The sequence below is a fragment of the Pristiophorus japonicus genome, chromosome 4, assembly GCF_044704955.1.
Source record: "Pristiophorus japonicus isolate sPriJap1 chromosome 4, sPriJap1.hap1, whole genome shotgun sequence".
In the NCBI taxonomy this organism is placed as follows: Eukaryota; Metazoa; Chordata; class Chondrichthyes; family Pristiophoridae; genus Pristiophorus; species Pristiophorus japonicus.
The window spans coordinates 249,393,634-249,465,722 of record NC_091980.1 but is presented as its reverse complement, the minus strand read 5'-3'; the positions used below and the strand labels follow the sequence as shown (position 1 = coordinate 249,465,722).

Genomic DNA, 72,089 nt, shown 5'->3' with positions numbered 1-72,089 from the left:
TTTGCCAGGATACCGGGGATAACTCCCCTACTCTTCTTCGAAATAGTTACATAATATCTTTTACGTCCACCTGAGAGAGCAGACGGGGCCTCATCTTAATGTCTCATCTGAAAAACAGCACCTCCGACAGTGCAACGCTCCCTCAGCACTGCACTGAAGTGTCAGCCTAGATTTATGTACTCAGATCTCTGGAGTGGGACTTGAAACCCACAATGTTCTGACTCAGAGGCGAAGGTGCAGCCCACTGAGCCACGGCTGGCATTGGAAGCAGGGTACACGCTCCCAATTCGTCAGTGCTGATACACATTCTGTGGTATCATAGAGTCATAGAATGATACAGCACAGAAGGAGGCCAATCGGCCCATCATGCCTGTGCCAGCTCTTTGAAAGCCAATTACTTCTATTCCGCTGCACTTTCCCCATAGCCCTGCAATTTTTTTCACTTCAAGTATTTATCTAATTCCCTTTTGAAAGTTATTATTGAATCTGATTCCACTGCCCTTTCAGGCAGTGCATTCCAGATCATAACAATGATGTTATGGTGTTGCCTTAAAATGGACATTCCAAGACTGGCCTTCATTGTGTTTATCGTTGGTCAAAGTGGAACACCTTCTTACAGTTGTGGATGGTTTTACAGTGGCACAGAAAAACATTACCGACAGTGGTTTGCAAACTACCTCTCTACTCCCAGAACATGGAAAAAATCTTTTAAAAATTTGTTCTTGGGATATGGGTGACATTGGTAAAGCCACATATATTGGTCATCCCTACTTGACCTTAGAAGATGGCAATGCACCTTTCTTTGAATCGCTAGTGCTGGTGCTGCCATAATGTAAGGAATTCAAGGATTTTGACCCAGCATCAATGAAGTAATAGAGATATATGTCCTAATCACGATGGTGTGTAGCTTAGAGTGAAATTTAGAGCTGATGGTGTTTCTGTGATCCTGCTGCTCTTGTCCTTCTTGATATTTGAAATAACTTTGGTGAATAGCTACGAGTATCCTATGGATCGTATATAGGGCAGCCACAGTGTGCTGTTGGGGTGGATATTAAGTACAGTGGCAGGGATACCTATAAAACAGACTGCTTGTATGGTGTTGAGCTTCTTGAGTGTTGTTGAGGCTACATCCATCCAGACGAGTGGTGATTATTCCCATCACACTCCCGACCTGAGCTTTGAAGATGGTGGGAAGACATTGAGGCATCAGGAGGTGACTATTCATCACAGAGTGCCCAGCCTCATCTGCTCTTGTAGCCATGGCATTGATCTGGCTGGTCCAGTTAAGCTTGTGCTCAATGGTAACCCCCAGAATGTTGAAGGTGAGGGAATCGGCAATGTTTGTGTCATTGAAGGTCAGGGTGAAGTGGTTTTGCATTTCCTGTTGCCGATGAACTTATGTGACATCATTGTTACCTGCCATTTGTTGGCCCAAGCCTGGATGTTCTCCAGGTCATGCTGTAGACTGGCAATGGCTGCTTCATTATTGAAGGATTTGTGAATGGAGCTGAACACTCGAATCATCAGTGAGCATCCGGATTCCTGACCTTATGAGGAAAGGGAAGGTCATTGATGAAGAGGTTAAAGATGGTTGTGACAAAGATGGTTTGCCGAGGACTTCCTATAACACTGACCTGAGGCTGGAATGATTGACAACAGGCATGTTCCTGTGTGTCAGGTATAAATCTAGCCGTTGGAGGTTTTTTTTCCTTGACCCCTTTCTCGGGATCTCTTGGTCCTTTTGATATGATGGGCAATTACTTTCATCTCTACTCTTGTATTTAGCTCTTGTATCCATGTTTGGATCAAGGCTTTGATGAGGTCTGGAGCCAAGTGGAACATCAGTCAGCAGGTTATTGGTGAGTACATGTTGCTTGATGGCACTATTGATCATTCCTTCCATCATTTCACTGGTCATTGGGGAATGCTGATAGAGTATTCATCAGCTGATTTAAAGATTTTACAGCCAGGAGTTATCCCAGTTGCTCTTTCATGTACCAATATTTTGAAAATACTAGACCAAAATTTGATTAAAAAAGTAGTTTAAGTGTGGCTGAAGCAATATATCATAAAAAACGAATTACCTAACTTCACTCACACTTGATAGATACATCAATTTGGGAACGGTAGCATAATGGTTATACTGTATTACTGGATTAGTAATCTAGAAGCCTGGACCAATAATCTGGAGGCATGAGTTCAAATCCCACTATGGCAACTGTGGAATTTAAATTCATGTAATTCAATAAATCTAGAATATAAAAGCTAATATCAGTAATGGTGACCATGAAACTACTGGATTGTTGTAAAATTCCATCTAGTTCACTAATGTCCTTTAGGGAAGGAAATCTGCCGACCTTACCCGGTCTAGCCTATATATGACTCCAGACCTACAGCAAAGTGGTTGACTCTTAACTGCCCACTGAAATGGCCTAGCAAGCCACTCAGTTGTACCAAAACCGCTACAACAAAGTCACTGTGGGAGTACCTTCACCACACGGACTGCAATGATTCATGAAGGTGGCTCAGCACCTTCTCAAGGGCAATTAGAGATGGGCAATAAATGCTGGCCTTGCCAGCAACGTCCAGATCCCGTGAAAGAATTTAAATATATATATTTTATTTGTACAGAGTTGTCTTCCTCAAACAGTAATCTCAACTTTGGATGAAACATAGCAATGTATATTGTTCAAATAAACTGCTCTTTCTACATTATTATCTAATTTTATAAATAAGATCAATTTCAGCAATATTTGAGTTAATACTGAGTAAAGGGCAGTTACTTTCAATTTAGGAATTAGCAAGCCAATTTCTCAGAGGAGCTTTATGCAAATCATCATTTAGTAAAATGAATTACTTATTTCTTACTTTCATGCATGAGAAATTCATCTGGTGATTATAACAGGATAATCAGTAGCTTAAAAACTAACTCTAGCATCTCTAGATTAAAGAAATGTAAATTCTACATCGTCATGCTCTTCAATTTTATTATCTACGAGCCACGAGTTGTTGAATAGCAGTTGAAACTAAAATTTCTGATATCTGATTGCAAAAGAAGAAGTTGTGATAATCGTCAGAAAATTGTGTGTAGCGCATGCCTGACTTTCCGACATGCAGTCCCAGTGGGAAAGGTTCCGCACTGGCAGTGTAAGTCAGAAAATTACCCCTCACACATTGAAAAAAATAATCTTTCATCTCAGAATTTGAAAACAATTAAACTGAAAGCAAGGTGAATTTCTGAGCACATTATAGACAACCTTGTTGTAATCTTTCTCCTTATCCATAAATCTGTATCTGGGAATGCTTGATTGGTTTGGCCAAGAAAAGAGTAAAAAGGAGAAGGTGGATGTCAAGATACAAATATAAGAACTTCAACAACAACTTGCATTTATATAGCGTCTTTCACGTAATAAAACATCCCAAGGTGCTTCACAGGAATGATTATCAAAGCAAATTTGACATCGAGCTACACAAATAGATATTAGGACAGGTGCCCAGAAGTTTGTTCAAAGAGGTAAGTTTTAAGGAGAATCTTAAAGGAGGAGAGAGGTAGAGAGGTAGAGAGGCGGAGAGGTTTCAGGAGGGAATTCCAGAGCTCAGGGCCTAGGCAGCTGAAGGCCAGAGGAAGTTATGTTACAGCTGTACAGAGCTATTGTTAGACCTCATCTGAAGTACCACATTCACTTCTGGGCATTGCACCTCAGGAAGGATATATTGGCCTTGCAGGGGTTGACCAGGTGCCAATGAAGGTCAGTGAGCACAGGGATGATGGGTGAATGGGCCTTATTGTGAGTTAGGATATGGGCAGCAGAGTTTTGGGTGAGCTCAACTTTACAGTGGGTGCATTGGAATAGTCGAGTCTCGCAGCAAGAAAGGCACGGATAAGGATTTCAGCAGCAGATTATATCAATTACAAATTATATCAGTATGAACAAATTCTATCGATATGGACAAATTATATCAATATCAGGGAATCTAATATCTCAAAATCTAACAAATGGAGGACAACAGAAAATGGAAATCCAACAACAACACAAACTAGGCAAAAACGGAGCAGAGAAAGAAGAAAATCATTGATTTGCTAAAGGCTCCTCAGAGAAAACTGGTTTGTTTCTTTCTTGTACCAAAGTCTAAGATGCATGATAATTTTTTTAACTCACGAAGCCTAGATGAGGGGCCAAGGCCTATTGTGCAAAACATAATAAAGGTTGAAAAGAGTGGATAGAGAAGGTGAGCTCAGTAAGGATGTAGTGAATAAATGACACTAAACGTGGGTTTTAAAAGCCTGTAGATTATAAAATGAAGGGAAAACTCAGAACGGTGATGAGTTCTACAGCTTTAGGGGCCAAAATTTCCTCTTCCAATAAGGCCCCATGACCGCTGGAAAGTGGCGGCTAAGGGGCGCCGCAGAATGGCCGGCAAGTCTCCGTGGCGGAGCCGCCGTTTTGTAACTTGCCCTTCCTCAGAAGCAGAGTGGTGTCCGGGACCACTCCGCCCGTTTTCCTGTCGTGGCGTGCACGCACCGACCCCTTACCGACTCGCAAAATTTCATTACCAAAATTGCCCCGTTGGAGTGGCCCCACCACCAGCTGGTAACCTCGACAACTTTTTCTGTTAGTACACTCTGTGAAATGGCGGCATGGCTGCTCTTAATGGGGAGGGCACACTGCCACGGCCGCCATGTTATTTTTTTTTATCGGCTGACTACTAGGTCGGCCCGACAATTATGCTCACGGGTTCGACTGGGCCACCAACAGGCAGCCTGGCACCCCCTCTTGGGTGCCAGGACTCTGGCCCAGCAAAAACCCTCTCTGGTGGCCCAGTGGAGTAACTCCCAACCCTGTGAACTTTTATCTTGTGCAGTATCCTTTTATGTGGCACCTTGTCAAATGCCTTCTGGAAGTCCAAATACACCACATCCACTGGTTCCCCTTTATCCACCCTGTTCATTACATCCTTGAAGAACTCCAGCAAATTTGTCAAACATGACTTCCCCTTCATAAATCCATGGTGACTCTGCCTGACCGAATTTTGCTTTTCCAAATGTCCTGCTACTGTTTCTTTAATAATGGACTCCAACATTTCCCAACTACAGATGTTAGGCTAACTGGTCTACAATTTCCTGCTTTTTGTCTGCCTCCTTTTTTAAATAGGGGTGTTACATTTGCAGTTTTCCAATCTGTTGGGACCTCCCCGGAATTCAGGGAATTTTGGTAAATTACAACCAATGCATCCACTATCCCTGCCGTTACTTCTCTTAAGACTCTCTTAAGATTGCAGTAGACGGTGAATTTGGTAACTTTTCTGCCAACTTTATGCTGAATTTCTGCCCAAATTTAGTTTCCCAGCTTTAGTTCTTAGCACATAGGAAAAAATCATCCATAATTTGGCATAAACTTGTATTAGTAATCTCAGTCAAACAGCCCATAAGGATGGTTATATCTCACATTGAAGCAGTAGAGGGTCCTCTCCTGAGATTGGGATTAAGGCACACTGTTGGGACAGAGTGAGGGAGTTTTACCGTCCCCTTTTGCCCTGCACCATCATCCCTTTGTCCTTCAATCTCTCCTGTCTTCCACCCTATCACAGACCTTCCCTTTTATTCTTTCCTCTCATTCCTCCTTTCTCTGCCTCTGTGGCATCAGTGACATTAAAAAAAACATGAGCTGTTGGGAGATGGGTCAGTAACTCCCTGTTTCATTCTGATTTCCTTATTCTGCACTTTCAATGGTGACGCCTTGATACAAGTGGCTTGTCAGAGCAGATGGAATCTCCACCGAAGTACTAAAGCATGGCGAAGAAATACTCTTGACGTGAATCCATGACCTCATCTCTCTTATCTGGAAGGAGGAGAGCATGCCAGGGGAATTCAGAGACGCGTAATCATGACCATCTTCAAGAACGGAGACAAGTCCGATTGCGGTAATTACAGAGGCGTTTCCCTGTTGGCTGCCACAGAGAAGAATCCTTCTCAATTGTCTCCTTCCAGTGGCTGAAGAGTTCCCCCCAGAGTCGCAACACAGATTCTGCCCACTACGAGGCACAACGGATATGATTTTCACTGAGCGACAAATTCAAGAAAAATGTAGGGAGCAGCATCAACCTCTGTACATGCCCATTTTTGACCTCACAAAGGCCTTCAATTTTCAACTGAGAGGGTTTATGGATTGTGCTTCTCAAATTCGGCTGTTCTCAAAAATTTGTCATCATCCTCTGACTGCTTCTCCATGACATGCACGCCGTGACCTTTACCAACGGATCCACCACAGATCCAATGCAAGTGCAGAATGGGGTCAAGCAAGGCTGTGTCATCGCACCAACACTCTTCTCAATCTTTCTCGCTGCAATACTTCATCTCACCTTAAACAATCTCCCTGCCAGCATGGAGCTAATCTACAGGACGAACGGGAAATTGTTCCAACCTGTGTCATTGAATTACAGTATGTAGACGACACTTGCATTTGTGCACACTCGGAGACCGAACTCCAAACCATCACCTTCACTGAAGTGTACGAGAGTCTGGGCATTACATTGAACATCTGTAAGACAAAGATTCTCTACCAACCTGTTCCCAACGCACAGTACTGTCCCCCTCCCCGATTAAGAAGATGCATGATGTGACCTTGGACAGCATGGACCACTTTCCATACCTTGGGAGCCTTCTGTCAGCGAGGGCAGGCATCAATGACGAAATCCAACACCGCCTTCAGTGTGCTAGTGCAGCCTTCGAGGAAAAGTGTGTTTGAAGACCAAGATCTCAAACTCGACACCAAGCTTATGGTCTACAGAGCAGTAGTGATACTCGCCCTCCTATATGCTTCAGAGACATGAACAACATACAGTAGGTACCTCAAAGCACTGGAGAAGTACCACCAACACAGCCTCTGCAAAATCCTGCAAATCAAGGTCAATGTTCTCTCTCAGGCCAACATCTCCAGTATCGCGGCATTGACCACGCTCAATCAGCTCCGATGGATGAGCCACATTGGCCGCATGCCCGATACTAGACTCCCGAAACAAGCACTCTACTCCGAGCTCCATCACGGCAAGCGAAACCCAGGTGGATAGAGAAAATGTTTCAAGGACGCTCTCAACATCTCCGCCGACTCTTGGGAATCCATGGCCCAAAACGCTCAAAGTGGAAGAGAAGCCTTCGGGAAGGCGCCGAACATGGAGTCTCTTTGCCAGGAGTACGCGGAAGCCAAGTACAAACAACGGAAGGAGTGTACGACAAACCAAGCACCCCACCCACCCGTCCCTTCAACCACCACCTGCCCCACCTCTAACAGAGCCTGTCGATCTCGTATGGGATTCATTAGTCACCTTAGAACTCACATTAGTGTGGAAGCAAGTCACCCTCGACTCCGGGGGACTACCTAAGAAGAAGATTGGTTTATTTGTCTATGGCTGTTACTTCCAAGTAAACGGCTCTAAAACAAGCAATATATTTATTGTTGGAAGAGCATATAACCCTTTATGTTGCAGTGATTTTTATTCTGTGTTTTGCAACAAACTAAAAAGGATACTCATAGGGTTAGTTCTTAAATCCTTCTCTATAGAAGGATTGAAAGCTGTTTCCTTGGGTTAGATCAAAATTATATTTCAATACAATTTTTCTTAAGGGAATACAACTCTATTTATGTACAATAAAGTTTCCATTGTGCTCTTCTTACAATTGGAACCTCAGTGCATTTCTTGTTAGACCAAGATTCTTTCTTGTTCAAACAAGACACTGTGTAGTGTAAATGAGGCAGACTGGAAAGCTCAATACTCTGCAAGCTTTTTGATGTTTTGGTTCCTTTCACCTCCTCTAAGCAGTTGAAACCAGCTTTATGTCACTTGTCAATCAGACAACACATTATGGATCTGGAGATTGTTTATTACCTGAGGGAACTGTAATCACTTTCGCAAGAGATGGAAATATCCATGCATGGCTAGGATACAAAATGCTTTTGTAAAGCTTTTGAAACTCCAGGTAACTGAAGCAGCACGATTTTAGGAGTCAGTCAACTAAAAGGGGAAAGCAACAGTTTTATCTCGGAGAATCAGTGCATTTTTGCAAGAAAGGCATTTGTGCTGAAAGTGTAGGATTATGCAAAGCTCAGTTAAAACAAGTGAGAGTTTACCTTGTTCAAAAGAGCCATGTAATTAATTTTTGAAGAGTGGAATTGAAAGTTCAAAGAAGCATGTAATGATGATCTTATAGTATGAGGCGAGTATGTTTATTGCTAATTGAACTTTTTTGCAAGATTGAAATTCGAAAGTAATTTTGAAAACTATTATCATCCAACAATAATTTGTATCAAGTCATGCCGTCTGCTACCTAAAACATGGAAATCACATCCCTTCTGCCGTGTGCAAATGCTTAACTCACAATAATCTGTGAGCATCCCTAGTAGACACCTCTGTTAAATAAACATCAGTCTATTTAGACACAGTAAACAGCAGCACAGTAAACAAAATTATTGAAATATTTATTTGTAATCGTTATACTTAATCGATAAATAATAGTGGAATTTACGAGCACTGTAGACATCTCATTCTTTCATGTTATGTAATCTAACAGGGAAAGCAAACATTGACAAATACTATTGGAAGCAGGAATTATATGGAATAACAGATGGTCAGAACAGATTATGCAGTTGCATGGTCTCTGATTGGTCTCACAGGATACACCTCCCTGCCTTTCCATAGTTCAGCATGACCATCTGTTATTTTATATAATGTATACACACAGCTTACTTCTTCAACTTACCAATTCCTTAAAAGGTGGCACCGATCATGTTCTGTTGAACAGACAACACAACATTAGCAGAAGGATTATAAATGATTACTTATGGACATAAGGGTGGAGGGTGCAGCAGGGTGGAGAATCACAATGAATATGTAATATTTCAAGCGCAAAAATATTGGAAAATAGTGTTCTCATTGTTAAAGCATTCAATATATTGGGATTTTGAGAGAGGCTTTTTGAAAATGCAGTGAGGTTTGGCGCTTGATACATAGGCGAAGATGAAACAAGCATTCTATTTTCCACGCATCACTTCAGTTCATCATGGGAGCAATTTTATAACTTTAAAATCTACAGTTGAAATATCATGGGGAGTAAGCACCTAAATTTTTGATTTATGCTGCAGATTCGTAACATAAACCCCAACCATGTTTCATTGTTATTTTAAGACTACATCACACGTACATAAGAACATAAGAAATAGGAGCAGGAGTAGGCCACCTGGCCCCTCGAACCTACTCCGTCATTTAATAAGATCATGGCTGATCTGATCATGGACTCAGCTCCACTTCCCCGCCTGCTCCCCATAACCTACATGTTTTGTACCATTCTCTTTCTTGGTAATTTGACACAGCCTCAGAGTATGACAATAATAACTTGCTTTTATATAATGCCTTCAACATAGCAAAACATCCCAAGATGCTTCACAGTTGGCGGGGGTTAGACCTACGCAGCAGTAGTAGTGGGACTGCTAAAGGTGCTGAATGTACTCTACTAGATATAATTTTGAAGGTGGGCAGGGATGTTGCTAGACAAAAGCGTTTAAGCAAGATGAAGCCACCGAGAGTCGAGGCCATGGAAGGACACAAAGGCGAAGGTTTGAAGTTGATGGGCTGGCGGTCAGGGAGCCACTGGGGGAACGAGTATTAAGCGAGTGGGACTTTGTGCGGGATTCGATGGAGCAGTGACGGTCTGGAAGAGTTGGAGTTTATGTAGGTTGAGCTCAGTAGCCAGCAGGAAAGGCTTTGGAACAGTTGAGTCCGGAGGTGACAGAAGGGCAAATGACAATTTCTGCAGCAGTGGACATGAGGTAGGCGTAGAGATGGGTGATGTTTTGGAATTGGAAGTAGGCAGATAGAGTGATAGAGTTATAAAAAATCATCTTAAAAGGGATTGCAGTATCATGTAACACAGAAATTGATAGCTTTCATCAAGCAGCAAAGTTCAAGGGTATCCAATCTTGCAGTAATTATGGAGTTATTTGTAATTTCCCATTACCCCCTCCCCCAAATGTTTTGCCACTACCTCTCTCCACTGTCCCCCTCCCCCCACCCCCCCAAACCCCCCACCCAAAGTGACTGACTTACACTGAAGTAAAGCTCAACAGATGCAGGAGCTTGTCAGTACCATACCCAGCTGGTCATTCTTCATGTGTGACCCGAAGCATTGAAATGTCAGCAGGCTTTTCAATCAAGAGAGTCATCAGATCCAAGCTCGAAGCTGTTCCCATTTTCACATCCACATCCTGGGTCTCCATCTCTTTTCCTTTACATGGGGATATCATAAGAACATAAGAAATAGGAACAGGAGTAGGCTATATGGCACCTCAAGCCTGCTCCGCCATTCAATAAGATCATGGCTGATCTGATCCTGGCCTCAACTCCACTTTCCCGCCTGCTCCCCTTAATCCTTGACTCCCTGATCTTTCAAAAATCTGCCTATCTCCACCTTAAATACATTCAAAGACCCAGCCTCCACAGCTCACTGGGGCAGAGAATTCCAAAGATTCACGACCCTCTGAGAGACGAAATTCCCCCTCATTTCCATTTTAAATGGGTGACCCCTTATTCTAAAACTGTGTCTCCTAGTTCTAGATTCCCCCACGAGGGGAAACATCCTCTCTGCATCCACCCTGTTAAGCCCCTTCAGAATCCTGGAGATCCTCCAAGGGTTTGGAGCAGTGATGCGCTGAGTAGGCTTAGTCATACAAGTAAGGTGAAAGAGAATGGAACTCTCTGTTCTGCCTTATTTTCCTCCCCTGTGGGTGGGTGCCCATTGGGAGGGCCATCTAGAATAAAATTGGAAGACGTGAGAGGAACAGGTGAGGGTCAGAACAGAGGCGCTGAAGGGTTTGCAGCCACGAGCGCCGGCATTTGTGCCAATCGGCAATTTCAGTGTGCCAGTACCGGCGACACAGAGGAGTACCACCCAGGAGCGCACGCCAGTGTACAATGCCCCCGGTATCAACTCGAATGCGAAAGTTGTTCTGTGCTGCACCCATAGCACCCCGTAGTGACCCCGCCCAGAGAAAGCTGGCGTGCAGAGCTATCCTAGTAGTGGTGAGGGAAGGAATAGAAACATAGAAACATAGAAAATAGGTGCAGGAGTAGGCCATTCGGCCCTTCTAGCCTGCACCGCCATTCAATGAGTTCATGGCTGAACATGCAACTTCAGTACTCTATTCCTGCTTTCTCGTCATACCCCTTGATCCCCCTAGTAGTAAGGACTACATCTAACTCCTTTTTGAATATATTTAGTGAATTGGCCTCAACAACTTTCTGTGGTAGAGAATTCCACAGGTTCACCACTCTCTGGGTGAAGAAGTTTCTCCTCATCTCGGTCCTAAATGGCTTACCCCTTATCCTTAGACTGTGGCCCCTGGTTCTGGACTTCCCCAACATTGGGACTGCATGAGGTAAGTGTGATTGATTTTATTTTATAATTTTTTTGCGATTTACCTTTATTTGGGATGAGTTATTTATAGGGAATGTTTTTTGTTCCGATTTTTTTTTTCCCAGGGAGGCCTCTCTTGGGGCGCTACGAAGCCGGCTCTTTAGCTCCAGATATCCAGTTGCTCACCTGGCCTAGTGCCCTAAGATAAGTGTGGAATGCTTCCCTTAGCGCTCCACTCCACTGTTAGGGCACCACCACTGAATCTTTTGGCTGCCGACGCAACCCATTTCTTGGCGCTAAATTTATCCACTGCCCGACATTAACGCCTTGAAAACCTGCAATCTAATTTCCAGCCCAATACCTTTTCTTCGCCACCTCCATCTCTGTAACATCGCCCATTTCTGCCCTTGCCTCAGCTCATCCACAGCTGAAGCCCTCATCCATGCCTTTGTTACCTCTAGACTTGATTATTCCAACACACTCCTGGCTAACCTCCCACATTCTACCCTATGTAAACTGAAGATGATACAAAACTTGGCTACCTGTGTCCTAACTCGCATCAAGTCCCGCTCACCCATCACCCCTGTGCTCGCTTACCTACATTGGTCCCCGTTTAAGCAATGCCTTGATTCCAAAATTCTTTCATTGTTTTCAAATCACTCCATGGACTTGCCCTTCCCTATCCCTGTAATCTCCTCCAGCCCTACAACCCCCTGAGATGTCTGCGCTCCTCTAATTCTGCCCTCTTGAGCATCCCTGATTATAATCATTCAACCATTGGTGGCCATGCCTTCTGTTGCCTGCGCCCTAAGCTCTGGAATTCCCTGCCTAAACCTCTCCGCTTCTCTACCTCTCTTTCCTCGTTGAAGATGCTACTTAAAACCTACCTCTTTAACCAAGATTTTGGTCACCTGCCCTAATTTCTCCTTATGTGGCTCAGTGTCCAAATTTTGTCTCATAATACTCCTTTGAAGCTCCTTGGGATGTTTCACAATGTCAAAGGCACTATATAAATACAAGTTGTTGTTGTTCATCACTAGTAAGCAACATTTTGGTGTTGTAGGACTTCTGGCTGTGTTTTTTTGACAACACCCAGAAGATCCCCCTCCTATTTGGTAACTCTCCATAATTCAAATAGTTTGATTCAACTATGCTGGTATCTGCTGAAAAATAGCCTAGTAAAGGAACTACTTTACTCACTTTTAGTTAGTAATCAGAAGCTACTGCAGAACTGGCCTATCCACCAAATGTGTGAAATAGGTGATATGTATTGATGCTTGGGGTCACCAGACATCAGGGGGCGCCACTATCGGAGGTCATCGGGCTGTACACGTGTGTGCGTGGTCACTGGTATATAAGCGCGGGTACTATGTCACACAGGTACTTTGAGCGTGAATAAAGTTGGATCAGGTTTACACCTGAGACCGTTTACAGTAACAAGACTCTTGAACCACTACATTTGGCGATGAGGTAATTTAAGAACCTTCACATGTACAATGGGCACTATTGGAATTCTGGAGAGATTTGCAGAGGGCAAGGATTGGGCGGATTTTATTGACCACCTGGATCAGTATTTTGTGGCCAACAAAATGGAGGGAGAGGCTGACACAGTTAAGCGCAGGGCGATTTTCCTCACCATTTGTGGTCCGAAAATTTACGGCCTTATGAAGAACCTTCTCTCACCTTTACATCCAACGGACAAAGTGTACGAGGATTTATGTGCTTAGGTGCGTGACCATTTCAAGCCAAAAGAGGGGATCATCATCTCACGCTATCGCTTCTATACACATGTTCGTGCTGAGGGCCAGGATGTGTTGGGATTCGTCACCGACCTACGACTTCTTGCTGAGCCGTGTAAGTTCGGGAACGTGTTGGAAGACATGTTGCGAGATTTCTTCGTGATTGGCATCAACCGTGATGTGATTCTTTGGAAGTTATTGGCCGAAGAGAAGCTGGATTTGAGCAAGGCCATCGCAACTGCCCAGGCATACATGACGACTGATGATAATTTGAGGCAGATATCATCGAAGAGTCGGAGCTCCACGGCAGGTACTGTAAACAAGATTGTGTCATCTTCTGGCAGAGCTGCTTATGGCAGGGCCTACTCGACTGCTTATGTGAAACCTGTAGCTGCTCAGAGTCCACCAGCTAGTACGAATCTGATTTCACCCTGTTGGCGTTGTGGGGGCAATCATCGGCCTCATCAGTGTCAGTTTAAACAATATGCCTGTAATGACTGTTCGAAAGTGGAGCATCTTCAGCGAATGTGCCCATGACTGAGCAAGCGTGCTGCTGCTCATCACATTGTTGATGATGACCAGTCCAGTGCTGGCCCGATACAAAACCCGGGGAGGAACTGTATGGTCTGTATTCATTCTTGGGAAAGAGCCAACCGATAATCGTTAATGTGAAGCTAAATGGCGTGCCTGTATCAATGGAGCTGGACACGGGTGTGAGTCAGTTGATAATGAGCCAAAGAACATTTGACAAGGTGTGGGACGCTGAGGCTGTGAAGCCTAAGCTGAGTCCAGTCAATGCCAAGTTGCGTACTTACACTAAGGAACTCATACCGGTGATTGGCAGTGCAGTAGTCAAGGTGTCATATGATGATGTGGTTCATGATCATCCCAGGTAATGGTCCAACGCTGTTCAGCAGGAATTGGCTCAAGAAAATCAAGTGGAACTGGAATGATGTCAAAGTGTTGTCCTCGGTGGATGACACTTTGTGTGCTCAAGTGTTGAAGAAGTTTCCTTCTTTGTTTGAACCGGGCATTGGTAATTTTACCAGAGCCAATGTGCAGATTCACCTGGATTCTGATGCAACGCCTGTCTATCATAAAGCGCGGTCTGTTCCTTACATGATGAGGGAGAAGGTTGAAATTGAGCTTGACAGACTCCAACGTGAAGGGAACATATGACCGGTCGAGTTTAATGAGTGGGCCAGTCCCATTGTTCCTGTATTGAAGAATGCTGGCACTGTCAGGATTTGTGGAGACTACAAGGTTACAATTAACCTATTTTGGAAACAGGATTAGTATCCATTACCGAAGGCTGATGACCTGTTCGCCATGCTAGCTTGTGGAAAATCATTCATTAAACTAGATCTGACATCAGCCTATATGACACAGGAGCTTGTCAGCACTTCGAAGAAACTCACCAGCATCAACACCCATAAAGGACTGTTTATCTACAACAGTATCCTTTTGGAATTCGTTCGGCTGCGGCCATATTTCAGAGGAATATGGAAAGTCTACTGAAGTTCGTTCCTAGAACTGTTGTGTTTCAAGATGACATTCTGGTCACAGGTCGTGACACTGCTGAACATCTGAACAATCTTGAAGAAGTCCTACATCGTCTGGACAAAGTTGGACTCAGGCTGAAACATTCGAAGTGTGTTTTCATGGCACCTGAAGTTGAATTCCTGGGGAGGAAGATTGCTGCTGATGGCATCAGGCCTACTGTTTCAAAAACCAAGGCCATCAAAAATGCACCCAGGCCTCAGAATGTGACGGAGCTGCGTTCATTCCTTGGGCTACTCAACTATTTCGGTAATTTCTTACCCAGATTGAGCACTTTATTAGAGCCACTGCACATGCTACTCAGAAAAGGCGACAACTGGGTCTGGGCTGTGTCTCAAGATAGAACCTTTGAGAAGGCTAAGAATCTGCTCAGTTCAAACAAGTTGCTTGTTCATTATGATCCGTGTAAGCGTCTTATATTGGCCTGTGATGCTTCATCATATGTGGTTGGCTGTGTACTCCAACAAGCAATTGAATCGGGTAAGCTACAACTTGTTGCGTATGCTTCGAGAAGTTTGTCAAAGGTGGAAAGAGCTTACAGCATGGTAGAAAAAGAAGCTTTCCTGTGTGAATGGGGTCAACAAGATGCATCAGGACCTGTTTGGTCTTGGCCTTGAGCTCGAAATGGATCACAAACACTCATTTCATTATTTTCGGAAAACAAAGGTATTAATACCAATGCATCGTCCCATATCGAGAGGTGGGCGTTGACAATGTCTGCCTATGATTATGTTATTCATCATAGACCGGGCACTGAGAATTGTGCCGATGCACTGAATCATTCGCCTTTGCCCACACCTGATATGGAGACGCCTCAACCTGCAGATCTACTGTTAGTAATGGATGCTTTTGAGAGTGAAGGAATTCCTGTCACTGCTCAACAAGTTAGGATCTGGACCAGCCATAACCTATTTTATCGGTTGTGAAACGTTGTGTCCTCAGTGGTGATTGGTCCACAATACCTATGGAGATGTGTGATGAGACCAAACCTTACAACCGTCGCAAAGATAAGCTGTCCATTCAGTCAGATTGTTTACTGTGAGGTAATTGTGACATTATGCTTAAGAAAGGTAGAGACAAATTTGTATGTGAACTACATAGCACTCATCCCAGTATTGTCATGATGAAAGCCATTGCTCGGTCTCATGTATGGCGGCCTGGAATTGACTCTCATCTGGAATCATGTGTGCATCAGTGCAATACTTGCATGCAGCTAAGTAAAGTACCAGCAGAATCTCCGCTGAGTCTTTGATCATGGCCATCTAAACCATGGTCGAGGATCTACATCGATTTTGCAGGCCCTTTCATGGCCAAGATGTTTTTGTTGTGATGGATGCATATTCAAAGTGGATAGAGTGTATTATTATGTCGTCCAGTACATCTACAGCTACTATTGAAAGCCTTCGTGTCATGTTTGTTATTCATGGTTTGCCTGACATTGCTGTGAGCGACAACGGACCTTGCTTCAGCTCCATTCAAACCTGCTTCTAATGGTCAAGCAGAGCGTGCTGTTCAAACGATCAAGCAGAGTATGAACCGTGTAACCCAGGGTTCACCACAGACTCGTCTGTCACGTATATTGCTCAGTTACAGGACAAGACCTCATACGCTTACTGGGGTTTCCCCTGCTGAAGTACTGATGAAGCGAAATCTCAAGACCAAGCTTTCTCTTGCTCATCCTGATCTGAATGATTGTGTTGAAAGTCAGCAATGGTATCATGATCATGCTGCTGTGTCATGTGACATCTCTGTCAACGATTTGGTTTATGTTCTGAACTATGGTCAAGGTCCAAAGTGGATCGCTGGTACTGTTACAGCCAAGGAGGGCAACAGAGTGTTTATTGTCGTGCTCAAGAATGGGCAAACATGCAGGAAACATGTTGATCAGGTAAAACTGCAGCACACAGATGAACTGGAACCGTTTGAGGAAGATGCAATCAGTGACCAACCAATCAATGTTCATTCATCAGAGAACTTTGCTGTCATTACTGAACCTGGACCTTCAGTCTCTGATGGGGTCATTACCACTCCCATCAGATCGGTTACTCAGCCTCCAGTCACAACGGACTCAGAACGCTCGCCTAGATCTAAAGTTGAACTGAGACGATCAACTCGTGAGAGGAAAGTCCCAGACCATCTTAATTTGTAAAGAGACTGATATTAAGATCTTGAAAGGGGATGTTGTTATCTATTGATGCTTGGGGTCACCAGACACCAGGGGGCGCCAATGTCGGAGGTCATCGGGCTGTACGTGCGGGTGCGCGGTCACTGGTGTATAAGCACGGATACTATGTCACACAGGTACTTTGAGCGCGAATAATGTTGGATCAGGTTTACACCTGAGGCCGTTTACAGTAACAAGACTCTTGAGTCATTACAATAGGCTTCACAGAGGAATATGTATATCTGACAGAACATTTACCAAGAGATTTACCGCTGTGCCAGCCTTGACTCAGTTTGAGCAATCTTGCCTCAGAGTTCGAAAGCCATTGGTTAAATTCCTACTCCAGAGACGTGAGTACATATTTAGACTGACACATCAGTGTGATTGAACCATTAAATCAAGGCCCAGTCTGCCCTCTCAGGTGGATGTAAAAGGTCCCATGGCATTATTCAAAGAGTGGTGCCCTAGCCAACATTCAACCCCTAAGCAACATTACTAAAATAGATTTCCTGTTTCTGATTTCATAGCTGTTTGTGGGTCCTTACTGTGTGCAAACTGGCTGGCTGTTGTATTTTCCTACATTGCAATAGTGACTTTAAAAGTATTCCATTGGTTGTGAAGCACTTTGGGATGGCCTGAGGGCCTGAAAATGGATATATAAATGTAAATTCTTTCTTTTGTGTAGCCAGGATGTGCAGCATCAAGTGAAGTAAATGTGGCCATGGTGAGGCCATCCCTGGCATCCCGGGCAGCAATGTGCTCGGGTGCTGATGCCCTCTGTCCTGTGCAGCATCAGTTGATTGTGGAGAATGTTGGTGGTGTTGTCGGTGCTGCTGGTGTGCCTGGTGATGCTTGTGTTGGGGTTCATCCTGGCCAGATTCTGAGGGCCAAGGTGACAGATTGTAAATGGTTCCCATCCTAATGGAGTAGATACCAGTTGAAGGTGTGTTGACAGAAGCACTCTATCCAAGGTGAGAGAGGTTGAGGTGAGCCTGGCTGGAGAGTTTGCTACAAAGACTTGCAGCCTGCAGAAAGCACGATCTGTCTTCCAAGGGGAGAACCCAAAGCGTCTCTGGGCTTGGAAAGTTTTAACGCTGTCAAGAATCATCTGCTTCAATGGCCACTCAACCTCTGCTTTAGATGAACAATGAGGTCCAGGAGCATATAAGAACATAAGAACATAAGAATTAGGAACAGGAGTAGGCCATCTAGCCCCTCGAGCCTGCTCTGCCATTCAACAAGATCATGGCTGATCTGGCCGTGGACTCAGCTCCACTTACCCGCCCGCTCCCCATAACCCTTAATTCCCTTATTGGTTAAAAATCTATCTATCTGTGATTTGAATACACTCAATGAGCTAGCCTCAACTGCTTCCTTGGGCAGAGAATTCCACAGAATCACAACCCTCTGGGAGAAGAAATTCCTTCTCAACTTGGTTTGAAATTGGCTCCCTCGTATTTTGAGGCTGTGCCCCCTAGTTCTAGTCTCCCCGACCAGTGGAAACAACCTCTCTGCCTCTATCTTGTCTATCCCTTTCATTATTTTAAATGTTTCTATAAGATCACCCCTCATCCTTCTGAACTCCAACGAGTAAAGACCCAGTCTACTCAATCTATCATCATAAGGTAACCCCCTCATCTCAGAATCAGCCGAGTGAATCGTCTCTGTACCCCCTCCAAGGCTAGTATATCCTTCCTTAAGTAAGGTGACCAAAACTGCACGCAGTACTCCAGGTGTGGACTCACCAATACCCTGTATAGTTGCAGCAGGACCTCCCTGCTTTTGTACTCCATCCCACTCGCAATGAAGGCCAACATTCCATTCGCCTTCCTGATTACCTGCTGCACCTGCAAACTAACTTTTTGGGATTCATGCACAAGGACCCCCAGGTCCCTCTGCACCACAGCATGTTGTAATTTCTCCCCATTTAAATAATATTCCCTTTTACTGTTTTTTTTTTCCAAGGTGGATGACCTCACATTTTCCGACATTGTTTTCCATCTGCAAAACCTTAGCCCATTCGCTTAACCTATCTAAATCTCTTTTCAGCCTCTGTGTCCTCTACACAACCCACAATCCATCGGTACACCTCTATCCACCATGCTCGTTGTATCCTCAAAGAATTCCAGTAAATTAGTTAAACATGATTTCCCCTTCATGAATCCATGTTGCGTCTGCTTGATTGCACTATTCCTATCTAGATGTCCCACTATTTCTTCCTTAATGATAGCTTCAAGCATTTTCCCCACTACAGATGTTAAACTAACCGGCCTATAGTTACCTGCCTTTTGTCTGCCCCCTTTTTTAAACAGAGGTGTTACATTAGCTGCTTTCCAATCCACTGGTACCTCCCCAGAGTCCAGAGAATTTTGGTAGATTATAACAAATGCATCTGCTATAACTTCCGCCATCTCTTTTCATAGCCTGGGATGCATTTCATCAGGACCAGGGGACTTGTCTACCTTGAGCCCCATTAGCCTGTCCAGCACTACCCTCCTCGTGATAATGATTATCTCAAGGTCCTCCCTTCCCACATTCCCATGACCAGCAATTTTTGGCATGGTTTTTGTGTCTTCCACTGTGAAGACGGAAGCAAAATAATTGTTTAAGGTCTCAGCCATTTCCACATTTCCCATTATTAAATCCCCCTTCTCATCTTCTAAGGGACCAACATTTACTTTAGTCAATCTCTTCCGTTTTATATATCGGTAAAAGCTTTTACTATCTGTTTTTATGTTTTGCGCAAGTTTACTTTCGTAATCTATCTTTCCTTTCCATTCTTTATTGCTTTCTTTGCTGTCATTCTTTGCTGTCGTTTAAAATTTTCCCAATCTTCTAGTTTTCCACTAACCTTGGCCACCTTATACGCATTGGTTTTTAATTTGATACTCTCCTTTATTTCCTTGGTTATCCACAGCTGGTTATCCCGTCTCTTACCGCCCTTCTTTTTCACTGGAATATATTTTTGTTGAGCAGTATGAAAGAACTCCTTAAAAGTCCTCCACTGTTCCTCAATTGTGCCACCGTTTAGTTTGTGTTCCCAGTCTACTTTAGCCAACTCTGCCCTCATCCCACTGTAGTCCCCTTTGTTTAAGCATAGTACGCTCGTTTGAGACTCTACTTCCTCACCCTCAATCTGTATTACAAATTCAACCATACTGTGATCACTCATTCCGAGAGGATCTTTTACTATGAGACCGTTTATTATTCCTGTCTCATTACACAGGACCAGATCTAAGATAGCTTGCTCCCTTGTAGGTTCTGTAACATTCTGTTCTAAGAAACAATCCCGTATGCATTCTATGGATTCCTCCTCAAGGCTACCCCGTGCGATTTGATTTGACCAATCGATATGTCGGTTAAAATCCCCCATGATTACTGCCGTTCCTTTTTCACATGCCTCCATTATTCCCTTGATTATTGCCCACTCCACCGTGAAGTTATTATTTGGGGGCCTATAAACTACGCCCACCAGTGACTTTTTCCCCTTACTATCTCTAATCTCCACCGACAATGATTCAACATTTTGTTAATTAGTGCCAATATCGTCTCTCTCAACTGCCCTGATATCATCCTTTATTAACAGAGCTACCCCACCTCCTTTCCCTTCTTGTCTATCTTTCAGAATTGTCAGATACCCCTGTATGTTTAATTCCCTGTCTTGGCCCCCCTGCAACCACGTTTCTGTAATGGCCACCAAATCATATCCATTTGTAATGATTTGTGTCGTCAACTCATTTACTTTATTTTGAATGCTGCGTGCGTTTAGGTAGAGTGTTTTAATACTAGTTTTTAAACCATGATTTTTAGTTTTGACCCCTCCTGCAGCCCCTTTATATTCATACATATTGTCCCTTCCTATCACCTTGTGGTTTACACTTACCCCAGTGCTACTCTGCTCTGTTGCCTCCTGCCTTTTGCATTCTTTCTTGGGGTCCTGTTCATCTGAGCTCTCACCCACTCTAACTAGTTCAGAGCGCTCTCCTGGCTTCCGAATACTCATTGCATTGAGGCACCGAGCTTTCATGCTTGCCTTTTTATTACACTTTGACCCTTTAGAATTTTGCTGTACAGTGGCCCTTTTTGTTTTTTGCCTTGGGTTTCTCTGCCCTCCACTTTTACTCATCTCCTTTCTGTCTTTTGCTTTTGTCTCCATTTTGTTTCCCTCTGTCTCCCTGCATTGGTTCCCATCCCCCTGCCATATTAGTTTAACTCCTCCCCAACAGCACTAGCAAACACTCCCCCTAGGACATTGGTTCCGATCCTGCCTAGGTGCAGACCGTCCGGTTCCAATGCCCCAGGAATTTGAATCCCTCCCTGCTGCACCACTGCTCAAGCCACGTATTCATCTGAGCTATCCTGTGATTCCTACTCTGACTATCTCATGGCACTGGTAGCAATCCCGAGATTACTACTTTTGAGGTCCTACGTTTTAATTTAGCTCCTAGCTCCTTAAATTCGTCTCGTAGGACCTCATCCCTTTTTTTACCTATATCGTTGGTACCAATGTGCACCACGACAACTGGCTGTTCACCCTCCCTTTTCAGAATGTCCTGCACCCGCTCCGAGACATCCTTGACCCTTGCACCAGGCAGGCAACATACCATCCTGGAGTCTCGGTTACGACCGCAGAAACGCCTATCTATTCCCCTTACCATTGAACCCCTATCACTATCGCTCTCCCACTCTTTTTCCTGCCCTCCTGTGCAGCAGAGCCAGCCATGGTGCCATGAACTTGGCTGCTGCTGCCCTCCCCTGATGAGTCATCCCCCTCAACAGTACTCAAAATGGTGTATCCTTTTTGCAGGGGGATGACCGCAGGGGACCCCTGCACTACCTTCCTTGCATTGCTCTTCCTGCTGGTCTTCCATTCCCTATCTGGCTGTGGACCCTTCACCTGCGGTAAGACCAACTCGCTACATGTGCTACTCACGTCATTCTCAGCATCGTGGATGCTCCAGAGTAAATCCACCCTCAGCTCCAATTCTGCAACGCGGACCGTCAGGAGCTGGAGGCAGATAAACTTCCCATACACGTAGTCATCAGGGACACCGGAAGTGTCCCTGAGTTCCCACATGGTACAGGAGGAGCATATCACGTGACCAAGCTCTCCTGCCATGACTTAACCTTAGATACACTTAAATTGGCAACAAAAATGCTAAAGTTTACTCACTGTTATAGAAGAGAAAAAAGAAAAACGACTCACCAATCACCAGCCAATCACTTACCCCCTTGGCTGTGACGTCACCTTTCTGTTTCTTTCTACTTCTTTTTTGCCTTCTCCCTGTAGCTGCACAAGCTGGGCCTTTATAGGCCTCTCGCCGACCCCGGACTCATGCCTCAGCGACGCACCTCCCGACTGCTGATCTCGCGGCCTTTATGGGCCTCTCGCCGACCCCGGACTCACGCCTCAGCGACGCACCTCCCGACTGCTGATTTTGCGGCCTTTATAGGCCTCTCGCCGACCCCGGACTCACGTCTCAGCGACGCACCTCCCGACTGCTGATCTTGCGGCCTTTATGGGCCTCTCGCCGACCCCGGACTCATGCCTCAGCGACGCACCTCCCGACTGCTGATCTTGCGGCCTTTATGGGCCTCTCGCCGACCCCGGACTCATGCCTCAGCGACGCACCTCCCGACTGCTGATTTTGCGGCCTTTATAGGCCTCTCGCCGACCCCGGACTCATGCCTCAGCGACGCACCTCCCGACTGCTGATCTTGCGGCCTTTATAGGCCTCTCGCCGACCCCGGACTCATGCCTCAGCGACGCCTCAGCGAGCAGTGTGAAATCCGTGGGTAACCTGGTAAAGTCAAAAGGTCAGTAATATATCACTGTTAAGGACTTCTAAATAAACCAATAATTGGCTCAATTGCCTCCCCCACCGCTGCCAGTCGGATCTGCTCAGCGCAGGCAGACCCGACATTTGGGAAAGACATGTGGCAGTGGGTTGACAGCGGGGCCCTGACCCGCTGTCAATCTTTGTCAATTTCCCAGGCGACACGCCCCCAGTCCTGCCCACTGAGCACTGGCGAAATCGCAGCCGTTAACTCTGTTTCTCTCTCCACAGATATTGCCTGACCTGCTGAGTATTTCCAGCATTTTCTGTTTTGATTTGGGATTTCCAGCATCCACAGTATTTTGCTTTTGTATTGCTTGAGCTGATAACTTTCTTTTGACAATTTCAAAGCATCGGACAGTAGAAGAAGATTGTATAGTGCTGCATGTGTTACCAAGATTGTCTGTTTGTTCAGATAAGACTTATGGTTGTAACTTTATTATACTTATTCAATGAACTCATTTAAAATTATAATACAGAACGTACGTATCACCCACCGTTGATTAAAAATTGCAGTTACATTTTCAGTTTGGTTCTATGTGGCGTCAACAAAATCCACATCAGCCTGTTTGAAGCCTTTCACTTCTCTTGTAGTACTCATATAAATTATTGCAGTTTTATAGCGAATAACATTTGTAAATATTCCCTTGCTAAAGAACATTGTGAAGCTAATTAATACATATACTGACAGACATCACAAAGAACAGAAGGTGATGTTTTCTTTAAGTGCTTGAATGACTGTTACTAAGTTATTTTTCAATCAACCTGTCCACCCAAATTGCTAGTCCACAGGTGCATGTAATTCATCCAGGTACTAGAAGCATCAATCACGTGACTGGTGGACTGTGCGACCACAAAATCTGGAAATGGTATGCAATACAAGACTGATGACCTAGCAAAACCAATGTTTTCTTTCTGCAGTAAATACATATGTAATATGCCATCCATACAGCAGCATTGTTCTTTGAGTAATGATTACCTGACATACTTTCTTTTTTGCCAATATTAAAACCATTTATTTGCCTCCTCTGCATGTGGCCATTTAGCTAGAATTAAATGGGACCTGGACCTCCCATGTCAATACTAAAGTAGCTCCATGCTCTGCCCATAGAGGCTGTGGTTGTTTGGGAAAAGTAACAGGCTTACTCAGTATGCCAAGGAATCCCATGGACACAGGTAACTTGTACTTCTGTGCAGCTGGTTAGATTGAGACTTAAAATTATATGTAAAGTGAGTGGCGTGTTCTAGCCAAGCAATAATACTGCACCTATGTTAGCCTTACACACTTACATTTTACATTTTATTCCATAGCAAAATGTTTAAGATCAGTTCATAGTAACGAGAGGAAAACGTTGATATTGAGCAGGATTTGATAGACAAAACGGGGTTGAGTTTCCGCTTGCTATTAGTGCAATCCAGGCGGAATCCACCAAACCAGTGCAAAAGACGGGGAATTTTAAACGTAAGTGAGTTATGCCGAAACCACTTACACTCGTGTTTTCTGCTTTATTTTACACTGGTTCAAAAGTCAATTCATCTGGAACAGGCCCTGCCCACAAAACTGGCTACGTTCCCTGCTCGAAATTGCGAGATGCCTCCATTGCACTAGTTCGCGAAGGCTCTATAAAATGCATTCATTTTATTAGGTGCATAGGCACTAGTAGGCATGTTTTAAAAATGTTATCATATCAAAAATTATTTAATTTATAAGTAAACTGACTAATGTACACCAATGAAACTATTAGATGGTGCATTATTGTAAACCATTATTATTAACAACATGCATTTAGATAGCACCTTTAGTGTTGAAAAAAATCCCAAATATCACAGGCATAACTAAAAAGTGGATGCTGAGGCAAAGAAGGAACTATTAAGAGGTGGGATTTAAGGGGGAGCCTTCATGGAGCAGAGAGAGCTGGAGGTGGAGAGGCAGAGGGGTTTAGGGAGGGAATAGTTCTTTGCAGTGGAACCTCGGACTGCTCCAACAAGGATAGCTTTTTGATGGCCGGCACGGACATGATGGGCCAAATGGCATCCTTCTGTGCTGTAAGTTTCTATGATTCTATGATAGCAACATAAGAGTAGCCAGAGTTGCGACTCCCAGGGTGAGAGATTCCTTGTCCCTGGCTTGACAGAAGAAAGCCAGAACGTCAAATGAGCGCAAGTGTACTAGCTGCTGCCCAGCAGAAGTAGGGCGCACTTCAAGGAGAGAGGCAAGTAACCAATGTGTTACTGTCAAAATGAAAAAGTGCACATTTCCCTATCAGTTTAATACATAATGCGCTAGCTATATTTTGCATAAGAAAATTATAAAAAGGAATGGAAAAAGGGTCTACCAAAGCAAGGTCTGGCCTCCTCTATTTACAGATGGTCGCAGCAGGTAGACACAGAGCATCTCTCAGTGCAGTGCCGCCTAACCTGCATGGTATCCCTCTGCAGGTCTTCTTCTACATCTTCCAACACCTCAGATAGTAGGATTCCCATTGGGAAATTCATTGCTACCAGTAATGGTACTGAGGACAACAAAAAATTAAATAAGTGGGACAAAGGCTCTTAAGAAATTAAGTGCCAGTGCACTTAAAAAAAAGCATAAATAATCAAAAACTGACTCAAATACTGCGGATTGAAATGCCCTTTAAATCAGATACCAGCACAGCTGATTCACAGCAATGCTCGATGCCCATTTCAGTGTCATTTTAGAAATAACATGCTCTATCTCAGGAATTGGCATAAAGGATGTCCTGGCCTCATGTTAATAAATAGATGAAGCACACACCATTTGAGGCAGGGATTTTGCACACCGCTCCCCCACCCCACACCCCCAATAGAAAGTACAATGGGGAACAAAGAGTTTGGACTTCTAGCGGGACGGAACTCTGCTCATTTCTTGCTACTAGCCACATTGGCCAATCTAAGCTACACTGTTTATAAATACCTATAGGTGACACTGAGGTGCTTGTTAAAGACAGGGTTAATCTCGAAAGATCATTCCAGGACTATGTTTAGAGACAGATTTAAACTGCTGCAGCAGGTGTTTTTGACTGGCTCTGCGACAGTCTATGAGAATGGATATTTGGATAAGTGTGTGAGTGACAAGGTGAGTGTGCAAATTAAACCTGTGTTAGGAAGTCATCTCATTATAGAAACTGCCGGAAGGCATGAAAGACAGATTTTTGTAAATAGTCCACATTGTAATGTAGGAAGGTTGGTGAACTCTTTTTGGAATTATTAGAAGTGCTCTCTACTATTAATATTAATTTTAAAGAAGCTACAAAAATAGTTTGGAATAATTGAAATATTTTTAAATAAATGGCAGTCACAATTTTATTTTTATGGCTATAAATTATAATTTAGGAAGGTCCGAATCAAGACGGTAAATCTCTTTTAAATGTTTCTTTGAGAAAAATTATGTATATAATTTCCAATTTTCTTTTTCAATTTTGCAATTTCAATTTTTTCGAGCTTCCCATCTACTGATTGCAGCCCATCACTTCAAATCTCAAACCTCAACGCGCAACCCAATTCCAGACCGCAGATAATCTGTTCTGAATGATTCAAACACCCAGTAATAATAATAATCGCAAATGTATGGAAACTATTTACATTCTGAATACAGATTGTATGAGTAGAAGCCGCCCAGCTTCACAGGATGACCTTTGCCCGAGGGTGTGTGTCAATCACTGTGTCCAATTTGATACTGTGCAGGAGTACAGAGAGGGAGGTGTATAATGCAAACATGCAGCTAGCTATTTTTCCTTTACCAACAGCTGTCTATTTTATCAGCTGTGTCCTGTTTTCTGATAGATTTGTACCACTGTCATCACTTGATCAGATAACAGACAAGATTACATTGATGTTCCATTCAAAAAAATCCTTCAAATAATACTTTGCTGTTTTCTTTTCTTTATTTAGACTGTTTTTAATAGATATAGTCCAGAATTATTATAGATGTTTTAATGGATTTCCCATTTTTTTCCCCCTTTAGGCATTGCATGGAATGTGTTTCCAGTGCTTTGGGAATTCTACAGTTGACATAATACTGTGCTTATGGGCAGGGACGCATGTGAATAAACAGTGAATTTCTGACAAACACACAAGTAGCAGCTAAGGATCAAAGACTAGCACCTTCTGAAATAGATTAATTATTAATGTTTAAAATAATTGTAACTTTTTGGGCATTGGATTTTTAATTATAATGGTTAGACTGCACAGGAAGTGCACAGCATGTTGGGCCCAATTTTCCCCAACCACTTTTTTCGGCGCACTTACCCTAAATGCGCCGACTTTGCGCGCTGGAAACGACGCCGAGAAAAAGTGGCCCCATCCTGCCCGCTCTGCCGAGTCTTCCATGTCCTAGTGCGGCGTACATAGTGCAGTGGGAGGCGGAGCAACAGCCCAGCGCCAAAACCAGTGCCGGCAGCTGCGTGCATGCGCAGTGGTGTCGGGTCCGATGTACACGCATGCTCAGTAGCGCCGAAACTTGGCACTTGGCTATTTTTGAAGTTAATCGCAGCTGGTTTTGATTTTGTGCCAGAAGGAGAGCTCTGAACCGAATTAACTGCTGAATACAAGCAGCAGTGTCCTACCTGTGTTGTTTCCTCAAATTTAAGTGCTGCACGCCTGGAAAAGTGACAGAGGTGCTGTTTGTATGCAAATTAAGAACTGTGTTTGGGATCATTGCAAAAGTGCTGTTAGTGTCTCAGAGCAGCTGGAGCAATAATGCAGCAACGTACACCAAGAACAAAGAATTTCTTGCATGACGAAGTCGAATCACTAGTTACTGTCATTGAGAACAGATGGCAGCACCTGGATACCAGCAGAGGTCACACAAAAGTGTCACCCAAAGAGATGAAGAAACGCTGGAACCAAGTTTCAGAAGACTTCTGCGGATTGGTGAATACCAAGAGATCTGGAAGGCAGTGTAAAAAGAAGTGGCAGGACATTGGTCAAGTAGTTATTGTAAGTAATATTTCCATTTATTCAATGTAATTTCAATTGTAAATGTGACCATCTGTATATGTCCCACCCAGCAGAAAGGCACCCTCTCTAAAATGTTGCATTTTCATCTTTGCAGAGGAAGGTGGCACATAATAAAAGGGAAACAACTCGAACAGGAGGAGGCCCGGCAAATCTGCAGCCACTGACACCCTTGGAAGAGAGGGTCGCTGCTTTGATGAGTCCTGCCTGGAGAAAAACCATCAGTACTGCACAAGCTGGGCCCGCATGCAAGGGAGTGGGTAAGTCATGAAAATTCATCGTGGCCCTTCAAATCAACCTGCTGCCTGGCCTGCTATGTGTGAGCCTACTCATGCCACCCACCCTGCCCCCTCCTCTGCTGCTGACCATTTGACTGTTCTGTTATATTTTGCAGAACTTGAGGACAATCCTGGTGATCCAAATCAAGATTCAGACGAGGACGAGCCTGAAGAGGAGATCAACCCTCCAGAACAACATGGGCGTGAGGGGCATTTTGAGTGGATGCGGGAGGGGTTCTAAGATAGGAGTGTTCTACTGAATCTTGAAGAGGTCAACATATCTCACTTGCCAGGCTCTTCCGTGATTAGTGGTTCGACATTCTATGGTTTCCCACTGTCCGAGGTTGCAGGTCCCAGTGGTGGTGATGGTGTTGTGCCGCAGCATTGCACACCCGAGGCCCCACCTTCCGAGATTACAGGTCCCAGCAGTGGTGGTGCTGGTGCAAATCAGCAGGGAACACCCAGGGTCCCAACGTCCCAGCCTGCGCCTCCCAGTGGGATGCCGTGATTCAGATCCAGGGGGAGGGGAAGGAGACATGGACCACGCTCTCCTGAGATGCAGGATGCAACAGATGTGGTTCAGATGATCGCATTGGGTGGAGAGAGCGTTGACCTTACCCAATCACTCCTGGACACCATAACTGGGGTGAGTGAGGAGGTAGTGGAACTGTCGGGAGAAGTAACAGTAATGGCACGGGAAATGGGAACCATGTCCACTAACATCAGTGAGGGAATGGTGGCCAGGAGGGATGGAATGTCAGAGGTAGTGGAAAGGACAACAGTTGCAATGACCAAGGCCATGAGGGAGGGAATGTTTCAGACCGCCGAGACACTGTCAGGGTGCATGAGGGACAGCATGTATGAGTTAGCTGCTGCAATAAGGAAACACGCCCAGATCCCGCGCCCATTGACACAATCAACTGTCACTCCCACTCCATTCCCTGCACCAAGCTCTGAACAGCCCAAGGCCGCGCCCTCCAACTTGCTACCTGGGCCCTCCAACTTACCACGTGACGCTGACGCCCTCCACCCTTAAGAGGTGCCCAGTGGCTGAGATGTTAGAAAGAAGAATCTTGGTGTGCACCCCAGAAACACTGTGCCACCGCCTGTGGGTAGGGGTCGTGGAGATCCCAAGACCAAGTGCAGCGGGCGGCCTTAGACCAAGAGAGTTGAGAGATGGGTGCAGCCTTTCTTTGCTGCTGTTGTTTTTGTTTTTGTTGTTTATATCACTTCACTCACTGTTCTAATTGTTCTCACATTGGGTGTTTTTTGTAAGTTATGTAACTTTACACGTTTATAAATGAAAAAGTTTAAATGATCTTAGAGTGTAAATGTTCTCACATTGGATTTTTTTTGTAAGTTATGTAACTTTACAAGTTTATAAGTGATCTTAACGTTTAAGTGATCTTAAAGAGTAAAGTTTGATACAAGAATATTTTTATTACACTAAAGTTAAGTACATTGCAAAGTTTTGAATAAAATATATTTTCCATTAAAACTGAATAATGTTCCATTAACACAACACAAGATTAGGAACAGCTCCAAAAAATAAACATGTCCATGCAGAATAGTTGTTGCTGAGCCCTCAGTCATCAGCAAAGTGTTCATGGATGAGCTGCTGGCGCAAGGCTCGAGCAATCATTAAGGGGGCACGATGGCCCGCCCTCCTCCGATGTCCTGCTCCGGCTTCAGGCACTTGCATGGTTTCCTCATCCTCATCATCATCCTCCTGCTCGCCACCTGCATCTTCCACATTATCATCATGAGCCATTCTCACCTTAGGTGGGTCTTCTTCCACTACCAGCTGCTGCTGCCTCATGATGGCTAAGTTATGCAGCATGCAGCAGACAATAGTGAACTGACCGACAATCTCAGGGGGGTATTGCAAGTAGCCTCCGGAATGGTCCAGGCATCGGAAACGCTGTTTCAAGATGCCAATGGTCATCCCAATGATGCTGCGTGTCACAATGTGCGACATGTTTTATTCCCGGTCAGCTTCCATCCGGATTACGCGTAGAGGCATCATGAGCCAGGTGGTGAGGCCGTACCCTTTGTCTCCCAGTAGCCATCTCTTTCCTTCTGGCTGCTGCTCAAACATTTCAGATATAAAGCTGTCGCGTAGGATGAACGCATCATGGGTGCTGCCAGGGTATATCTTGCATTGACTGACATGATGTGATGCATGTCGTCACGCACGAGCTGCACATTAATGGAGTGGAAGCCTTTTCTATTCCTGTACATCTCGGCATCCTCCAAAGGTGCTCGCAAGGCGACATGGATACAATCAATGCAGCCCTGTACCTTTTGGGAAGGCAGCAATCCTTGAGAACGCCACAACCCGCTCATACATTGCTTGGGCGGTCATTGGGAACTTGATGAAGTCATTCCTCCGTGCATACCGTGCAGCCATGACCTGGTGAGTGGAGACATGTATTGCATGTTGAGAGATGGCATACCCATCTCCAGTGTATGTTGAAACGATCCGGAGGCATAGAATGAAAGTGTAGCTGTAACCTTCACTTCAACTGACAAAGCAGTCCACCTGCTGCTTCTCAGCTGTAAGTCTGGTCTCAGCAAGTCACAGATCTCACGGACAACTTCTGTGTGGAAACACAGCCTTCTGACACACTCTGCGTCACTCAGGTGCAGGTATGAACGCCCCACTCGAAATTGCCGAGCTGGGTATGTCCTCCTGCCCAGCAGCCTATGGGCTCTGATGTTCCTGATGTGATGAGCTCGAATCAATTGTCTCCTATGTAGCACAATGATGCAGAACGCTCGCTAAAGGTATGGCATTGTGAGTATTGCCCCCATACTTAAAGTTAAACTTTCAAAGAAGGTCAAAGCAGGCAGCACAACACAGGTTTGCAGTTTTCTTTCTCTCTCCAGATGGATCACACCCAAAGGTCCTTTGTCCTCTCCTCTCCCCCTCCCCCCTTGGTTCTTGTGACCTTCCCCCCACCCTGGGTCTTGTGACCTGCCTCCCTCTTCTCCCCCCCCACCCCCCTCACCTCCCACCCCCACACAGCCTCCCCGTCGATATAGAGGCCAGCAGCTCTCTCTCTCTCTCTCTCTCTCTTCCCCCCTCCCCCCCCCCCCCCCCCCACCGATGCCACGTTCGATCGCTGTGCTTCACAGGCCACCCCCGCCGGTGATGTCGAGGCCAGCATCTCACTACCCCCACCTCCCCCCCCACCCCCCCACACCGATGCCGCATTCCATTGCTCTGCTTCCGCAACTCCCCCCATTCATTTGCAGCCGCCCCTAGCCCTGGACGACTGGACTCCTGGTGCGCATCTTGCCGCCCCTATCCCAGGCTGAATGGCCTCACGCACAGGTCAGCCCGCTGCCTTCCCAGGCTGACTTCAAAGATTAAAGCAGGATTTACTTGATTTCTATCAGCATGTTATTTGTTTATGTTTTTCCTAGCAATGTTTGGTGCTTGGTTGTATTGTTTCAGGTCCTCCCTGGTTCCCTTCCCTCCCCTATCCCTGCCCTAATGTCCGCCAATGTACTAATGTGCGCTGCTTGCTTCACTGCCCACAATGTTTATCAGAGCTGGCCACATACGCTGACTGAAGTCGATTTGGAGTAAGTTTTAGCTGGCCAAAGTGGCATAAATAGCCAAAACTGGCATAAGTGGCTGGGAATGTGCCCTTTTGAAAAAAAACGAATTAAAAAGAATTGTACCTAACTAAGTTACCCTGGAGCAAGTTTATTGAGGAAAATGATGTTTTTCAACTTACGCCAGAAAAAACAACTTATTTCAAAAATAATTGGAGCAAGTCATGGCCAAAATTGGGCCCATTGTTACTAAGATTAGAAAAGAGGTTGCAATGCAGGGGATGTCCCTTTTTGTTAGGTTCGTGCTGCTTTCAAATTTACATTTTTATATAAAACGGTTTTAAGATCAGAAAGTATGTGAATCCCCTTATTAAATGACGGACCTATAATTATCGAATAAGACAAGCTGGGGCCGAAATTGCCCCTCGTTAAGGCCAGTTAGCATCTCAAATCAGCGGCCATGCTGCAGAGTGCAGTGGCCGCTGAGTTCTCGTTAAATGGCCGCAGACACCACTATTGCCCTGTCAGCACCACACCTCTTCCCCCGCACCTCCGCGGCGGTGATGAATAGCACTCCTAAGTGCATTACCACTGCGTGCACTGCCGAGGTCCCGGGCCGGAAGCCCCATTGCCCTTCAAAAATGGTCCGACCGCTCGGCGGTGCCAAGAGTTGTTTTTTTTGGGTGGTGCACAGTTGCTGATGCACATTGCCGGAGTGCCTTAAAGGGTTGGTGATTTGATTGGTTTTAGTGTCGGTGACCTTTTTGTGTTGTTTGACTAGCAGTGCAAGGCTAGAGTGCGCACTGCTTTGCGAGTGCTGGGGGCGCCTTCCACCTGCAGAACAGGGAGGTCACTTCGAGGAGGATGCGCTTGTGGAGGCCTTTGAGATGGGGGCAGTGCTTGCAGGCCAATGCCTCCTGCGCATTGTGTGTGCCGCCGAGGCACGGAGGAGAAGCTGGCGCCGGGGCAACAACTGCAGAGGCAGCGGGCAAGGGCCACAGGCATCATTGTGGCACAGCATGGAGAGGGCCAAGGAGATGGCCACAGAGGGCAAGCAAGAGAGGTGCTACACAAAGGCCCTCATAAATGGCGTCCCCAAAGGAGAAGAGTCAGGTACGCCGACCCCCCCCAGATAATGGGCGAGCAGCCAGAAGGCAGCCTGCAGAGGAGCCAGATGCTGGTCAGCAGCAGCCTGCAGAGTTGGAGGAGGCAGAACAGCAGCAGGAAACAGCCAATGAGCTACCTCTCATAGCAAGGCGGCCACACAGAAGTGGGGGCGAGAGGCCATATTGCGGAAGGGTCTTCCACCATCAAATGAGTGATGATCAATGCCCGCGTAGACTGAGATTCCGGAAGGACGACGTCACTGACATCTGTAATCTCCTGCAGCCGGAATTGGGGCCACAGACATGGGTGAGGACGACATCGAAGGTCACTATAGCCCTCACTTTTATGGCACAGGCTCGTTCCAAGCTGTCACTGCGGACACCTGCAACATTTCGCAGTTGGCAGCCCACACAGCGATATGGGAGGTCACAGATGCTCTGTATAGGAAGAGGGCCGACTACATCTTCTTCCCCATGACCAGAGAGAAGCAATTGGAGTGCTAGACTGCATTCATGCACATTGTGCGCTTCCCCAGAGTCCAGGGGCTGATTGACTGTGCCCATGTAGATCACAGGGCACTGCACCAGGCTGCAGAGAAATTCAGAAACCACAAGGGCTTCCTGTCCCTCAATGTACAACTCGTCCGTGACCAAAACCACAAGATTCTGCAAGTGGATGCCCAGTACCCTGGCAGCACCCATGACTCTCTCATACTGCGCCAGAGCAGTGTGCCACTCCTCTTCACTGGTCCCAATGAAGATTGCAGCTGGCCCCTGGGTGACAAGGGCTACACACTGAGCACTTGGCTCATGACTCCTCTGCGCAACCCTGGAACAGTTGGGAAGATCGTGTACAATCAGAGTCTGACGGCCACCAGGACCATTATCGAACACACTATTGGCATTCTGAAACTGAGGTTCCGTTGCCTGGACCACTTAGCGGGTGTGCTGCAGTACTCGCCTGAGCATGTCTCCTGATTTGTGGTAGTGTACTGCATGCTCCACAACCTCGCCATCATCAGGGCGCAGCCATAGGAGGACGATGCAGCAGTGGTACCTGTGGAGGAGGAGGAGTTGGAGGAGGAGCAGGATGCGGTTGGGCAGCCACGCAGGAGGCGGTGTCGCCATCCTAACCCTGCAAGGGAAGCACAACGCCGTCTCATAGTTGCCCACTTCACATAAGTCAATGCCCAGTCGAGCCTGCATCTGGCCATTTCCGTGGGCCAACCTGTGAGCCCTCTCACACATCATTCCCGCACACTGAAATGAGAGACCTGATCACAAATTCCAAACACTAAATAAAGATTTCTTAAAACTCAAATAATGGGTCTCCAAAACACTCACATAATCCATTATCACCCTTGTCCAGCTCCTTATTACCCCTCTTACGCAGACCTATCCTTATAGTACACCGCAGGGTCTCCCCCGTGACTGCCTCATGGCTTTGGGAAGGCTGCTGTGGGTGTGTAGAGGAAGCTGCAGATGTCCTTCTCGGACGCCCTTGACCAGCTCTGGCCCTTGAAGGGCCGGCTGAAGAACGCGCCGCATCCTTCCATGCGCCTTTAGTTGGAAGTGGCTGGGGGGGGGGGAGGCTACAGTTGGCAGCAATTGTGCAGTGGCAGCTCGTGGCTTAGGGCTGCTGTGAACACAAGAGGCAACATCAGTATCCTTGTCCGAGGAGCCATCGCCATGCCCCCAGGGCAGTACCCCATCCTCACCACCAAGCTGCTGGAGCACAGGTCGGCGAGGTGTGGTGGCACCGTTAAGCCTCAATGGCGGCACCGTTAGGCCTCAGTGGCGGCAGTCAGATATTATGTAGCTTCCAACTGAGACTGCATGACAGCAGCTACACTCTGGAAGCCATCATAGACGAAAGCAGTCAGAAGCTCCGTGCCCTGTTGCCCAGAGTGAATGAGAGCATTCTGAGCTCCCATCCTGTGCAAAGAAAGGTCAAGATGAACTCAGGACACAGCTTCAAAACCTGCCCTTTAAGAAGGCCAGGGAGTAGCTGCATCGTTAGCATGATGGTTTGCATCAAATGGATAGGAGGGGAATTTCGCAATGCAAACACCACACCACAGGCACACCACTGAAAGCAGCCTTTACCACCGGGAATTAACACTCTGCTTCATTTCGGGCACGAAAAAGGGCAATTTCTATCTTATTAACACTGCATCCATATCGACGGTAACGGACGGTCAAATGCGGTGCGTGCGCCCCGTTTCAGACAGGGGGGGCAATTTCGGCCCCACTATTATTTGTCAAAATAGTAATTAGAGCTTTAGAGACATTTCTTTTCAACGGAACCAATATTTCTGATACAGGGAATGCAGGTGTCAAATTAAAATGAACTTAAAGTCAAACTCACTATGGTTTATGAATTTGCAAGATGTAAAAAGGAAGTATTACTGGTAAATAGAAAACAAAACAACTTGGGGACCAAACATGTTTAAATAATCTGCTGAAGAGACAAGTTCAGCAAAGTAAAAGCCAGAATTTAGATTTACGCAAGCATTGTCTTTTTGAAGTTGTAACGTTGTCACAGAAGTATAGCAGGGTTACAATTGTAATTAGTCCTATTGATACACCGTTTACTTTCCCAGATTATAGGTAGCAACCCAACTCTGACAGCATCAAGTTAAAGGAAATGAGGCAGTGCTGCTGTCTCTGGAGGTTCTGAGGCACATCGAAAGAGATGGTTTCTTTGTGGGCTTCTCCAGAGCCTGTGAAACCCCTAATGGCAATATAAACATTGCTTTCAATATAGCAAATTTATCTGGCTGCCATTGAACTGAGTTCCTCAAATTGCCCATGCATGCCATCAAAATGGTTTGGCACTTACTTACTTACCTCTGTAGAACTTTTTCAGCCACTGGGAAGGTTGTGTCTCTTGTGTTGTGTGCTTTCTTCGCCAGCAAGAGAGGAGGAGAAACTCATGAGTGGCTACTGATAAAGCAAGTGGAGATACATGGGGCCTCTTCTTGTAGTGCATAAGCTGTAAAAGAAAGTAGGAAAATGGTGATAGAATAGGGATGCCTTGATCAAATTATTATTTAAATAGGGATGGGGAGAGATTACAAAATGTTGATGTACGAGGGATCTGGGGGTCCTTGTACATGAAACACAAAAAGTTAGCATTCAGGTACAGCAAGTAATTAGGAAGACAAATGGAATGTTGGCCTTTATTGCAAGGGGGATAGAGTATAAAAGTAAGGAACTCATAAGAACATAAGAAATAGGAGTAGGAGTAGGCCACTTGGTCCTTCAAGCCTGCTCCGCCATTTAATAAGATCATGGCTGATCTAATCATGGGCTCAGCTCCACTTCCCTGCCCACTCCCCATAACCCTTTATTCCCTTATTGCTCAAAAATTTGTCTATCTCCACCTTAAGTATATTCAATGACCCAGCCTCCACAGCTCTCTGGGGCAGAGAGTTCCATAGATTTACAACCCTCTAAGAGAAGAAATTCCTCCTCATCTCAGTTTTAAATGGGCGGCCCCTTATTCTAAGACTATGCCCCCTAGTTCCAGTTTCCCCGATGAGTGGAAATATCCTCTCTGCATCCACCTTGTCGAGCCCCCTCATTATCTTATATGTTTTGATAAGATCACCTCTCATTCTTCTGAACTCCAATATGTATAGACCCAACCTACTCAACCTATCTTCATAAGTCAACCCCCTCATCTCCAGAGTCAACCTAGTGAACCTTCTCTGAACAGCCTCCAATGCAAGTATATCCTTCCTTAAATATGGTGACCAAAACTGTATACAGTACTCTAGGTGTGACCTGCTACAACTGTACAGGGTATTGGTGAGACCACACCTGATATACTGCATACAGTTTTGGTCTCCTTATTTAAGGAGGGATATACTTGCATTGGAGGCAGTTCAGAGAAGGTTCACAAGGTTGATTCTTGAGATGAAGAGGCTGTCTTATGAAGAAAGGTTGAACAGATTGGGCCGATACTCATTGGAGTTTAAAAGAATGAGAGATGATCTTATTGAAACTTATAAGATTCTGAGGGGGCTTGACAGGGTAGATGCAGAGAGGATGTTTCCCCTCATGGGGGAATCTAGAACTAGGGGCATTGTTTCAGAATAAGAGGTCGCCCATTTAAAATGGAAATTAGGAGGAATTTCTTCTCTCAGAGCGTCGTGAATTCTCGACCCCAGAGAGCTATGGAGGCTGGGTCATTGAATATATTTAAGGTGGAGATAGACAGATTTTTGAATGATAAGAAGACAAAGATTATGGGGAGCGGGCAGGGAAGTGGAGTTGAGGCCAAGATCAGATCAGCCATGATCTTATTAAATGGCGGAGCAGGCTCGAAGGACCAGTTGGCCTACTCCTACTCCTATTTCTTATGTTCTTATGTTGAATGAGAAGTGAGTGTCTTGAGTGTGAGCAGAGGAAGGAACGCTGAGAGGATTGCAGGCTCAGCAATTGAGAGCATATGAGAAGAGCATGCCACTAGTGCAAGGAGTGAAGGCAGCAAGCAGGAGGTGAGTGTGTGTTTGGAGTGACCATGAGGTGGGAAGTGATGCAGTGATGGTGATTGATCTGAATGGTGGAGTAGGGAAGGGAGAGACTGTGAGCAAGTGCAATGCACAAGATGTGGAAGGGAGAAGGTGTACTCAGCTTTCCTGATCACTTTGTGGGAACACCACTTTCCTCCTGGCCCTCACTGCTGTTAGCAACTCACCTCCAGGAAGCCATCAGAAAACCTGGGAGCGACCTAAGCCTCTTTTAAGCCATCACCAAGAAGCACCAAAGTAATCCCTGAAGCCAAAAGCAGTCTTGGAATTGAGTGAATGCAAGCTCACTTTAAGAGGTACACTCATCCTTTAAGTAGTGGCCCAGGGCTGCTGCCGGAAATTGCGCGATGCAGATGTTTGGGTGGATTGCGACTGCTGGGATTGGCCAGCCAGCTCGCCAATCTTATAATGAGACTTGGCAGTTAAAGTCAGCTGGGCCTTGCTAGCTGTCAGACTTCCAGGTGCACTCTCCGTTTTCAAGCCCCCGCACATACCGATCCTGCCCCAAGTTCAAAGCGGCCCAGAATAATCTGTCTTTTGGATGAAGGATTAAACCTGCAGTCTCAGGTGAACATAAAAGATTCCATGGCAGTATTTAATAATGAGCAGGGAAGTTCGTCTGGTGTCCTGGTCAATATTTATCCCTCAACCACAAAACAAAAAAAAGATTATCTGATAATTGCAGTTTGTGGCAGCTTGCTGTGTGCAAATTGGCTACAGAGTTTCCCTACATTATAATCGTGACTGTACTTCAAAAGTGCTTAATTGGCTGTAAAGTGCTTTGGGATGTCTTGCGGTCATGGAAGGTGTTATATAAATGCAAGTTTGTTCTTATATAAAATTAAACAGGGTAATTTTGACTTTTGCGATAGTGTAAACATATGAGGACAATTTTTTTTGGTTTTGTTAATTTGAAGTCAGACTGAAATTTGATTTAAAGTTATTGAAATGGACAAAAAGTTGGTTCAGAAATAATCAAATGTAATATAGTCTATGTACCCTTGACTGCTGATCTATTGACATGTACAGATATGCCAGTAGATGGAATCTGCACTGCTGGCTGAAACAGAAAAGTTGTAAACTGTGCTCACGATGGGGGGAAGCGAAGAGTAAAAACCATTTCAAGGTCAGTTCTGGATACCTGTGTTGATTTTGCCAGAGGCACCTCAGGGAATCACTGAGAGAAAATGATGACAGGGCTAAAACATTTCACAAAATGTTGTAATATTGCATGCCAGACAAGAGTTGGAAGAGCTCAACTGAACACTTGTAATAATTTGTAATAATCCTAGGTTGCATTTTTATCTTAAACCTTAAAATTTGAACAAATTCATGATGAAGGAGTATATATTTGTGAACGTTTTTGCAGCATATTTGATCAGAGATTCATAAACATCAAACAAGCAAGTTTAATTTGACAGAGCTATACATTAGGGAGTAACTTTTGATACACTGCTTTAGTACCATCTGCAGCACAAGAAACCATCCAACTAAATTTGTTGATGCTATCAAATTAGAGGTATAGCAAACTGTGAGGAAGAATGCAGGAGATTGCAAGGTGCCAGACACGATTCTGGAGTAGTCAAATAGGTAGCAGATACAGTGTAATGCAGAGAAATATAAAGCATAATACTTTGGAATAAAGGACAGTGAATGGAAGAAATACTCTATATGGTCTGATGCTTAACAAAATGGAAGAAAATGGAAAGCTAGGGTGCAGATACATAGATCTTCAAAGATGGAAGGGCAAGTAGTAAAGGTCATGATAAGGTAAACGGGATTCTGTTTTTTTATATAGGAACATTGAATGTAAAAGCAAGGGAGTAATGTTAACTTTGTACAATTTATTTCTCAGGCTTCTGCTGGAGTATTGAGTAGGAAGGATATTAGAGCTATGGAACAGGTACAGCAAAGATTCACTAAAATGATACTGAAAATAAGAAATTATAGCTATGAAGAAAAGATTGAAAAATTGGGTCTTTTTTCACTGTAACAGAAAAAATGCAGGGCCACTCAACAGAGGTTTAAGGAATTCTGAAAGATTTTGAGAGGGTAAATAATGCAAAATTGTTTCTATTGGTTAGTGAATTGCTATTGATTCACAGAGTCAGAAGTTTAAAGAATTGTTTTCATGTACAATGCTGTCAGAATACAGAATACTTTGCCACAATTGGCTATTGAGGCAGAGACTATAACATTATATAAAAGCGAATTGGATAAGTATTTGAATAGCGAAGAATATTAAAGGAAATGCGGAAAAAGCAGGGACGTAGGGTCAGACTAAATAGCTCAAGGGCTAGCACTGGCACATATAGCCTGTAATTTATATGGTTAATTTTAATGGGTTTTAATTCAAATTCCTTAATGAACAAGGACATCGACTCCAATTGTTAGATTGATTTTTTTCAAGTTTTACTTGATGGATGTCTAATAAAGAAGAAAAAAGAAGTTTTTATAAAAGTTGTTTCTGTAATGGACAATGGCAAATATATTTTTATTTTCAGGACAGTGGTACAGTGAATTGGGACAACTACATAGCCACACTACTGCACTTATAGTGTTCTTTCAGCCTTGGGCCTGGTGAGTTATTGGGAAAGGCCCATACATTTAACTATATGAACCTATGCATATTTAATACTATCTCTGTCTTAAAATAACAAAACTATTTGATTCCCCAGGCTGTCATTATTTTGAAGAGCACAAAATTCTCTGACAAAATACCAAAAAACAGTAAACAGATAAATTGAAAAATAAATAGCTTTTCAATACCACAGGATATCTTTGTTTGCAGGCAAAGAGAAAAATGTAACACAGGTGGTTCACCTCTTTAATTATGCACACATCAATAGTAGTGACAGTTTAATTACTTGTTCACAATTGCTCAGTTCCAACTGCGAAACAATTTGAAAAGTCATGTATGTCACACACCTGGGAGTCAGAATAAAGACTTTGGATATCAGGGTATGGAAGCATTCAGTTGATGTTGCCTCACAACACTGCATGAGTGAGGAGCAGACTATTGTGGCATGTTTTATAGATGCCTGAACTTGGATAGTAATTGTGGATTAATACTGATAGATCCTTTATGGTCAGCTTTTGTGCGGTTCCAGCTGAGTGATGTTGATGCCAAGAATTTCATACAACACACCTAGGGATTTTGGAGAACTGAGAATTGACCATTGTGAAATTATTTTTTGGAGCTGTTAATATAACAATAGACAGGAAATTTCTGTTGCTAGAACTTCCTGCACTGGGAATAGCTCTTGAGAATTTTTGACACGTTGATTTTTCTTCATCTGTGCCTCCATACATTAAAACCTTAAATTGCAAAAAGCTTCAACAACATTTGAAATCTACTAAACAATAGTCCTGTAACTCATTTCTATCCTGAATCATTATAGGGTGAATGTTTCAATATTGGTGCTAAAGCAACAGAGACTTGCTGTTAAAACTGCACAGGTAGAAGTGAGTGAAGAAATAATCCTCACTAGAATTAGGGCTCTTGACTCTAATGGTATTCACCCTATGGTACTGAAAGAAATAGTGCAGATCACTAACTTGCATATTTAGCAGCTCACTGAGGTTTGGAATAGTTCTCATGGAATGGAGAGAGGTCTAATATTCAGAACCAGAAAATGAGAGGTCCAATTAGTTTAGCTTCATTTATAGGCAAGCTGCTAGAAGATATGGGGCTAATTTTGACTTTAGTGATTGTGTAAAATGGGTGGTAGTGCTTAAGAGCTCCATTTAAGAGCTCTATTAGGCACAGAGCTTCCTTTCGGCCCATTACAAATGTGACAAGTCAGCTCCTGGTTCATTCCCAGCCTAATTAAACAGAAAATGGTGCTGAGCTTCAATTAATGGCATTATAATATTTAAATGAAGTACTGACTCATTCTTGCCAACACCACTTGAGGCTGGTTTAAAAAGCTTGCCAGAAAATCAGACTCGGCACTGATTCGGCTATTGCATCTGCGCCACATTTTCTTCTCCATTTACCAGCCCCTATTTAACTCTAGCTCCACTCCTGGGGCACAGCCGTTGGATCAGAAATCTACCTTCATATGTGTACAGCATGCTTTAATTCTTAGTAAAATTAAGTTTCCTCTCATGGTGATTGGAGTCTGTGCTGGAGATATAGGAACAAAAGCAGATGGAATTTCTTTTAATATGAAAGCTGTGATCAATGGTCCTTTTGTGTCTTGTTCCATCGAAGTCGAGTGGGGTGTACCATTCCAATCTGGGAATTAATCTAAAGCCAAGAATAACATTTTATGTATATCTCAATCCCCATCCATGCATAACAGCAATTTATTTTGCTTATACAATATTCATGATTACAGTACACAGCAAAATCTTGTTCATGTCAAGTTATAGGGCCAATATTTTGGCTTCAGGTGAAAGTGAACTCTAATTTGGTTTGCACTGTTTCAAGACTTACCTGAATCTCAAGTGCTAATACCACGGGCTAGAACCTCCACTTTATTTGCCTGCTTAACGCCCACTTAACACCCATTTAACCACGGAAATGACATATAACGCCCAGATAGTGCCCATTTTGGTACAAAATGGAAACTGACGGGCTTTTTTAGGAGACTTATTGACGAGCATTATTTTCCCCATGTGCTTAAAGCCGAGAAAAAATATGACCGCCCGCCCACTTTTTTGGGGCGGAATCAGTAGAATGGGCGATTTCAACGCCCATATTATCGCCCAGCGTTACTTTCCTCACTGACTTGACGCCGAGATTCAATATTAACGCCCGGCGACTATTTTTTGTCGTAAAGAGCAAATTTACCCAAACTAGCGGCCATGGAGATTGGCCACCGTCAATTTCATCACCTCGCACACACATCGCCCGCTCAAACAAACGGCCACAAAAAGTGGAACTAACCGGGACAGACACCAGCGGTGTGGCTGGCATTTGTTAAATCCCACTCTTACGTGAGGAGCTGGTATCAGAAAGATTTGCCTGAAAGAGCTTTGATGTGAGTGACAACGCTGACACACTGCTGTGTGTGTGCAACTCAGACATCAATGGTGCCCATCAGCTTGGTGCTAGTCAAAGTTTACATTGATTGATGTAAAGTTGTATTTAACCCTTTCATGGTAAGGAATCACCAGTGTGTAACGGTCCAGCTATCTGAGACAATGTGCAACAAGGTTATGTTCAATAACAAAAGTTTAATACCAACATTGGTCTGAAATCATAAGTAACACAGCCAATAACACTCAACCCCCACCCACATCCCACTTTTTTCCACCAGTGACATAAATCACATGGTCAACATGTCCAGCAACACAGAATACAAAGGCAAAGCAGGAGCGTGGTCCCCAGCCCCCATACATTGCAATAAATTGCATACACCCAGATGGAGATATAACACAGCCATCACCTGCGCACATGCACCTCACTTTCCTTCCCTCCTCTCTTTCTTCTCCCCACCTCTATCCCTTCCCCTCCTTGCTCCATGGTGCCTGGCCGAGGAACTCCTCAGGGGGTGCCTCATTGGGGGGGATGAAGGTAGATGCATTAGTTGGATGGGTACGGGAGCGGGGGGGTGCCGAGGGGGCAACTTTCTCTGATGCAGAAGCAGGATCTTGGTTCTTGCTCTCATCTATCGTTCGCAGTGGTGGTGCGGAACCTAGGGGTGGAGTGCCGCGCACTGGGACCACTGAGAGGCCTATGCCAGCAGTGTTCCTGGCTATCGCATCCAGGGACTCCACCATGCGCAGAATGTACTCTGTCATGGTGGCCAGGTGTTGGGATATGCCCCCCACTGCTTCAATGAGCTGGTCACCAATGTCTACAGTCCTCTTGGACAACTGAACTATCTCTCCGCTGTCATGTCACGCCTGTGGAACACACCTGCCGCGTCCACAAAGCCTCCGCAGGGTTGGCGTCGTCCTGGGGACAAATGGGGTGCCCTGTGGAGAGGTGCTTGGGGCCGGCACCTCCAGAGTGGAGGCGGGAATGACCAAAAGACCAATAGATGACCTTGGGTGGAATGGGTTATGGAGCATGGCTATGCAGGTTCTTCTAAGTCTGCACTCTCATCCGTTGAGAACAGACCCAGCGGATTGACGGGCGAGAATCAGAATTCCTCAGCACCAGATGTAGGATCATCCACCGACTCCTGCCCCGCGCCCCCACCTTCTGGCCTCTGTGGCCTTGCCTGCGGCCGTGCTGCTGGCTGAGCTGCAAAGCACAAATGAGGTTGTTAGAGGAGAAGGGGGTGTTAGGGTGACAAGGTGAGTCCAGCGCTACACACAGCATATGCACGACAAAAGCACCACCGCTCTCAAAATCATCGCAGACATCACATTTCATGACCATCAACACATTGTGGATTGCAATGATTTTCATTCGGCCAGCATTATGTTTATGACACTTTTAGAAATCATCGATCATGTATGATTGGTCGGATATGAGTTGTGTGGCATCTATTGAATTTGCATCACGCAATGGTGTAAGCTTTATTCACGTGGCATCACTTCAGGGTCTGCAGATGTGTCCGTGGCTGTCCGGGGGTGCTTCCCCACGAGTGCTAGCACTTCCTCCTCCATGTCAGTGATATTGCTGGGGACTGGTGGCCCCCCACCCGTTCGCCTCTGCACGGACCTCATCGTCGATAGCTTCTTCTGTAAAAGGTGACAGGACGACATGGCATGAGATCATTGTGTGATATCATTGCTAGGTACTGTCACAGAGACTGATACCACACATATCTGACAGATGAAATCATGCTTATTATGATCATTATCATTCTTTACCTAAAGACGTGCAGCATGACCTCAGGCTTTGAGTAAAACATTCCCGGTAAAAGTGGAAGACCTCACACCTGCTGATCGTCACTCATGACTGTTACAAATCAAATTATATAAATACATAAGTACAAGTAAATCAATGTAATACTTACTCTTGCAGATTCCACAAGGTCGTTCCATCGTTTGCGGCATCTCGTTGGTCACCAACGAGACCACCTCTGCTATTTCGGTCCATATCCTCTGGTAGGACTTTGGGTGGGCTTACCACGCCCTTCCTGTGTCAAATCACCGCAGTATGATTCGACCTCTTGCAGGAGGGAGGCATTTGCCTTATGCGAGAACCTCCTGGCTCTTTTGTGGTCTACAATGTGCTCCTCTCCCACTTCACTGCTCTCTCCAGCGTCAGTCTCCACAGCGTGCTGTGATGCCTCCTCCTCTCCCTCCATTATAGGGCAAATTCGGTCAAATATGTTACCAGCTACTTTTTGTTTGCCTACTTGCTGTGAAGCTCTAAAGTCTACCTCCTTCCTCCCAAAGCAGCTACATCACACCCAGCCACGCCTTCAGTCCCTCTAAGCTCCCTCTCTCTCTGTCTCTTCTGCGCATGTCATGGTGACCTTTGAACTCCTGAATCGCAGGAATCAAGTGTTGCCATGCCGTTGCTAAGGCCGGCCACACTTTACGGCAGAAGGTCAAAAAAATTCAACGCTACCACCCATTTGATATTGCTCACAGTAACGGCCATTTTCAAAAATGTAAACTAGGTGTTTTGAGAATGGGTGAGAAACCGCCGATCTGAAAACCCTTTTTTACTGCCCACGGCGGAAATAACGCCCATTTTTGGGCGATAAGTTCAAAAGTGGAGGTTCTAGCCCATAATCATAATTTCCATTATTATTCACAATTTCTAGAACAAACCAGGTCAGTCGAGGGACAATGCCACCAGTAATAAAGGGTAATGGTGTCTTACTCAAATTTAAAGGGATGGGCACAATTAAAGGGAAGTGTCATAAAGAGAGGGACACACATTTAGGAAGCTTCTGTACAGCATTCAAATGTCTCCACAAGATCCTGCAAATCCCCTGGAAGGACAGATGCACCAACATCAGTGTTCTCGATCAGGCCAACATCCCCAGCATCGAAGCACTGACCACAATTGACCAGCTCCGTTGGGTGGGCCACATTGTTTGCTTGCCTGACACAAGACTCCCAAAGCTAGCGCTCTACTCGGAACTTCTACATGGCAAGCGAGCCCCAGGTGGGCAGAGGAATCATTTTAAGGACACCCTCAAAGCCTCCTTGATAAAATGCAACAGCCCCACTGACACCTGGGAATCCCTGGCCAAAGACCACCCGAAGTGGAGGAAGAGCATCCGGGAGGGCGCTGAGCACCTCGAGTCTCGTCGCCAAGGGTATGCAGAAAGCAAGCACAGGCAGCGGAAGGAGTGTGCGGCAAACCAGACTCCCCACCCACCCTTTCCTTCAACAACTGTCTGTCCCACCTGTGACAGAGACTGTAATTCCTGTATTGGACTGAACAGTCACCTGAGAACTCAATTTTAGAGTGGAAGCAATTTCGAGGAACTGCCTATGATGATGATGATGCATCTCAACCCATCAGTAATCTTTGCTGAGGCTGAAGGAGCGGGGAATTAGGATGTGGAAATCCAGTTGAGGAAGAGTATTACTACCCACCCACCTGGTTTAGAAACATAGAAACATAGAAAATAGGTGCAGGAGTAGGCCATTCGGCCCTTCTAGCCTGCACCGCCATTCAATGAGTTCATGGCTGAACATTCAACTTCAGTACCCCATTCCTGCTTTCTCGCTATACCCCTTGATCCCCCTAGTAGTAAGGACCTCATCTAGAAACATAGAAACATAGAAAATAGGTGCAGGAGTAGGCCATTCGGCCCTTCTAGCCTGCACCGCCATTCAATGAGTTCATGGCTGAACATTCAACTTCAGTACCCCATTCCTGCTTTCTCGCCATACCCCTTGATCCCCCTAGCAGTAAGGACCTCATCTAACTCCTTTTTGAATATATTTAGTGAATTGGCCTCAACAACTTTCTGTGGTAGAGAATTCCACAGGTTCACCACTCTCTGGGTGAAGAAGTTCCTCCGCATCTCGGTTCTAAATGGCTTACCCCTTATCCTTAGACTGTGACCCCTGGTTCTGGACTTCCCCAACATTGGGAACATTCTTACTGCATCTAACCTGTCTAACCCCGTCAGAATTTTATATGTTTCTATGAGGTCCCCTCTCATTCTTCTGAACTCCAGTGAATACAAGCCCAGTTGATCCAGTCTTTCTTGATAGGTCAGTCCCGCCATCCCGGGAATCAGTCTGGTGAACCTTCGCTGCACTCCCTCAATAGCAAGAATGTCCTTCCTCAGGTTAGGAGACCAAAACTGTACACAATACTCCAGGTGTGGCCTCACCAATGCCCTGTACAACTGTAGCAACACCTCCCTGCCCCTGTACTCAAATCCCCTTGCTATGAAGGCCAACATGCCATTTGCTTTCTTAACCGCCTGCTGCACCTGCATGCCAACCTTCAATGACTGATGTACCATGACACCCAGGTCTCTTTGCACCTCCCCTTTTCCTAATCTGTCACCATTCAGATAATAGTCTGTCTCTCTGTTTTTACCACCAAAGTGGATAACCTCACATTTATCCACATTATACTTCATCTGCCATGCATTTGCCCACTCACCTAACCTATCCAAGTCGCTCTGCAGCCTCACAGCATCCTCCTCGCAGCTCACACTGCCACCCAACTTAGTGTCATCCGCAAATTTGGAGATACTACATTTAATCCCCTCATCTAAATCATTAATGTACAGTGTAAACAGCTGGGGCCCCAGCACAGAACCTTGCGGTACCCCACTAGTCACTGCCTGCCATTCTGAAAAGTACCCATTTACTCCTACTCTTTGCTTCCTGTCTGACAACCAGTTCTCAATCCATGTCAGTACACTACCCCCAATCCCATGTGCTCTAACTTTGCACATCAATCTCTTGTGTGGGACCTTGTCGAACGCCTTCTGAAAGTCCAAATATACCACATCAACTGGTTCTCCCTTATCCACTCTACTGGAAACATCCTCAAAAAATGCCAGCAGATTTGTCAAGCATGATTTCCATTTCACAAATCCATGCTGACTTGGACCTATCATGTCACCTCTTTCCAAATGCACTGCAATGACATCCTTAATAATTGATTCCATCATTTTACCCACTACCGATGTCAGGCTGACCGGTCTATAATTCCCTGTTTTCTCTCTCCCTCCTTTTTTAAAAAGTGGGGTTACATTGGCTACCCTCCACTCCATAGGAACTGATCCAGAGTCAATGGAATGTTGGAAAATGACTGTCAACGCATCCACTATTTCCAAGGCCACCTCCTTAAGTACTCTGGGATGCAGTCCATCAGGCCCTGGGGATTTATCGGCCTTCAATCCCATCAATTTCCCCAACACAATTTCCCGGCTAATAAGGATTTCCCTCAGTTCCTCCTCCTTACTAGACCCCCCGACCCCTTTTATAACCGGAAGGTTGTTCGTGTCCTCCTTCGTGAATACCGAACCAAAGTACTTGTTCAATTGGTCCGCCATTTCTTTGTTCCCCGTTATGACTTCCCCTGATTCTGACTGCAGGGGACCTACGTTTGTCTTTACTAACCTTTTTCTCTTTACATATCTAACTCCTTTTTGAATATATTTAGTGAATTGGCCTCAACAACTTTCTGTGCTTTCTCGGTCCTAAATGGCTTACCCCTTATCCTTAGACTGTGACCTCTGGTTCTGGACTTCCCCAACATTGGGAACATTCTTCCTGCATCTAACCTGTCTAACCCCGTCAGAATTTTAAATGTTTCTATGAGGTCCCCTCTCATTCTTCTGAACTCCAGTGAATACAAGCCCAGTTGATCCAGTCTTTCTTGATAGGTCAGTCCCGCCATCCCGGGAATCAGTCTGGTGAACCTTCGCTGCACTCCCTCAATAGCAAGAATGTCCTTCCTCAGGTTAGGAGACCAAAACTGTACACAATACTCCAGGTGTGGCCTCACCAATGCCCTGTACAACTGTAGCAACACCTCCCTGCCCCTGTACTCAAATCCCCTTGCTATGAAGGCCAACATGCCATTTGCTTTCTTAACCGCCTGCTGCACCTGCATGCCAACCTTCAATGACTGATGTACCACGATACCCAGGTCTCTTTGCACCTCCCCTTTTCCTAATCTGTCACCATTCAGATAATAGTCTGTCTCTCTGTTTTTACCACCAAAGTGGATAACCTCACATTTATCCACATTATACTTCATCTGCCATGCATTTGCCCACTCACCTAACCTATCCAAGTCGCCCTGCAGCCTAATAGCATCCTCCTCGCAGCTCACACTGCCACCCAACTTAGTGTCATCCGCAAATTTGGAGATACTACATTTAATCCCCTCGTCTAAATCATTAATATACAGTGTAAACAGCTGGGGCCCCAGCACAGAACCTTGCAGCACCCCACTAGTCACTGCCTGCCATTCTGAAAAGTACCTGTTTACTCCTATTCTTTGCTTCCTGTCTGACAACCAGTTCTCAATCCACGTCAGCACACTACCCCCAATCCCACGTGCTTTAACTTTGCACATTAATCTCTTGTGTGGGACCTTGTCGAAAGCCTTCTGAAAGTCCAAATATACCACATCAACTGGTTCTCCCTTGTCCACTCTACTGGAAACATCCTCAAAAAATTCCAGAAGATTTGTCAAGCGTGATTTCCCTTTCACAAATCCATGCTGACTTGGACCTATCATGTCACCTCTTTCCAAATGCACTGCTATGACATCCTTAATAATTGATTCCATCATTTTACCCACTACCGATGTCAGGCTGACCGATCTATAATTCCCTGTTTTCTCTCTCCCTCCTTTTTTAAAAAGTAGGGTTACATTGGCTACCCTCCACTCTATAGGAACTGATCCAGTGTTGGAAAATGACTGTCAATGCATCCACTATTTCCAAGGCCATCTCCTTAAGTACTCTGGGATGCAGTCCATCAGGCCCTGGGGATTTATCGGCCTTCATAACATCAAGAATTACACTTTCAAAGTAATTTGGGAACTGTAAAGCACTTTGGGATGTCCAGGGGCCATAAGTAGCACTATATTAATGCAAATTCTTTCTTTATTTGAAATGGGACTTGATATATTATTATCTACCATGAGGGGTGAGGTAGAGTTTTATATCTACAGATAGGAATGCATGAATAAAACTGCGTGAGATGGAATATTAGGGGGCGAAATTCGGTAGTGCCCCGTTTGGGGCGGTAAGTTTTTACATTTGGAAAATTTAGCACTGGCGAGATGCCTTGCCAAATTGTGTGAAATTTGAGGTCTTGCCCCAGGAGTGAAGGGGGGCGGTAAATGAAGCGCTAATGGCCTGAGCTGGGCGCGGCCGGGGTGCCACTTACCCAATTTCAGCTGAGTTCCATTCAGCCTTGAATCCTTAACTCAAGCTCGAACTGGATCTTAAAGGGGAGGTCATTTGAACCTGCTGCTGCTCATTTTCAGCAATGCTGAACTTGAGTCAGTGATCTTTGGACCTGAAGACGATTGTAAAATGGCTGCTGGTAATCCCCCTTCAAGGGAGAGGGCCACACGATTTAACGATGTGGCTCTGGAGGCATTGGTGGGGGCACTCGAGACAAGGAATCAGTGGCGTAACTAGGCCGATGTAGTGGCATTGGGGCCCTTGACTGAAGGAGGCCCACCACCTGTTTCCTTGCGAACTCGTTGGCGGTGTGGCTCAGCTGGAAAACGCTCTCGTCCATCCTCTTGGTGAAAGTTTTGAACCCGTCGACCCTGCTCCCCACCTCCTGCAGGTCGAGGGGGCTCTGCGGGGTGCTGAGCATCAGGAAGAAGTTGCCCCCCCAGCATGTCGTCCTTCTCGGCTTTCCTCTTGCCCTGCTTCCAAGCCTTCTCGTCGTTGCAGGTGAGGAAGTGCTGGAAGGCGTCGCAGCGGGTGGTTGATCCACGGGGTCAGCCCTTTCTCCCGCTTAGAGATGAAGTCCTCCTCGAAACGGCCAGTGGCTTGCTTCTCAGGGATGTGGGGCACCGAGATGACGGGGAACTTCTCCACCAGCTGGCTGTACAGCCAGTCGAAGTGCTTGTGGTTGACCGGGCACTGGGTGTGGCTGGGCACCAGGCGGTACGAGATGCCCTTGAACTTGGTCTGTTTGGTGGGCTCGTCGATGGAGCAGGTGAACGGGTAAGGGTTCTCCTGCCACTCGGGGCCGTGCGGGCCGGCCACTATGCAAATCTTGTCGCTGTCCTTGACGAAGCCGGCCGCCTCGCCCAGATGAATGCCTCGCCGCCCGACTTGACGAAGCGGTTGAGGTTCCTGCTGACCGTGGCCGTGCTCATGGAGGAGGAGGCGCCGGTCGAGGAGGAGGAGGACATCGACCCCCTGACATTCCGGCCGCCGGCCCCCATGTTCATTTGATAACGGCCCATCCGTCAAAATCCGAGAACCCGCGCTGGCTCCCCCGCTCCCGTCGCCCCCTCCCCCGCTCCCGTCGCCCCCTCCCCCGCTCCCGTCGCCCCCGGACAGCGGCTCGTCCGTCACCATCGAGTTATCGTCCCAGTCGTCGTCGCTGCCCGACGCCTGGTGCTGCAGCCCTGTCAGGACCAGCCCCTCGAGGCCACCGCCACCCGTTTGGGCAAGAGGCGGGGGGCAGAAGGTGCTGGCGGCGGGGCAGGCCGGCAGGGGGAAGCCGCTGGGAGGCAGGGGGCTCGGCGGCACCGACACTGACACCGGGCGCAGTGTCGCCCCCACTCCCAGTCCACAGGATCTGCACGTACAAGGCCGGGAAGAGGCCCCTCTGGCCGTGGCTGTTGGCCCCCTCCAGCCAGCCCTCGATGTCGTGCTCGCTGTACACAGTCAGCACCTTGTCCTCCCGCACTGAGATCTCGCCCACATTCTCGCTCTGGAAATCGTACAGAGCCCGAGCCTGGAGCGCCATCGTCCCCACCATCTGCACCCGGCTCAGCTCCGCTCCCGGACCCCGCGGTAACCCCTCCACCTCGTAAACCCTCCCTCACACCAGTCCAGGCTCCCCCTCACACCGGCTCCCCCAGACCCCGAACTCCCTCTTCAGCCCCCCGGACCCCCTCACTCGAGGGGCGGCTGCGTGGGGTCTTCTCTGGCCGGCTGCACTTTTCCCTGTCGTTATAGATTTTAAAAAATCACAGGTTTGCATTGGGACCCACATCCTCTAGTTACACCACTGCAAGGCATTCACGTGCTGTGCATCGGGAAGGAGGCCATCCCCGCAGGTTTTCCGGACCACATGGCGAGAGATGGCCCGGGAGGTGTCGGCCAGCACAGTGGTGCGGAGAAGCTTCATCCAGTGCTGGAAAAAGTTCAGTGACTTATGTCGTGTGGTGAAGGTGAGTACAAGCTTCCACACCTCCTCCATACCAGCTTCTCGAGCGCTGGGGCTCATCGGCCCGCAGGTGGTGGGCGCCGTAGCCGGCGGAGATGTCTATCCTCGCTGGGGGCAACAACGGTATCTTTATCCCCTCTCCTTTTCTCATACCATTTTCCCCCCACACCACAAGGCTTTATCACTTCCCAGCTCCTGAATACTGCCTGCAATCCTTGCTCCATTCCTGCTCCACCGCCCTCACTTTAATGCGAGTCTTGTGCCATTTATACTTTCAAATAAGCTGGCAGAAGCTGTCCATCCTGCACCTTACCCCCACCCCCCTTCCCCGCCAACCGCCCCCCCCCCCCCCCCCCCCCCGCAAGAGATTGTGGAGGAAGAGGAGGAGGAGGAGGAGTCGAGCATTGTGGCATTGCTTCGCTCATTCACAGGCACTAGCTCAGATACTGGCACTACGCGTCTGCTAGAGGTTAATAGAGGGGTCTGCACTGGGCTGGCTCAGTCGCAATCTTAGCTGGATGCTACGTGTGCTCTGACTGCTGCCATCGCCGCTGGGTCCACCACACTGTGCTTCAGCAGGTTGGTCGGGATGATGAGGTGCTGCCCCGGGGGAGTTGCACTAGGTCAGTGGAGCAGTCACCAGCTGTACTCTCTCAGGATGACAGCATTAATGAGCCCACCACTGCCACCTTGCCATTGCACTTGTCGCTGGCGGTCACCCAGCCAGCCCAGGCCCAAAGTGGTTGAGAGCGTCTTGCAAGGCCATCTGTAGTCCCTGGCCCTGACATACAGCAACCTTGCACCAGCTATACTGCAGCCACAGTGTGAAGGAGCACTAGATTGGTTCAAACAAAGAGGGGATTTAAGAAAATGCATTAAATACATGATGAAGGCGATTATTGGTGTGCTTTAAATTTGGATTGGAATGTTTAATCTTTGCTATTGTCTCTCATTTCAGTTTTGGGGTTTTAGTATGGAAGGGAAAATGGGTGTGGTGATGGCGATGTCCAGAGGAATCGGGAAATGGAATAGAATTCACTGGAACCGAACTCTGATGAGACGGTCGTGGACGTCCCTTGCAGATGTACTCACTGCCTCCTCCATTGCTGTTATTGCTGCTCCTCCTCTTCATCCTCAGGTGGCAATGGCTGTGCCCTCATGATGTGCAGCATGCAGCAGACGACGACGAATAGGGACACCTGCTCTGGCGAGGACCACAGAACACCTCCCGAGCGGTCAAGGCAGCGGAACCGTTGCTTCAGCACCCCGATGGTCTGCTCAGTGATGTTCTTGGTGGCAGCATGGCTCTCATTGTATGAGTGTTGGGCAGGAATGCTGCGGAGGGGAGTCATGAGCCAGGTCGAGAGCAGATAGCCCTTGTCTCCGAGCAGCCAGCCGCGAGCTTGATATGCTGGCTGGAACAAAGCTGGCACACCGGTCTGGCACAGGATAAAGGCATCGTGGCAGCTGCCAGGATAGCGGGCATTGATGATGAGAATTCTGCGTGTGTGGTCATACACCAGCTACACATTCAGTGAGTGGAAGCCTTTGCGGTTACAGAAGATCTCAGGATTGTGATGCGGTGCCCTCAAAGCGACATGGGTGCAGTAAATAGCACCCGACACCATGGGGAAGCCCGTTATCCTGACAAAGCCACATGCACGCTCATGCTGCCTCTCTCTAGTAATGGGGAAGGAAATGTAGTCCCTCCTCCTTCTGTACAGAGCATTTGTGACCTCGTGGATGGAGCAATGGATGCCAAACTGGGAGATTTTGGAGATGTCTCCTGTCACTCTCTGGAAGGATCCATTGGCATAGAAATTGAGAGTGATGGTGACCTTGACTGCCACTGAGAGAGCCGTCCTCACCCTGGTCTGAGGCTCAAGGCCTGGTTGCAGCAGATAGCACAGCTCTGTGACCAGGTCCTTGCTGAAGTGCAGCCTTCGAACACACTGCTCCTCACTGAATTTGATGTAGGAGAACTGCTGATAGAATACCCTGGGAGGGTAAGGTCTCCTGTTGCCAGCCCTGTTGGGCCTTCCACCTCTGTCTTTCTCCCTGTGTCTCTCTCCCTATGCCTCTCTCCCTGTGCCTCTCCCGTTGCCTCTCCCTGTCCCTCTCCCGTTCCCTCTCCCATTCCCTCTCCCTGTCCCTCTCCCTGTGCCTCTTCCTGTCTTGCTCCATGTCCTTCTCTCTGCCTTTCTCTCTGCATTTGTCTCCTCCTATGTAGCCTCTGCCGGTGACGCCGGAGCAGGAGGTCGAGTGCCAACACAGCCCCCATGAAATGAGATAAATGTTGTGATTTTAAATCTGCCCTCAATGATTCAATGGTTAGGAGGCTACTCTCGCTGTGCCCGGGCAAAAACCCTAACTGCAGGCGCACAAAAGGCCAATTTCAGCCCCTTAATATTTAATTGTAGGAATGGCTGAGGTGGAGTATTCAGACCTGAAATTCATGGAAATCTGCACAGTCAGTGCAGGTATTTGTCTAACGCAAAGTCAGAAGCCCCATCCCAAATCATGGGGATCAGGTCAACAGTATAACCAAGGTGGGAGCATCATGCCTATAAGGGAGCTTTAGCAGTGACCACCCCCATACGCCTGTCAAAAGACATAGCGGCCCGCAGCCACTCTTGTTAGGTTGCCCTGGCCCTTCTGCATCAAACAAAAAAAGTTGTGCACTAAAGGCTTCATTCCCAGCCGAGCTCTGTCCCGTCAGAGTAAGGAAATCAGTTGGCTCCAGGATTGATTATCTTGCTCTAGTAGAGTTTGGGGTCTTTCTAAAGACTCTCAGTTGCCATGAGTTCTGCTGAGGGCATAATGAGCGGAATTTTCAGGATAGCACGAGATCGGGCAATCTGAGTTGAAGCGTGCCTCAATCTTCCTTCTTTTCACTGGCGAGTTTCCCAAGCTCCGGCAAAACCGTTGGAGGCGTTAAATTCAAAAGACTGTTTAAATCAATTGAAAACCCCCTAATTTTCATGTAATGATGCTAAACCACCAACCCACCCGCTCTTGGGTGTTAGTAATCCCCCCACTGTGTCCTTGTGGGAATGGATGAGGTTCAATTTTAATACCAACCAAGTGAAATTGGTATAAAGATTATACCGTAGAGATTTGTTGATGCCATGTCTGTTTTACACACCTAATAGACGCCTAAGCTTCCAAAATGGCGAGTGGCATGCACGCACGCATTCTGCGCCGGGAATGTGCCGTCCGCCATATTAGTAAAGGCTGAGCACGTTGCATTCTGGATAACCAAGTTTACATTTGGCCTCACTGGCGGTTTTTAAAGGGACTGCTGGAAGCCGCCACCAAAAGGGTAAATTAAAAAGAAATACTTACCTGAATGTGGAGCCGCGAGCAGCAGGAGTGCTCCTCATGGCTGAACAGCAGTCCTGAAGACCATCACCATCCCTCACTGCATCCCCTCTCAATTGCCTCCCTCCCAGGACCTACCTGAGAGTCGCTGCCGGCAATGTAGCGGTCCGAAATTTAAATCTACTGCGCTGGCTAGCTGCTGAGGACATGCAGCATCGTCCGCAGCTTGCCAGTCTAATTTAAATGAGGCTGGAAGCCCAATATCGAGTGCACCTTAGGCCTATCATTATGTGCAGAGACCGTTCCCTGCGCACAGTTCATGACGGCACTATTCAATTTCACTTTCTATGAATCTGAACTTTAGTTTTTGGAAAGCCCATGAACAGTGGAATCAAGCTAAAATCCACATGTTAAAAACCATTCTAAGTAGAGACTAGCAATTTATTAAATTGTAAAATTCACTGTGCAGCTGTACTACAGCCGTCAGTGAACAGGGTGCTGAAAATGTCCGTACTCTTATGTTGGAGTAATCTCTAATTTCAGTACTTACCAGACAATCACTTCCTTATACTGCACTCTTCTGGAGTAGTGTTAGTGCAAGTGATGAAAGACTCAGAATGTGTGCTGTAGATTGAGGTTAATACTTTGAAATTATTTTGACTTGAGAATTTATACGGTATGCAGGAAATTCACAGGACTGCCATCATACCCTGCGGCTGAACAATCTTTTCAGAGCTATGTCATGTACTGGATGTATGTGCCCAAAAGACTAATTTAATATTAGCACATTTCTTGATAAATCCATAATACTGCCCTGTTACAGTAAATTGCTTTTGGAGAACAATAATGAATTGTCTAACGGCTGTAGATATGATTAACAGATTTGAACTGGCCAGCATTTTAGTCTAAAGCACAATGATAGGAAATGCACTGAGATTGACCTGAGATTTGCTCGTTCACTCTATATTCATGCTTATGTTATCCCATCCTCTCTCATGCTATACATGATGTAGGTCAGTTTGAAGTTGATTTGGAATGTGACACCTAACTGGCATCTGGGTTTTCAACTGTTTCTATGAATGAAGCTTTCTTTAATCTTGGGCAAAAGAATGTTCAAAGCAAAAGATATGTGTCACAAACAATGAATAAATGAATGGACATATTAATATTCTGATCAAATCTTCTTGAAGAGGTTGTCTTAATGGTAACCATTCGCATTTTTCCTGATCTACATTGCATTGATTTTATTCTTTTGCAAACTGACTAAGATATCTGCAGTAAAACTAAAAAAATGTAGTAAGATTCCGTATTGAATCTTATTCAGACAATATTGTGGATCAAGCAATAGCAGTTTTCTCTAACTTTACTTGATAGCATTGAACATTTATAATGAACAGAAAATCATTTTCCATATATTATTGGCAAAATATGAGTTGCAGATCATTTTCCAAGTGATTGACCAGATTCTTCACTGCCAGCGTGGACTCAGAACATTTAGACTCTTGGGTACATTTTAATTCTTAAAGTTCTACAGACAAATTTACTCATCCCAGAGTGCTGTTGCTCCTTCAGACACCAACAAGTTCACTCATATGTTGGCAGCCCATTGCTTTCTGCATCCCTTGTCATTCGGCTCTTCACAGAAAAGAATCAAATCTACTGATGTTCTTTCGGACGACAAAACATACGCCCATGGCTAATAAATACAGTTTGCTGTTGATGTTGCTAATCACCCCAATGAGCATGCCTGGAACAATGGCTGGATCATCATCATAGGCAGTCCCTCGAAATCAAGGAAGACTTGCTTCCACTCTAAAAGTGAATTCTCAGGTGACTGCACAGTCCAATACGGAAATTACAGTCTCTCTCACAGGTGGACCAGACAGTGGTTCAAGGAAGGGATGGGTGGGGTGTCTGGTTTTCCGCATGTTCCTTCCACTGTCTGTGCTTGGTTTCTGTATGCTTTAGGTGATGAGACTCGAGGTGCTCAATGCCCTCCCAGATGGTCTTGGGCCAGGGATTCCCAGGTGCCGGTGGGGATGTTGCACTTTATCAAGGAAGCTTTGAGGGTGTCCTTGAAACATTTCCTCTGCCCACCTGGGGCTCGCTTGCCGTGTAGGAGTTATGAGTAGAACGCTTGCTTTGGGAGTCTCGTGTCAGGCATGTGGACGATGTGGCCTGCCCAACGGAGCTGGTCAAGTGTGGTCAGTGCTTCGCTGCTGGGGATGTTGGCCTGAGCGAGAACACTGACGTTGGTGCGTCTGTCCTCCCAGTGGACTTGCAGGATCTTGCGGGGGAAGCGCTGGTGGTACTTCTCCAGTGCTTTGAAGTGACTACTGTAATAGTCCATGTCTCTGAGCCATATAGGAGGGCAGGTATCACTACCGCCCTGTCGACCATAAGCTTGCTGCCAGATTTGAGGTCCTGGTCTTCGAATACTCTCTTCCTCAGGCGACCGAAGGCTGTGCTGGCACACTGGAGGCAGTGTTGGACTTTGTCCCCAATGTCTTCCCTTGCTGATAGTAGGCTCCCTACTACTGATAGCAGTAGGCTGGAGTTGAATTAAACTATAGAACCAATGGGAACCTGTTCAACCTTCATCATCTCCAGGCTAGATCCAAGGTCATCCCGTCCTCTGGCATCGAACTACAGTACGGGGATAATGCTTGCGCCTGCGCACATTCAGAGGCTGAACTCCAAGCCATCATCAACATCTTCACCAAGGCATACAAAAGCATGGGCCTTGCACTAAATATCTGTAAGACAAAGGTCCTCCACCAACCTGACCCCGCACACATCACTGTCCCCCGGTCATCAAAATCCACGGTGTGGCCTTGGACAACGTGGACCATTTTCCATACCTCGGGAGCCTACTATCAGCAAGGCAGAGGAGTACTACAATGAGGGATATGCAGCTACAAAACTGGTAATCAAAGGACTATCACAGTGCAATTTCAATACCTGGACAGGTCAGGAAGGGATCTGAAGTATGTTCTACATGGGTGTCCAGAATAGTGATAGCCTGTTGTACCCTTCACAACTTTGCCATTCAGGAAGAGCTATGCTATGAAATGGCCGAAGAGGAAGCCCTGACTCTAGTGGATCCAGAACTACATGGAGCAGACTATAAGGAGGAGTTCTTGCTGACTGCTGCAAGAGGCATTAGAGAACAGATTATCTCGGAAGTCTTCTCCTCTGTCTAACTTAGTTTACCTTTGCCTTCACAGCCTGATCGACATTTCCCCAAGAGGAAATAAAAAGACATTCTATCAATCCACTACTCATCCTACCAAATCATCACACATCAGCCCTCTTTGCACCACTAAGCATCACCTGTCAGCACCAAATGAGTGCATCCTTTCCTGTGTGATTATAAACTGCATAACAAACCCCATATCAGAGCACAGACTACATTAATACAATAATTACAAAATGCAAGCAATCAGCTTACTCTTTCTCAATGTCGTGCTTACCCTGAGTGCAATGCCTATACATGCCTTTCTATCACCTACTCTAGTGCTCCTTCAAAGGGCCCAAGTTTGCCCCCACGCTTAGAACAGCGCACCTCCGTGAGCTGCACCAATTTTTTAGAACAAAAACCGTGCCTAAAAATGATCTTGCTATTCTCTCCGCAGCTGGAACAATGAAGGCCCTCGGCGTAGCACAGCACAAGGTGCAGGGGGTGGAGCCAGGACCTGGCATTGAAAACAGTGCCAGAACCTCTGCACATGCACGCTAGAGTGTGTGCACATGTGCAGTAGTTCCTCGCAGCCCGAATCTGTGCAAGCTGTGTGGGAGGGGCCCAAAGCATGCTGTCCCTAGCCCTGGTCGAATGGGCTCCCCGCCGCGACCTGCGGGAACAGTGCCTGCCTTATCTGAAGGAGTTTTTTGCTGCCTGCAAGTCGATGCAGAACAGACAGAACAGACTACAGGTCAACAAGCCTCTCCTGAACGCCGTGTGGCAGCGGAGTGAGTTCACAGTCATGGCAAAGCGAAGCGGCAAAGAAATGAGTAACACAATCTCCAAACTGGAAAATCTGACCATATTGGCGAAGAGGAAATCGCTTCTCAACAACAAAGCGATTGAAATCGACGAGTTGACGTACATCATCAAACAGGATATCAACAACCTGAACAAGCAGATTGCACAACTGCAAGATTACATCAGGGCCAAGGGCAATCAGAATGGCTGACACTTTCAGACGCATTCAAACACCATCGTGGTCTCACTGCAGTCCAGACTGGCCTCCATGTCCAACGATTAACAGGGCTTTATCTGAAGGGTAACTGAATGCAATCCTGGAAGTTCTGTAATTCTGATTTTCCACAAATTAATCGTGTCCCTATTTCTTGCAGAAAAGAAAAAAAACTTTCATCCCATCAGACCAGGCTGCAATTCTCTTCCCAGTAACCTACTAAAGCCACAGTGACAACTAGAAACTGGAAAGGGTGCTCCAGGAATGGAGGATCTCTCAGACATTCCTTTTTCCTCTCTGTAGAGAAGAGGTTGATCACTCCTGTGGGTCTTGGCTTTTGTTGGTAATATGTCCTTTCTACACAGGATAAATGCACACGAGGCCCATACTTGAGAAAAGATCACTCTGTCACCAGTTACCTTTATTACCAAGACCTCAAGAGGCAGACGGTGGATGGAGCTTCTACTTTTATACCGGAAAGTCCAGGTTAGGAGTGTCTCCCACAAGTTCGACCCCTGTGGTCAGTGTTCTCAAGGTGTACAACTTAGGTCAGCTTATACATGGATTACAATGACAGTTGAATACATGACATCACCTCCCCCCCAAAGTCTTATTGGGATCACAGGTTAAGTCTCTCTGGTGGTTTACGCTTCCTTGTAGAGCGCCTGAGTTGGGGCTCCGGTTGTTGGGCGCTGGCCTGAGTATCTGCTGTTTGTGGTGCCTCAGACCTGTCCGGATTGCCCACAGTGACTGGGCTCTCCTTCACTTGGTTCCGGTGTTCAGTCACCTGTGGCGGAGTAAACTCTATGTTGTGTTCTTCCTCTGCTTCTTCTATGGGGTTGCTGAACCTCCTTTTAGTTTGATCCACATGTTTGTGGCAGATTTGTCCATTGGTAAGTTTAACCACCAAAACCCTATTCCTCTCTTTGGCAATCACAGTGCCTGCAAGCCATTTGTGCCCTGCAGCGTAATTAAGGGCAAAAACAGGGTCATTGACATAAATACATCTCACCCTCGCATTCCTGTCATGGTAATCACATTGTGACTGATGCCTGCTCTCAACAATTTCTTTCATAGTAGGGTGTATAAGGGATAACCTGGTTTTGAGCGTCCTTTTCATTAGCAGCTCTGCAGGTGTAACCCCTGTGGGCGAGTGTGGTCGGGATCTATTGGCCAACAGGAGGTGTGATAAGCGGCTTTGTAGGGAACCCCCTTGGATTCTGAGCATCCCCTGTTTGATTATCTGCACTGCTCATTCCGCCTGGCCATTTGAGGCCGGCTTGAACGGTGCCGTTCTGACATGGTTGATTCCATTGCCTGCCATGAAGTCCTGGAATTCAGTGCTTGTGAAGCACGGGCCATTGTCGCTGACCAAGACATCCGGTAGACTATGGGCGGCGAACATTGCCCGTAGACTTTCTACCGTGGCAGAGGATGTGCTTGAATTTAAAATGGCACACTCAATCCATTTGGAGTAGGCGTCTACTACAACCAAAAACATTTTTCCCATGAAAGGACCTGCATCGTCCACATGGATGCGTGACCATGGCTTGGCGGGCCAGGACCAGGGGCTAAGGGGGGCTTCCCTGGGTGCGTTGCCCAGCTGAGCATACGTGTTGCACCTGCGAACTCAAAGTTCCAGGTCTGCATCTATCCCCAGCCACCAAACGTGTGACATGGCAATTGCCTTCATCATGACAATGCCCGGGTGCTCATTGTGAAGTGCTCTGATAAACACCTCTCTGCCCTTCTGGGGCATGACTACTCGGTTTCCCCACAGTAGGCAATCGGCCTGAATCGAGAGTTCATTCATGCGCCTATGAAATGGTTTAAACTCCTCAGGGCATGCCCCATACATGGCTGCCCAGTCCCCATTCAGGGCACATTGCTGAACTAAAGACAGCAGCAGGTCTTTATTTGTCCAGACTTTAATCTGACAGGCTGTCACAGGTAAGCCTTCGCTTTCGAAAGCTTCAACAGCCGTGACCATCTCAGCATCATGCTCAGCTGCCCCCTTAGTGGTAGCCTGCTGAGTGTTTTCAGTGCCCGGTCTGTGCAGAATTGTGTAGTCATAGGCGGCTAACGTAAGTGCCCACCTCTGTATGCGGGCCGATGCATTGGCATTTATGGCCTTTTTGTCGGCCAAAAGCGACGTTAGGGGTTTGTGATCTGTCTCCAGCTCAAATTTCCTGCTAAACAGGAACTGGTGCATTTTTTTTACTGCATATACACATGCTAGTGCTTCCTTTTCTTCCATCCCGTAGCCCCTTTCTACCCGGGACAGACTTCTGGAGGCATAAGCTACCGGCTGTAACTGACCATTGGCATTCACATGCTGCAACACAAACCCGACCCCATAGGACGACACATCACACGTTAAAACTAGTTTCTTACACGGGTCATATAATGTTAACAGTTTGTTGGAGCATAACAAATTGCATGCTCTATCAAAAGCCCTTTCCTGGCTGTCCCCCCAGACCCAATCGCGTAGGAGCACGTGTAGCGGCTCTAACAGCGTGTTCAATTTGGGAAGAAAGTTGCCAAAATAGTTCAGGAGCCCCAAGAACGAACGCAGCTCCGTCGTGTTATGGGGTCTGGGTGCTCTCTGGATCACTTCCGTTTTGGACGCAGTAGGTCTGATCCCATCTGCTGCTACCCTCCTCCCCAGGAATTCTACCTCTGGAGCTAAGAAGACGCACTTCGCCTTTTTCAGTCGCAGCCCTACCTGGTCCAGTCTGCGTAGCACCTCCTCCAGGTTGTGGAGGTGTTCTTCAGTATCGCGACCCGTGATGAGCATGTCATCTTGAAAAACCACCGTCCTTGGAATCGACTTGAGGAGGCTTTCCATATTTCGCTAAAAGATCGTGGCGGCCGAACGAATCCCGAACGGACATCTGTTGTACTCAAACAACCCCTTGTGTGTCGTAATGGTGGTCAGCTTCTTCGACTCACTCGCCAGCTCCTGGGTCATGTAAGCTGAGGTCAGGTCCAATTTTGAAAAAAGTTTGCCACGGGATAGCGTCGCAAAGAGGTCCTCCGCTCTCGGTAGCGGTTACTGGTCTTGGAGTGACACCCAATTGATGGCGGCCTTGTAATCGCCACATATCCTGACCGACCCATCCGCCTCGAGCACCGGCACAATCGGGCTCGCCCAGTCACTGAATTCGACTGGCGAGATGATGCCTTCCCTCAGCAGGCGGTCCAATTTACATTCTTTCTTTTCCCGCATCACGTACGGCACCGCTCTGGCCTTGTGGTGTACTGGCCTGGCATCCGGGTTTATGTGAATCACTACCTTGGTCCCCATGAAAGTGCCGATGCCGGGTTGAAATTATGAGTCAAATTTGTCCAGGATCTGTGAGATTGATACTCGCTCCACAGAAGAAATTGCTTTGACATCGCCCCATTTCCAGTTCATGACAGCAAGCCAACTCCTCCCCAGTAGTGCGGGGCCATCCCCTGGGACAATCCAGAGTGGCAACCTGTTCTCCAAACCTTTGTGAGTCACGACTACCGTGGCGCTGCCTAGCACCAGAATGATCTCCTTTGTATATGTCCGTAGCTGTGCGTCAATCAGCAATACTTTTGGCCTCCTGGCCTTGGACACCCACAACCTTTCGAACTGTTTTGATACTCATCAGGCACTGGCTGGCCCCCGTGTCTAGCTCCATTAATACTGGAATGCCATTGAGGAGCGCTTTCATCATTATCGGTGGCGTCCTGGTATATGAACTATATATGTGCTCCACATGAACTCGCTGAACTTCAGCTTCCAGCGATTTCCCCCAGTATTCATTTGGTCTCGTAGGGCTTACATTGGGCCCGTCCTCCTCATACATCAACCTGGCTGCAGGCTTCCTGCACATATGTGCCAAGTGACTGCTGACGTTGCAGTTTCTGCAGGTACATTGCTGATACCTGCAAGCTCTGGCTGGGTGTTTGCCTCCACACCTCCAGCATGAGCTGGAGGCCCCGTTGTTGGAAAAAAAAGGTCCATTACCAGTCGATCGTCTCTGACTGTCTCTGTAACTGTCCTTAAGTGCACCATTAACAGGTGTTGATGGCCCCATTACTGGTCGCATTGTCCATTGCGATGGCATGAATCGCCGTTCAGCTAGCCATTGTCTCTGTTGAATTCCTCCTTTGGGTTAGACTGCATGCTGGGGCATGTCCGATTGCCCTTGTCTGCCTAGAGAACTGTGTGCTGCATTAACAATGTTGACTCCCTGGTCATTTGCCGCAGTTGAGCCAAGATTTTTGCCATAAATCATTCTGGTCTCTTCCTCCCCTGAGATAATTGTCTGGGCTATCATAGCTGCCGCTTCCAAGGTCAAGTCTTTGGTCTCATAGAAACATAGAAACATAGAAAATAGGTGCAGGAGTAGGCCATTCGGCCCTTCTAGCCTGCACCGCCATTCAATGAGTTCATGGCTGAACATTCAACTTCAGTACCCCATTCCTGCTTTCTCGCCATACCCCTTGATCCCCCTAGTAGTAAGGACCTCATCTAACTCCTTTTTGAATATATTTAGTGAATTGGCCTCAACAACTTTCTGTGGTAGAGAATTCCACAGGTTCACCACTCTCTGGGTGAAGAAGTTCCTCCGCCCAGTTGATCCAGTCTTTCTTGATAGGTCAGTCCCGCCATCCCGGGAATCAGTCTGGTGAACCTTCGCTGCACTCCCTCAATAGCAAGAATGTCCTTCCTCAGGTTAGGAGACCAAAACTGTACACAATACTCCAGGTGTGGCCTCACCAATGCCCTGTACAACTGTAGCAACACCTCCCTGCCCCTGTACTCAAATCCCCTCGCTATGAAGGCCAACATGCCATTTGCTTACTTAACCGCCTGCTGCACCTGCATGCCAACCTTCAATGACTGATGTACCATGACACCCAGGTCTCTTTGCACCTCCCCTTTTCCTAATCTGTCACCATTCAGTTTCCTGAAAACCCCAGCGTGCCCAATGTCCTCAATAAAAAAATCTTGCAGCATCTCCGCTCTGCATGTATCTGGGAAGTTACATAGACTCGCCAGTCGCCTGAGACTGTGACCCCTGTGTGATAGGGCTGTGACAGCTGTGGGACTGGACTGTGACCTCTGTGCGACTGGACTGTGACCCTTGTGGGACTGGACTGTGATCCCTGATGGATTGGCATGTGACCACTGTGGGACTGGACTGTGATCCCTGTGGGACTGGAATGTGACCCCTGTGGGACTGGACTGTGACCCCTGTGGGAGTGGACTGTGATCCCTGTGGGAATGGACTGTATCCCCTGTGGGACTGGAATGTACATGCTGTTCGCCGGTTTAAGGTGTTCCCCGATCAACTTACTGAGCTCTTCGAACGTTTTGTCCGATGGCTTCTCTAGCGCTAGATGGTCCTTCATCAGGGAGTACATTCTGGATCCACAATCCGTCAGGAGATGAGCCCTGCGTTTGTCGGCCGAATCCTGTCCCAACCATTCCTTAGTGACAAAACTTTGCTGTCGTCTCTCAATAAAGTCGTCCCAATCATCACCAACACAGTACCTCTCTTCTGTGCTGCTGGTGGCCATGCTCACATGGTTTAAATCCCAGTTTCTCATCACCAATAATATGTCCTTACTATACAGTATAAATGCACACGAGGCCCATACTTGAGAAAAGATCACACTGTGACCTGTTACCTTTATTACCAAGACCTCAAGAGACAGACGGTGGGTGGAGCTTCCCCTTTTATACCAGAAAGTCCAGGTTAGGAGTGTCTCCCACAAGTTCGCTCCCTGTGGTCAGTGTTTTCAAGGTACACAACTTCGGTCAGCTTATACATGGGTTACAATGACAGTTGAATACATGACAGTCGGGAACTCACTGCCTGAGCCAATCACAGAATCAAACCCACATCCCACCACTCTTGCGGTGCAGTAGTTTGTATTTCCAACCTTTGCAGCATGCTGAGCCCCAGGAGCTTTCTTCAGCCGGGAGTACTATAAAGAACATAAAGTCTGGAATGAGAAAGGGCCATTTGAATCATCAAGCCTGTACCATCCTGAATCCATGCCTTATTATTGTATCATGGAACAAGGAGGGAAGTCGGTGAGCATTTATTTACACAAAGAGTAATGACGTTGTGGAAGAAGTTGCTCGAGAGAGAGAGAGAGAGAGCAATAGAGAGTAATAATATAAATGAGTTTAAGGTAAGTTTCTGGAGAGAAAATGATTGAAGGGTATGGGGAAAAGCTGGGTTTCTGAGGTTGAGATTATTTAAAAAGGGATGGGCTTGTTCCTAAACATGTGTCTGCTCTTCCCCCACCCCATGGAGTTGTGTGTATTTGCATTAATTTCTGAAGAAGCAATTACAATAAGCTTTCTCAGTGGCTCAGCCATTTGGGGGTTTACAATGACAAAGCTAAAAATGTATTGTTGTGCAGACAGCTTCAAATAATTTGCTAAACTATACAAACATCATTTGAGGGTGTAAAGATCCTGTGTTACTGGATGTTTTAAAGTACTTTATGCAGTTTTTATCTCCACCTACCTGTTGCATGTAGATTTGTGTTAGTTTACCTAGGATTCTGTAAAAGCAATCAATATGGTAAAGGAGGAGCAGTTCTGAAGTACGTCTGATTTAGCAATGCATGAAGCAGTAAGCTTGTAATCCAAGACATACGTTCGGAGGAACTGGCTGAGATAGTCGGTTGTGATTAGGCATGTCAACAGTTAATTAGCAAATTTACTACGTCAAAAAATAGTTAGAGTGTGCGATGGTGTAATCATTTTCAAAACATTATAGTGATTGATTTATTGGTTGATTTATTGATTTATTTATCATTTATTATTGATGATGGCTCTTTATTTGTAAAAGTGAAGTGTTTAATGCTAAACTTCTCTTCCCCCCCATCTCTCATTCCCTGCGCCTAATTTCTCAAATGTAGGCAAGGTTTTTCTGAGCGTACAAAAATCGACACTTACTGCATTCTAAGTTAGTTTGGAGTAAGTTTTCGCTGCCTCAACTTGCAAAACAGGCGTAAGTGGCTGGACACGCCCCCTTTTGAGAAAAAAGTTTCTAAAATGAAACTATTCTAACTCACTAGAACTGGAGCAAACTAAAGCCGAGAATTGCAATTTCTAAGATGCTCCATTCTAAACTAGTTGCTCCAAAAAAATAGGAGCAACTCAGGCCGAAATTTGAGCCCCATGTGTCACCTGAGAGCCTCATCACGGAAGGTAGCCGGCTCCTCATCTTGTACAAAATGTTCTTTGGTCTGAAGTGGCTCTCATCTCATGACAGCTGACTCCTCACATGGAGCCATTGCTGGTTACAGCTCGAGAGGGTGCTCCTGCACAGCCTGATTATACCTCCCATGGTCCATTTATGTGGTGTTGTGAGGTGGAGGGGTGGAGGCCTGGCATGTGCAACTGTCCTGAGAGACAGCAGCAGCAGGCAAGTGGTCTCTGTCCATTGCCTTTCCAATGGGCTCTGGATCTGTGGCCCCAGTGATCAGCGGAATGGTTGGTCTATTGACAGCTATAGGATTCAGAAAACCATGAGGCACAGTCTGGAAGCTGCAGTTTATGTTGTGCTCCATTCTGTCTCCTACTGCCTCTGGAACTGTAGTCTGGAACTGCAACTGTAGAGGCTCCAACAGGTCCCTGGCTGATACTTAGCTGGGGATCTACTGCAGATTGCAACAGCTCCATTGGTGCCTGCAACGATGAGTAAGGGGTCAAAATTCGGTTGCTACCGCCAGCTGATACCGCCTGGGTGAGGCGGCAACGGGGCGTAAACGGCTGGGCGGCGCCGTTAGGCGGGGGTTCCGCCTGATAGAAGTGTAAAGATTTTCCGCCTCGCCGACTGCCGCCATGGGAATCCTAACGTCAGTACGCATGCAACGCCTTCTTGGTGAAGGTCTCACCGAATTCACTTTTACTGCTTCACTTATCGGCTGGCGGGGAACACGCCCCAAAAGTCGAGGTAAAGATTCTGGGGTGGTATTTAAAGGGAGTTGCAGCCGAACCACAGAGGTTGCAGTCAGTGCTGCATTCTCTCCTCATGGAGTGCGTAGCTGTTGGCGTCCTGCGACAACTCAGCTCCACAACTAGCATTTCGCAAACATTGGTGGCTTTCAGATCAGATACATTGGCGAATAGCATATAGCGGCTACCTTCTGCGACTTAATGTCGACAGTGATTTCACACCACATCATCCTGCAGCGAAGATTTCAAAAGCGCCATCTACAGAGACGGCTTCAGGCCAATGTGGGTCCACGCCAGAGAGGCCCCAGATCTCGGGGCAGGGGGCCATACAGACGCTGGGTTTACCGTGCACATTATCCTTACCTTTACACATCCAAGGAGCAGTGCAGTAAGAAGGGTGCGATTCCACAAGGAGGTGGTTACCGAGCTCTGACACCTCCTGCAGACAGACCTTGCAACTGACATCAGCACCAGGACCTCGCCGTCAGTGGCAATGAAAGTGACAGTTGCCCTCAACTTCTACACTACCGGCACCTTCCAGTCTCCTGTAGGCGATATTTGCGACATCTCGCAGTTTGCAGTACATTGCTATATTCTCCAGGAGACCGACATCTCTACAGCCGACGCATGGACGATATGAAGTTCAGTATGGCGAAGGAAGACCAGGATGAGCGCTCCCGTGGCTTCGCCAGGATAGTGGGCTTCCCCAGGGTTCAGGAGGCCATTGATTGTATGCATGTGGCATTGCGGGCCTCACAATGGAGAGGTGTTTCGCAATCAAAAGGATTACCACTCCCTCAATGTTCAGCTGGTCTGCGATCACAGGAAGATGATTCTCACTGTCAACGCCCGCTATCCTGGCAGCTGTCACGATGCCTTCATTCTTCGGGAGAGCAGTGTGCCACAATTGTTCCAGACACCATATGAAGGGAGTGGCTGGCTCATCGGTGACGAAGGATATGGTCTCACCACCTGGCTGATGATACCCCTCTGCAATCCCAGCGTTACAACAGCCATATTGCAACCAGGACCATTATGGAGCAAACTATCAGGGTTCTGAAGCAGCGTTTCCGCTGCCTTGCCCGCTCTGGAGGGGTATTTCAGTACTCACCTGATAGAGTGTCCATCTTCACCGTTGCGTGCTGCATGCTGTACAACGTGGCCATCATGAGGGGCCAGCCATTACCAGCAGGGATGGATGTTGCACCTCAGGAGGATGACGATGATGAGGATGAAGACGAGGAACTTCAGGAGCTGCGAGGGCTGCTCGTCAGAGACTCATCGCGCATCGATTCCAGTGAATAATGCTAGATGTGCAGAACAGCCAGCCTATTCACCTGGCGATCTGCTGAAGATATCGCGCCCCACCCTCCAAGCCTACGTATATATAAATGGCAAGACAAAATTGTGATGAATTAAAATAATTTTTATTGATAACAAAACCATAGTGTGCTGTAAAAAAGCTCTAAAGGATGCCATCATTCACAGCAAACAATAATTGAAACCAGATCCCATGAAGGTTGACGTGAAGGCCTCGGGCAGTCTGAGTCATCATCTGAAAGCACAAAGCCCGAGAAGAGTGCTTACCTGGAGGGGAGAGGGCCAGGACTGGGAAAGGTGTTTGGAAATACCAGTCTCATGGAAAGTGGTGAAGGATTGTGGTGTCAGGGCTAAGTGTCCTGCTAGAGGCTGCAAAGGAACTCAACATACTGTCATCATCCCAGGGGGATCGGCCTGACCCACCACCACCGCACACACTTGTGTGCCCACCAGGGCCGATAGGCGTTCCTCAGCAGGAGTCAGGGGTTGCACCTCAGAGTCCCCTCCTCCAGTCTGCATCTGATCTCGTCTCATCTGTGCGAGCTTGGCCTTCAAGATTAAAGAGAACATCAGAGTTAGTGCCCTTCTATCCGTCCGTCCGAAGTGCCTTACATAGTTCACAACATGTTAATGTGTGAGACTCGGTAAAGGTCGATGTAACTTCCATTAGCTGCGAGTACTTGTGGCAATGCTTGAATGAGCGGGTGAGGACCTAACAGTTACTGTGAGGATAGCGTCTTCCAGATGCATATGAAGACTGAGGTGGTAACAAGATGAGGGGGTTAGTCTCCACTACGGAGTAGGAAGGTTAACAGCACATGCAGGTCCTTGGAGTGGGTCAGGCTGCAAATGCCAGCCTTGCATCTGGCCTCACCCAGCATGGGGTCAGACGCATTCACATTGAGGAGAGACTGCACATTGAGCTCAGAGCTTGGCATGTTCAGGTTAATATAAAAGATACTCACCCTCAGCAACCGAGTCATGTCGTTCCACTTTTTGCAACATTGGGTCGCTAACCTGGGCACAGTGTCACTCACTGACACAATCTCAGCGATTTCCCGCCAGAGCCTGCGAAGTGTTTGAGGCTGTGGCCTCCTTCCAGCCTCCGTCCTCAGTAATTCTCGACATCTATCCAGGGCATCAAGCAGTGCATCGACGGCGGTGTCTGAGAAGCGGTGAGTGCGCTGGCGAGCTGCTGCTGCATCTGCCATCTCCGCCCTGAGTGAGTTCGTAGGAAGCCAATATACACACGAAGAGGTGCCGCGCCCAATCAACGCCTCAATTGAATCCAGGTGGCGGCAGTATGTCTGTGGCACAGTTACAAATGATGATTACCGCCTGGATGTTGCCGCCCCACTTACCACCATTGACTGCCTCCAGAGTAGTGTGCAACGCCTGATTTAACACTGCAATCCCCTTTTCAGGCAGGAAAACTGAATTTTGCGATTGGTGGCGGCAACTGCTGCCTGGTGGTAAAACCTCCATTCAGACAGTGACACCGCCTCAAAAATGGCGGGACCGAATTTCAATGCCTAAGTCTGTGATGTTGACACAGAGGAGAGCTGTCGACTTTCGGGTCACACCTGGCAGTTAGAAACATAGAAACATAGAAATTTACAGAGCAGAAGGAGGCCATTTCGGCCGATCGTGTCCACGCCGGCCGACAAAGAGCCACACGGTCATTGGTCAGCAGCCCTAAAGGTTACATATAAACCAATGAACAATGATGGAAAGGCATGGAGCACCCAGCCCAACCAGTCCACCTCACACAATTGCGACACCCCTTATACTGAAACATTCTATACTCCACCCCAACCGGAGCCATGTGATCTCCTGGGAGAGGCAAAAAACAGATAAAAACTCAGGCCAATTTAGGGAGAAAAAATCTTGGAAAATTCCTCTCCGACCCATCCAGGCAATTGAAATTGTCCAGGAGATCACACTGGCCTTATTCGATTCCCTGCCGTCCAACAAAAAGTCATCCCGTCTAATCCCAATTACCAGCTCTAGGTCTGTAACCCTGCAGGTTATGGCACTTTAAATGCCCATCCAATCATCTCTTAAATGTGGTGAGGGTTTCTGCATCCACCACTCTTCCAGGCAGTGAGTTCCAGATCCCCACAACCCCTTGCGTAAAGAAGCCCCCTCCCCCGCTCAAATCCCCTCTAAACCTTCCACCAACCACCTTAAAACTATGTCCCCTCGTAATAGACCCCTCCACCAATGGAAATAGGCCCTTACTATCCACTATGTCCAGGCCCCTCAATATTTTGTACACCTCAATGAGATCTACTCTCAACCTCCTCTGTTCCAATGAGAACAAACCCAGCCTATCCAATCTGTCCTCATAACTAAGATTCTCCATTCCAGGCAGCATCCGAGTAAATCTCCTTTGCACCCTCTCTAGTGCAATCACGTCCTTCCTATAATGCCGACCAGAACTGCAAGCAGTACTCCAGCTGTGGCCTAACCAAAATATTATACAATTTAAGCATAACCTCCCTGCTCTTATATTCTATGTCTCGGCCAATAAAGGCAAGCATTCCGTATGTCTTTCGTTGGAATCAATTATTAAAGATGTAACAGCATCGCATTTGGAAAGCAGTGACAGAATTGGTTCAAGTCAGCATGGATCTATGAAAGGGAAATTATGCTTGACAAATCTTCTAGAATTTTTTGAGGATGTAACGAGTGGAGTGGACAAGGGGCAGCCAGTGGATGTGGTATATTTAGACTTTCAAAAGGCTTTTGACAAGGTCCCACACAAGAGATTAGTATGCAAAATTAAAACACATAGTATTGGGGGTAATGTATTGAGGTGGATAGAGAACTGGTTGGCAGACAGGAAGCAAAGAGTAGGAATAAACGGGTCCTTTTAAGAATGGCAGGCAGTGACTAGTGGGGTATCGCAAGGTTCAATGCTGGGACCCCAGCTATTTACAATATACATTAATGATTTAGACGAAGGAATTGAATGTAATATTTCCAAATTTGCAGATGACACTAAGTTGGGTGGCAGTGTGAGCTGTGAGGAGGATGCTAAGAGGCTGCAGGGTGAATTGGACAGTTTAGGTGCATTGGCAAATACATGGCAGATGTGGTATAATGTAGCTAAATGTGAGGTTATCCACTTTGATGGTAAAAACAAGAATGCAGATTATTATCTGAATGGTAATAATTAGATTATTACCATTAGACAGATTAGTAAAAGGGGAGGTGCAATGAGACTTGGGTGTCATGGTGCTTCAGTCATTGAAAGTTGGCATTCAGGTACAGCAAGCAGTGAAGAAGGTAAATGGCATGTTGGCCTTCATAGCAAGAGGATTTGAGTATAGGAGCAGGGAGGTTGTACAGAGCCTTGGTGAGGCCACACCTTGAATATTATGTACAGTTTTGGTCTCCTAATCTGAGGAAGGACATTCTTGCTATTGAGGGAGTGCAGCGAAGGTTCACCAGACTGATGCCCGGGATGATAGGACTGACATATGAAGAAAGACTGGATCGACTAGGCTTATATTCACTGGAATTTAGAAGAATGAGAGGGGATCTCATAGAAACATATAAAATTCTGATGGGATTGGACAGGTTAGATGCAGGAAGAATGTTCCCGATGTTGGGGAAGTCCAGTACCAGGGGTCACAGTCGAAGGATAAGGGGTAAGCCATTTAGGACCGAGATGAGAAGAAACTTCTTCACTCAGAGAGTTGTGAGCATGTCGAATTCTCTACCACAGAAAGTTGTTGAGGCCAGTTTGTTAGATATATTCAAAAGGGAGTTAGATGTGGCCCTTATGACTAAAGGGATCAAGGGGTATGGAGAGAAAGCAGGAATGGGGCACTGAAGTGCATGATCAGCCATAATCATATTGAATGGTGGTGCAGGCTCAAAGAGCCGAATGGCCGACTCCT

The 72,089-nt window shown here is 46.5% G+C and overlaps 1 pseudogene; it reads right to left on the bottom strand.

Annotated features, from left to right (window-relative positions):
* Nucleotides 1–49,602: 49,602 nt before the first annotated feature.
* LOC139262761 (sorting nexin-18-like) lies at nucleotides 49,603–50,431 on the bottom strand (annotated as a pseudogene).
* Between the last annotated feature and the right edge of the window lie 21,658 nt (nucleotides 50,432–72,089).